The following is a 72089-nucleotide window of genomic DNA, read 5'->3' as shown; positions in this document are numbered from 1 at the left end:
TTACTCGTTCGTGGAACACAAGTGTCTAGATAATTAATGAAACACGAGTAAAAAGGTTTAAAACTGGGGAAGGACACGGAAACAAAAGTTTTACAGCAGAATCTGCAGATAACACATTACAGCACATGGCTGCCTTCCGTTGCGGTAACGTGCTGAAGCAGTCACCTCGACCAGCGAGCGGCTCGGCTGATTGCTACAGCAGTCCAGCGCAACGTGCCCGCGCCGTGGTCGAATGCTGTAGAAGGTTTACTACACAAGCTTGTTTATCATTTAGCAGTGGTGGACAATATGGTTCATCTGATCACAGTACTACTCCCAGACTATCTTTCCGTCCCTTTACGACGAACCTGCACCTACCTGTGAACATTGTCTCAGCAGATCATCAGTAGGGAAGCCGAGCGAAACCTACTGTATTTCGACGTGAACCAGGCTGCGATTAAAGTCACTAATCTACGTTTCGGGAGAAAGTTTTCACACGAAATGGAAGGTTGGAAATTTTGTCCTTAATTAATATATTCTGAAACTTAGGTAAACAAGCATTACTGCCAAGCCCGTGCTAGTCTTAACACAGTCACTCACGATCCCTACCAGCAGAGAAAGGCGCGCGAAGAATATTGCTTTACCATTGGTCAGTTTACTCTACAGCCAACTGCAAAACAACATTCTCCCGCGTCAGTCCGCGCTTTTCATCAATAACCAATCGCAAAATAGTAAACCTAACGACTGCACGTTTTACCGACGTAATTATCTAATATGCTGAAGTTTTGTTTATGCATAAAGTTATTTACTATTGTTATTTATACCTGAAGTAACCTTACCTTTACCATAAACTTACTTTACAAATCTATTCTACAAAGATCCCCTTTGTCCACCTCTGTACTTCTTCGAAATGTTCCCACACTAAACCCCACTACATAACTCGTTAAACAATTATCTTCTTCTTGTTGTGGTCTTCAGTCCTGAGACTGGTTTGATGCAGCTCTCCATGCTACTCTATCCTGTGCAAGCTTCTTCATCTCCCAGTACCTACTGCAACCTACATCCTTCTGAATCTGCTTAGTGTATTCATCTCTTGGTCTCCCTCTACGATTTTTACCCTTCACGCTGCCCTCCAATACTAAATTGGTGATCTCTTGATGCCTCAGAACGTGCCCTACCAACCGATCCCTTCTTCTAGTCAAGTTGTGCCACAAACTCCTCTTCTCCCCAATCCTATTCAATACCTCCTCATCAATTATGTCATCTAGCCATTTAATCTTCAGCATTCTTCTGTAGCACCACATTTCGAAAGCTTCTATTCTCTTCTTGTCCAAACTATTTATCGTCCATGTTTCACTTCCATACATGACTACACTCCATACAAATACTTTCAGAAACGACTTCCTGACACTTAAATCTATGCTCGATGTTAACAAATTTCTCTTCTTCAGAAACGATTTCCTTGCCATTGCCAGTCTACATTTTATATCCTCTCTACTTCGACCATCATCAGTTATTTTACTCCCTAAATAGCAAAACTCCTTTACTACTTTAAGTGTCTCATTTCCTAATCTAATCCCCTCAGCATCACCCGATTTAATTTGACTACATTCTTATTAACCTTAAAGCACACTCACGCATCATTCATACTGCTAAAACACATTGATAACATTTTACATACACAAAAAGACATAATAACACTTTATGAAAATACTAGATCAGTTTATGAAAAACATTCTATTACTTTAGTGAACTCTAGTGAGCACAATCGAAACTTAATCACAGTCCCCCTATCCAATACTGTCCTCTATTGGCTGATATATAAACTACGTGCGCGTCCAGTCTCGCGTCATCATCTGTCACTATCCAGCTCTGAGAGACATCTCCCACTTAACCGCCTCCAATGCAAGATGGGTATACGGCACTACGCCTCATATCATCACACATTATCGTTTGCTCTAAACCAACAGAATGCTCTTCAGTGGGTAGTACGTGACTGTTGTCACTTTGATGTCAGCACCTTCTGCGTTATTTGAACGTACTTTGTGATTTGTTGTAAATACAACGTATGACGTTTCAAGCTACATCCGGTGATTTTTGTCGTTCTTGAATCTTCACATTTGGTAAGTCATTTGGTTATTATTGTGGACTTCTTTAAATAATGTAAATATTGTCAAGAAATACTGCTAACTCAATTCATGTCCAAAGTCCAGAACAGTAAAAAATTGATAACTGGCGTGCGCTACTGAAGTATGCTCCACCTAGCAAGCACCCGCATGAAAACAGCACTCAGGGAGGTCTTTGTCCCAGCACACGATCGTTGATACAGCTTGTAGATTGTGTGTCCGCCTAGTTGTCATAAAATTATTTTTGCCGATTGGTGCTCATTCGCCCGCCTCAGCACTGAAAATGTTATACTAGAGTTTGTTTTGACAGTTCAGACTACACATTAGTTTAAGTCGTACTGTGGTACGAAGTTAAGGGTGTGAAATTGCGAAGTTACTAATCGTGTTCTCAAATCGTCCACAACAGCATTAATTTTGCTCAGATGAGCAAATGAATTCCTCTGAAGTGGAACTCAATACAGACGCATAAAGCAATTAAGTTCTATAAATACACTTTTGACAGGATTTGCCTCCATGTGGAACTTGGATGATAAGATTTGCTGATATTAGTCCTCAGCCGAAAAGTTTTCCTTTATTGGACTGACATACTGGTTTCCATTATCTGATGAAGCTCTCTCGTTACCCGGCATTAGGTATGAAATCTACACTAATCCACATAACAATCAGTCCATCATATGCCTTTTCGAAGACATATAACTAGAAACATACTGTACGCGTCGTAGAAAACTGCAACATACGATGGTCACTCCAAAAGAAATGCACACTTTTTTTTAAATCCATTTTGTATTCTACATGTTTGAAAGTTGTACAGTGTGTAGATACATCCTCTAGTAACAATATTTTCATTTCTCCAAATAATTTCCATCCCTCTCAACTGCCTTACGCCATCTTGGAAACAGCGCCTGTATACCCGCACGGTAAAATTCTGGACCAACCTGTTGGAGCCACTGTTTGGCAGCGTGCTCGAGGGAGTCATCATCTTCAAACCTTGTTCCACGAAGAGACTCTTTCAGTTTCCCAAAGGGATGACAGTCACATGGAGCCAGGTCAGGACCGTACGGCGGTTGTTTCAGTGTTGTCCATCAGAGTTTTATGATCGCTTCCATGGTTTTTTGAAAGACATGTGGCCGTGCATTGTCGTGCAACAGCAAAACATCGTGCTTTTGCCGATGTGGTCGAACACGACTCAGTCGAGCTTGAAGTTTCTTCAGTGTCGTCACATATGCATCAGAATTTATGGTGGTTCCACTTGGCATGATGTCCACAAGCAAGAGTACTACGGAATCGAAGAACACCGTAGCCACAACTTTTCCAGCATAAGGTGTGGTTTTGAATTTCTTTTTCTCGGGTGAATTTGCATGATGCCACTCCATCCATTGACCCTTGGTCTCTGCTGAAAAATGATGGAGCCATGTTTCATCACCTTTCACAATTTTTCCAAGAAATTCATCTCCACCATTCTCGTACTGTTCCAAAAGTTCGCTGCGTACCGTTTTTCTTGTTTCTTTGTGAGCCACTGTCATCATCCTGGGAACCCACCTGGCACAAATGTTTTTAACGCAAACACTTTCAGTATTCTGCAAACACTTCCTTCCCCTATCCCTACGTAGTGTAACAATTCGTTCACTGTGATGCGTCTGTCAGCAGTCACCATGTCTAGAACTATTTGGTGTAAGTCGCCATTGTGGCTTTCATTAGAAGCTCGAGTCTTTGACACAAGACACACGTTTTGAGTGCTAACCGGACTTTGTGGCTCACATTAAAAAAAGATAAAATTCTCTTCAGACTCTGTACACACATAATTACACCGCAAGGACCCCACACATGAGCTTATCCTCAGTACTTCCTGAATGGACACTTGTTACTTTCGTCAAGTCTAGAATAGCTGATACTTTAAGTGTATTAAAAGAAATAACTTATTGAATGTAAGTTGGATGCCATAATTGTGCAGTGCTGGTTTAAAACAATTGTGAAAACGCAACGTTTGCAACAAAGGGCAACAATACGGGGCGTAGAATATCGTCAACGTACCGCTGTTCAGTAAGGGTGCTGCGTATGAGAAACAAAGGAGTCGTGATAAGACAAATGGCACTCCCAGACCAGTGCTACCGGTTTCGGGCCTCGTTGCGGGTGACAGAAAGGTCGGTATCCCACTTCTGTCTGGAGCATTTCCAGACAGGTCTTGGCGGTGCATCGGGGGACAGTCCGAACTGGGACTCATCACTGAAGACAATTTTACTCCAGTCAATGAGATTCCACTCTGGGGACATATCTGGAAATGCCCTGAGCGGAGGTGATGTACCAAAGTGACAGCCGCCTGCCATATGGCCGGGCAACGAGGAGTGATGGTCTGGGGTGGCACTTCTTTTCACAGCATAACCGCTTTGGTTGTTATCCGCGTCACCCTTACACACAGCGGTCACCTCACTGGGACCCCTCACCTCCTGACCATTCAGCAGAAAGCCCATTCCCGCCTCTGCCTCCTGAAACTCCTGTGTGGCTGGACATGGGGATTACGTCCTTCCACCATCCAGTTACAAGTCCCTCATCAGTCCTATCCTCTGTTATGGCAGTGTTGCCTGGATCTCCACACCCACCCGCTTTTACAAGACCCTCAAATCCTTGAACGCCATGCGCTCCACCTTGCCTTCCTTATCCGCCTTCTTTCCCCCACATGGCTCCTTTACGACGTCATCTCCTTCTCCCACCTCCTCCTTTTCCTCCAATATCTCCGCATCCTTTACCCTGTCCACAGTCTTGATCCCCACTCCCTGGTTTCCACCTTCCTCTCGACCCCCCCCACCCATCCATTGCTGCACCTCTATCACAGTATCCCTCTTTTTCTCCACCTCCATACCGTCCATCCCCTTCATCAGGGCAATTTCCAGCACCTCCCTCTCCTGGATGTTGAACTTCGCCGTAACATCTACCCTTCCTTCCAACTGTAACCTGGCCTTGATTCCCCCCCCCCCCTCTGACAGGCCCCCATTTTCCTCTCCCCTCCATCTCCCAGAGTGGATTTTCCTCCTTTCCCCCCCTGAGTCCATGCATCCCCTCCTCAACTGTGTCCTCCCACATCCTTCCCTCCCCAGCCCTCTTTGACGCGCTCTCGCCCGTCTGCCCCCTCTACTCCCTCCCACCCTTCTTCCCTCCTCCCTCATCTCCAAGCCCCTGGCAGGTCCTTTATTTTTCTCATCGTCATCAGTGTGCTGCATCAGTTTTGTGTTTGGTGCTGTTCTCCTCTGCATCCAGAGCTGTGATTTTAATTGTGTGCTGCACTTGTACATAGTGTTATTGTCAGTGATCGTTATGTGCTACACTGTCCATCGATACTTTTATGCTGCAGCCATACTTCATCTATATCTACACCTACATACTTACTCCGCAATCAATCATACGGTGCGTGGCGGAGGGTACCTCGTACCAGAACTAGCATCTTCTCTCCCTGTTCCACTCCCAAACAGAACGAGGGAAAAATGACTACGTATATGCCTCTGTATGAGCCCTAATCTCTCTTATCTTATCTTTGTGGTCTTTCGGTGAAATAAAAGTTGGCGGCAGTAAAATTGTACTGCAGTCAGCCTCAAATGCTGGTTCTCTAAATTTCCTCAGTAGCGATTCACTAAAAGAATGCCTCCTTTCCTCCAGAGACTCCCACCCGAGTTCCTGAAGCATTTCCGTAACACTCACATGATGATCAAACCTACCAGTAACAAATCTAGCAGCCCGCCTCTGAATTACTTCTATGTCCTCCCACAATCCGACCTGATAGGGATCCCAAACGCTCAAGCAGTACTCAAGAATAGGACGTATTAGTGTTTTATAAGCGGTCTCCTTTACAGATGAACCACATCTTCCGAAAATTATACCAATGAACCGAAGACGACTATCCGCCTTCCCCACAACTGCCATTACAAGCTTGTCCCACTTCATATCGCTCTGCACTCTTACGCCCAAATATTTAATCGACGTGACTGTGTCAAGCGCTACACTACTAATGGAGTATTCAAACATTACAGGATTCTTTTTCCTATTCATCTGCATTAGTTTACACTTATCTATATTTAGAGTTAGCTGCCATTCGTTACACCAATCACAAATCCTGTCCAAGTCATCTTGTATCCTCCTACAGTCACTCTACGATGACACCTTCCCGTACACCACAACACCATCAGCAAACAGCCGTACATTGCTATCCACCCTATCCAAAAGACCATTTATGTAGATAGAAAACAACAGCTGACCTACCACACTTCCCTGGGGCACTGCGGATGATACCCTCACCTCTGATGAACACTCATCGTCGAGGACAACGTACTGGGTTCTATTACTTAAGAAGTCTTCGAGCCACTCACATATTTGGGAACCAATCCCATATGCTCATACCTTAGTTAAGAGTCTGCAGTGGAGCACTGTGTCAAGCCGATTTCCAGAAGTCAAGGAATATGGCATCCATCTGATACCCTTCATCCATGGTTCGCCTTATGTTCTATTGATTGTGCCAGTGTGAGGTTTTTTGTGCGCAATACTTTTTAAGGTTTTTATCTCCATTTTAGAGTCGACCCCTTTTTGTCTGTTCTTTTCCATTATGTTCCCCCTTTTTTATATTTTTGTCCGCCATATTTTCCCCGTTGTAATTTTAAATGTCTTCTGTTGTATCATTATTGTCTTTTGGCTGAAGAGCAGCGCATATGCTCCTGCCAGCCCGTCCCTGATGGGGAATGGAAATAAAGATAAAGGAAAAAAAGCAAAACAAAATGAGGCTGTGCGAAACGGGCACCAAGGCAACTGAGGTGGACCATGGGCCAAAGAGGACAGTGTTGAGCGACGGCTGTGGAGATCTACACAGGCGAATAGACGTGCAAGTGTAGAGCAACTGACCACCCAGATGAACAAAGGGTCTACCAACACTGTCTCCTCAGTGACTGTTCAGCTTAGGTTGCTACATATGAGTCTCTACCACAAGCGCCTGTTTATGCACCTATGCTGACTGCTCACGCTGACGCTGAAGCTGCACTGATGAGAGTGGACCCTCGACTTCAATAGGAAGTTCTAGCACTGGGGCGCTGCGCCTTCCTCTCGGCGGTGTGGCAAGTTGTGACGTAGAGGTATGGAACTGCATGGCGGCGCGCATATGCATTTTTTTTTACCCAAAGATGACAGGAGAGTGAGAGTGAGACAGTAGAAGTGGAGGAAAACGAAAGGCCTCATGTGGCTGGCCTGGGGGTGGGTATTTTTTTTAAGAGAATGGGATAGTAGAAGGGACAGTAAGAGAAGCAGGAAAACGAAAGGCTCAATTGACAAGCCGGTCACTGAATGAGAGAGGAGAGAAGAAGCAGAAGAGAGAGTGAGAGAAGAAGGAAGACCGTAAAAACGGAGGCCAATGTGGCCTGTCGTCGACAACTGATGGTGAGGCAGACACTAGCAGAGTGAGGGGTGGGAGAACCCAGGAAGGGAGGGGAGTGGTCCAGGGGTGGAGGGACTATGGAGGGAGTGGAGGATGAGGACAAGGAGGGAAAGAAGGACGAGAGAATGTGGAAGAGGGGTGGATCAGCCGGCAGGGAGAGGAGGGAAAGAAAGGAAGGGAATATGGGGAGCTAGGAGTGGAGGGGAGAAGGGGTGAAGAGGGATCAGTGGACAAGGTCAGGCTAATGGGTGGTGGCCAGGTGATGGAGGCAGGTGCCAAGGAAAAGGATGAGAGGATTGGCAGAGTGATGGGAGTGGTGGTAAATGGAAATGGCAGAGGAGCATACACAATCGTGAAGGAGGGGGATACCAGCAAACAATTGAAGTTCTCGGGTGGGGTAATAGTATGGGAGGCAGAGGGCAAGCTGGCGAGCACGGTTCTGCACCGTCTGGAGGCGGTGGAGATGTGTAGGGGCAGCACTGCCCCACACGACCGAAGCATATTCGAGGATGGGGCGAATCAGTGACGTGTAGAGGAGGACGCCAAGATGTTGGGGAAGGGAGGAGGTCAGATTGATGAGAGGATAGAGCTGGCCGATGTGCCCCAAGGCTTTCCTCCAAATATGTCCTCAACGTGGGGATGCCAGGTGACGGCCCTGTCCAGGGTAACCCCCAGATATTTGGCGGTCCCAGCCCACGGGGCTATGCTGACTGCTGTTCATTGGCGACGAAGGATGGAATTTGGACGCTGTTACCGCAGCTAGAGTCCGCTGAGTGGCTACAGGTGGCCCTTTCAAGTGAATCACGATTTATACTCCATCGTACAGACGGCCTTTGGCGAGTACGGTCTTTCTGCAATAGTCGGAAGGGTCCAAGCTGGAATAAGGAGTGTTATGGTGTGTGCAATGTTTTCGTGGCGTTCCGTGGGTGAGCTCGTCATTATGGAAGGCGCAGTGAATCAACACGATTATGCACCCATCCTTTGGGGCCATGTCCACCCCCACACGCAGTCTGTTTTCCCTCAGGAGATGGCATCTACCAGCAGGACAATGCGACGTGTCGCAGTGTACGTGCCTAGTTGGAAGAGCACCAGGCTGAGCGTACCGTACGCCCCTGCCAACCAGACCCACGATAAAAATTGAATCAAGAATATGCGTGACCAATTCGATTGGCTTGCTCGCGTCATGGATCCTAAACCGAGAAATCTAACGGAGCTGGCCACGGCACTGGAATCAGCATGTCTCCACATTCCTGTCGGTACCTTCCAGAGCTTCACTAACTATCTTCCCAAGTCTTGCAGAGGTCACATTAATGTGAATGGACAATACAAAGCCGCGTGGAGCGGCCGCGCGGTTAGAGGCGCCATGTCACGGTTTGGGCGGCCGCTTCCACCGGAGATTCGAGTCCTCCGTCGGGCATGAGTGTGTCTGTTGTTCTTAGTATAAACTAGTCTAAGTTAGTTTAAAGTAGTGTGTATGTCTAGGGACCGATGACCTCAGCAGTTTAATTCATTAGGAATTCATTTGAACATTTTTTGACAGTATAAAAGGCGTTACCAAGGTTCAAACTCCCATTACTAGGTGGATTCACGTGTGTTAATATGACATACTGAAACGTCCCCTTAGAAAAATTGCAAATGACTGTGCTAGTAAACTTCTATGTTGTTTGATTTTCAAACGGCTGAGCAAAACTCAATGTACTCAGACATTTCTCTCTTTACTTATTCCGATCATCACTAAACTGACACACAATTTTTTTTTTAGCGCAACGCAGTCTGTCTTTCAATAATCCCTACGAAAGAATGGCCCTGACTAACAATAACCTATACCTTTCATGAATCAATCACTTACCTCACAAAAATCTTCGTTACTCGAACTACTGCAATACAGAGAGCGCCAATACTGCCAGCTAAATAAAAGATTCTGACTACTGAAGGCACTAACTACTGATAGGCATAGTTAGTAAAAGAAATATTTTGATAGAGAACAAACAATGTATTTACCTTAATAATGTTCAAAAGTCATCATACAAATTCATGACATCCATCTTTACAAATTTCTTTTTCTGGCGGACACACGTCCAGATCGTGCTCACATAGTAATCTCTCAAAACTCTGGCATCTCTCTCCACACATTCACCACTGCTGGTGGCTCACCTCCAACTGCACAACACTACGCGCTGTTCACATCCAACTGCCCAGCACTACAATAGCGAATATTCCAACAATGCCAACCAGCCACAGACTGCACACAGCACAGTCAGTGATTTTCATACAGGGGGCTACGTGGCGTTACCAACATAAAAACCTAAACAGCCTACTTACAATATGGGTATTGTGTTACGACTTTGGCCGGCCGAGGTGTCCGAGCGGTTCTAGGCACTACAGTCTGGAACCGCGCGACCGCTACGGTCGCAGGTTCGAATCCTGCCTCGGGCATGGATGTGTGTGATGTCCTTAGCTTAGTTAGGTTTAAGTAGTTCTAAGTTCTAGAGGACTGATGACCTCAGAAGTTAAGTCCTATAGTGCCCAGAGCCATTTTGTTACGACTTTGGAGAATTGGACATTTAAACGTTTGACATGTGTTGTGGATATAAAAGAACAGTGTAAACAGTGCTTGGTAAAAGCAAACATTTTGTTTCATTTGATATGAACAACAGTCACGTTGAAGCATAAAGTAAAAAGTTTGCATTTCTCATATATTTTAAATTTTTTTGCAACAGAGTACCTCATTAAAGTCAAGAAAAAATTCCTCATTGAGTTCTGTCTGTTATACAACTCTATTCTTCGAATCAGATGTCACAAATTTTATTGTAGAATCGCCTGTATTGTTGAGGGAGGAATTCGCAACATCATCATGTCTTTCTGTTTTGCAGCTGATAAACATGGCTGGTCCCTCCAATGTATAGAATGGCATACATCAGCCATGGTCTTTTTTCTCTTTTGAATACATTGACATTTTTCCATTCTCCTTTTACAGAGTAAGAATTTTTAATAGTTATTTGGGACGGATGAGTGTGAGACTCTTGGATCGTACTACTGCATTAAGAGATCTTACACGTCTGCATTGACAACAAGATTTCAGTAGCATCTATAAAATTGAAGTAGTCAGTTCTGTGCATTGGAATTACGTGGAATGGGTCATAGCTTCAGCTGACTCAACAGTCATGTGTATATCTTGTGGAACAGAGGCCTTGCTCCGTTTCTCTACAATTGCAAAGTACTTGCGTGTTACGTCTTCAAAACATGCCAGGCTTAATGGAGGGCACCTTGACGCATGGCACTTGGATCTCCAAAGGAAAACACTGCTTGACACATGGACCATACGCCGTCTAGTAATGAACCTTTGAAACATTTTCTCCCTGTTTTGGCACTTGGAACAAGTTCAGGGACATGCAAAAGGGTGCAGCGAAGACAATAGCACTGAAAACACGTTGTATGAAATATGCCATTTAGAAAGTATGACCTTTTAACACGTAAACTGTAGTAACGCAAACAGTTTCGTCTCGGCTGCAGTGATTCGTAGTAGCTTGGCCATCATGAGCATAACACTACACTGTGCGATTACGAAATTTTAGATGCAACTTATACTCAATTTTGAACTGACAGTGATAGATAAGTCTCTCATTCCTCACCCTTCACGCCTTACCCCATAGCCTAAGTTAAGATGAAAAATAATAACCACTTAAGGTGATTCGACAGAAAACTATCAAATTGTCTCGTGCAGCATGGTTTAAATTCTTCCTTCTATCATATAGGACGAATATGATGTTTTCATGTGTTACGTATCCTGTCCTATGATGATGGAAGCTAACCAACTAAACTCCATGTTCACTTATGTGTTTGGGAAACCTAATTTATTGCCGTATTTAGTATTCATATTTATACTTGCGTATTACGGATACATGCACTTTAATTAGTGCATCGCATTAAAGTTCTCTCAAAACTGAGTTACTTTTGCTACGATTTGTTGTGCAAAAGTGTCGGGAAATGTGACGTAAGCGACTAAAACTGTGAATGGAATGGAGTTAAGTGGATCTGAAGCCACGAGGTTGTGTTGGAAACTAATGTCTCCGAATTTTTTACGTGAAAACTCTTAAATGTTTGTATAAAGCAAGTTCTACGTCTTTATACTTCATGTCTACGTATTTGCAGTCTTCTGCCGCAAGAAGCCCCAGACTGTAGCGTGTAACAAGGCGGAGTGTAGCGCAACTATGCCGATGTGTGAGTAACAGCGTGCTGTAACCGAGTTTCGAATTCTAAGAGCTTATACGCACATGGAGCACCCTCTTGTTCAGCATAACAATGCCAAACTACACACGAGCGCTGCTATGTCTTTAATAATCCGACGCCTCTGTTTACCTGTCATCGATCATCCTCCATGCAGTCCCGACTTGGCCCCATCTGATTTTCGTCAGTTTCCGTAATTTAAAGAACATCTTCGATGACTTCACGTTCATGGTAAAGAAGTGGCCCAAACAGAAGTGAGATTGCGGTTCCCTAAGCAAAGTCAAACGTTCTACAGTGACTGTGTCAACAAATTGGTCTCTCATTGGCAGAAATGTGACCGTCGCCAGAGTGACTATGTTGAGAAACAAATATGCAGGCATGAAGAAGAAAGACGTAAAATGTTAATAACGCTAGTTTCATTAAAAAGACTTTAATAGTTTTCACATAAAAAACTCGGAGTCATTACTTTCTAGCACACCCTCGCATTTTCGTTTGACGTTACGTATAGAACTGTATTTCTTACACCGAAGCTGAACTATCATTCTAGGACTACAAGTGATACATAAGCGTGAGATAAAGTTCAAAACCAATTACAAAATTCAACTGCTATTAGTCACCAATATTAGTACACAGTTACACTCACATTTACTGCTTTTGTACAGGGTGCATTATTTCTGGCTTAGTCAGCCATCATATTAGGCTCCAAGAAGCTGTTCCCAGAGCAGTGGAGATGCAAGAAGTATACACGGTGTTACAAAAAGGTACGGCCAAACTTTCAGGAAACATTCCTCACACACAAATAAAGAAAAGATGTTATGTGGACATGTGTCCGGAAACGTTTAATTTCCATGTTAGAGCTCATTTTAGTTTAGTCAGTATGAACTGTACTTCTTCGATTCTCCGCCAGTTGGCATAATTGAAGGCAGGTAATGTTGACTTCGGTGCTTGTGTTGACATGCGACTCATTGCTCTACAGTACTAGCATCAAGCACATCAGTACGTAGCATAAACAGGTTAGTGTTCATCACGCACGTGGTTTTGCAGTCAGTGCAATGTTTACAAATGCGGAGTTGGCAGATGCCCATTTGATGTATGGATTAGCACGGGGCAATAGCCGTGGCGCGGTACGTTTGTATCGAGACAGATTTCCAGAACGAAGGTGTCCCGACAGGAAGACGTTCCAAGCAATTGATCGGCGTCTGAGGGAGCACGGAACATTCCAGCCTATGACTCGCGACTGGGGAAGACCTAGAACGACGAGGACACCTGCAATGGACGAGGCAATTCTTCGTGCAGTTGACGATAACCCTAATGTCAGCGTCAGAGAAGTTGCTGCAGTACAAGGTAACGTTGACCACGTCACTGTATGGAGAGTACTACGGGAGAACCAGTTGTTTCCGTACCATGTTCAGCGTGTGCAGGCACTGTCAGCAGCTGATTAGCCTCCACGGGTGCACTTCTGCGAATGGTTCATCCAACAATGTGTCAATCCTCATTTCAGTGCAAATGTTCTCTTTACGGATGAGGCTTCATTCCAACGTGATCAAACTGTAAATTTTCACAATCAACATGTATCGGCTGACGAGAATCCGCACGCAATTGTGCAATCACGTCATCAACGCAGATTTTATGTGAACGTTTGGGCAGGCATTGTTGGTGATGTCTTGATTGGGCCCCATGTTCTTCCACCTACGCTCAATGGAGCACGTTATCATGATTTCATACAGGATACTCTACCTGTGCTGCTAGAACATGTGCCTTTACAAGTACGACACAACATGTGGTTCATGCACGATGGAGCCCCTGCACATTTCAGTCGAAGTGCTCGTACGCTTCTCAACAACATATTCGGTGACCGATGGATTGGTAGAGGCGGACCAATTCCGAGGCCTTCACGCTCTCCTGACCTCAACCCTCTTGACTTTCATTTATGGGGGCATTTGAAAGCTCTTGTCTACGCAACCCCGGTACCAAATGTAGAGACTCTTCGTGCTCGTATTGTGGAAGGCTGTGATACAATATGCGATTCTCCAGGGCTGCATCAGCGCATCAGGGATTCCATGCGACGGAGGGTGGATGCATGTATCCTGGCTAACGGAGGACATTTTGAACATTTCCTGTAACAAAGTGTTTGAAGTCACGCTGGTACGTTTTGTTGTTGTGTGTTTCCATTCCATGATTAATGTGATTTGAAGGAAAGTAATAAAATGAGCTCTAACGTGGAAAGTAAGCGTTTCCGGACACATGTCCACATAACATATTTTCTTTCTTTGTGTGTGAGGAATGTTTCCTGAAAGTTTGGTCGTACCTTTTTGTAACACCCTGTATAGATGACGCAATGTGGTGTGAGGTACCTGTGACAGGTGTTAGATTCGGTACCATTCCCGTGAGAAAGACCGCCTGCATAATGCTACTGCTCTGTGATTGGCTGCTGTGTTCGGAGCAAGGGCGCCAGAACGTTAAAGTATAGTTATTATTATTGGTTATACTACTCATTGGAATGACTTCACTTTTTAATATAAATATACCTCAACAGCTGACTAGCAGTCAGTCATTTCAGAATGATTAAAAACAATTTATATAAAATACAAAAGTCTGACGAAATTGCAGACGAAGCACTTCGGAAGCGTTCGGGTCACGCATTTTCTGTTATGGCCCGGGAAGTGTTTCGGGCTGTTCGTCACTCTGGATTAGGCAGTTGAGAAGAATATACAAGTTGTCTGTCGTAGGATGTGTTTCCAATTTTTATTTAAGTTCCTGTTCGTCACTCTGGATTAGGTAGTCGAGATGTACAGTCATGTTGTGTGTGGCAGGATGTGTTTGCCAGTATTCAGTATTAAAAGATTCACTCCGGTAGTCATGAGACACAGAAACGTACTACAAATAGTGTAAAGATAGATTTTCGTAAACATTGTGTTTGATCGTGTACTTTGCTGTATCAGATGGTGTTGTATTAAGATCACGTAGGCTCCTCGTGTGGCTATATTAAAATACGTGAGTGGCATCCCAAAGAAGTGATACATTATTTCAGAACAGAACCTTGCTAAGAGTCAGTTTCAGCCTCGAGATACAGAACCTACGACCTGCGTGCTGTTTTCTGCGCTGGGGACATCAACGTGAAGACAGCAGGTTAGTGAACTATAACAGAACTTAGGTATTCCGCACAGTGCAGTGGAAACAACTAGGCGCCTCACGTGTACTGCACGCACAGAACGAATGTGCTCAGTGACACGTCACCTGCAGTATTGCAGAGGAGGTAAAGGGGGATGATCGTTATTGACACCAACAATCAATTCATTCTTCCTTTCTTGCCGTAAGGGGAACGTGGAAAATGGTAAGTTTCGCTACATTTTTAAAGCCCATCGATTCTGCATGATGTCGTCAAAAACCACGTATTTCGCTTTATTTCTCACTTCATCGTTTGCGCGAAATTTTCACGTCCCCAGCCACAAAATGTAAACAGGCCGCGTGGACGAATTCTAAATTAACCAAGCGCTCATTCTCGTGCGCTCTCCTCGCAGGAAGTCAATGACGGCAGCTGACGGGACGCAGTATGCGTGGACTGAGCTTACTGAGGGGATTTATGTGTGACGCGCGCTCCAGCGTCCAACTATCGACACGGCGCGGTCAGCGTCCGTAACTCAGCGCCAGCTCGGTGGCGCGCCAGTTCTCGCCCCGCCGGCAGCAGGCGTGAATTACGAGCTGGCGCCAGCATGCTTACCATGCGATACACGCCGCGTGGCAGGAGATTGCTGGCGCAGGCGCCGGCTTAATAAGCCGTGATCTCTCCCTGTGATTTATTTCGGTGCGCCGGCGGCCCTGCTTTCGCACTAGCGATACTGAATGGCTGCCAGCTGCCTTCTCCTCGTGTTCCCATTGACAGTGGATTCTACATGGCCCTCTGTGAAAGCAACAGACCTCTGCATGACAATGAGAAGATAACACAAATACACACACACACACACACACACACACACACACACACATACACACATCGCCATCACTCATTTATCATCTAATGCCAGGTAATGCATCTATTGCCAGATAATGCCCTTCTCTCCATACGTTACAGTCTCCAGTACACGCCTCATTGTTGCTCTTGCATCTCCACAAGTCACCACAGTGTGTGGAGGAGGATACTTCGAGTATGATTCTTTGTCTCCTTCCCTATTTCATTCAAAACTGGCACCTAGGAAGGGTAAGGATGACTGAAGGGAAACCTCGATAAAAGCTCTAAGAGTTGTGCACAGTCGAAGCAGGCGCAAATACGCTACTGGCCATTAAAATTGCTACACCAAGAAGAAATGCAGATGATAAACGGGTATTCATTGGACAAATATATTATACTAGAACTGACATGTGATTACATTTTCATGCAACTTGGGTGCATAAATCCTGAAAACTCGGTACCCAGAACAACCACCAATGGCCGTAATAACGGCCTTGATACGCCTGGGCATTGAGTCAAACAGAGCTTGGCTGCCCATGCAGCTTCAACACGATACCACAGTTCATCAAAAGTATTAACTGGCGTATTGTGACGAGCCAGTTGCTCCCCCAACATTGACCAGACGTTTTCAGTTGGTGAGAGATCTGGAGAATGTGCTGGCCTGTGCAGCAGTCGAACATTTTCTGTATCCAGAAAGGCCCGTACAGGACCTGCGACATGCGGTCGTGCATTATCTTGCTGAAATGTAGGGTTTCGCAGGGATCGAATGGAGGGTAGAGCCCTGGGTTGTTACACATCTGAAATGTAACGTCCACTGTTCAAAGTGCCGTCAATGCGATCAAGAGGTAACCGAGACATGTAAACAATGACACCCCATACCATCACGCCGGGTGATACGCCAGTATGATGATGGCGAATACACGATTCCAATGTGCGTTCACCGCGATGTCGCCAAACACGGATGCGACCATCATGATGCCGTAAACCGAACCTGGATTCATCCGAAAAAATTACGTTTTGCCATTCTTCGTGCACCCAGGTTCGTCGTTGAGTACACCATCAGAGGCGCTCCCCAAACAGAACGGGGGAAAAATGACTGCCTATATGCCTCTGTATGAGCCCTAATCTCTCTTATCTTATCTTTGTGGTCTTTCCGCGAAATATAAGTTGGCGGCAGTAAAATTGTACTGCAGTCAGCCTCAAATGCTGGTTCTCTAAATTTCCTCAGTAGCGATTCACTAAAAGAACGCCTCCTTTCCTCCAGAGACTCCCACCCGAGTTCCTGAAGCATTTCCGTAACACTCACATGATGATCAAACCTACCAGTAACAAATCTAGCAGCCCGCCTCTGAATTACTTCTATGTCCTCCCACAATCCGACCTGATAGGGATCCCAAACGCTCGAGCAGTACTCAAGAATAGGACGTATTAGGGTTTTATAAGCGGCCTCCTATACAGATGAACCACATCTTCCGAAAATTATACCAATGAACCGAAGACGACTATCCGCCTTCCCCACAACTGCCATTACATGCTTGTCCCACTTCATATCGCTCTGCAATGTTACGCCCAAATATTTAATCGACGTGACTGTGTCAAGCGCTACACTACTAATGGAGTATTCAAACATTACGGGATTCTTTTTCCTATTCATCTGCATTAATTTACATTTATCTATATTTAGAGTTAGCTACCATTCTTTACACCAATCACAAATCCTGTCCAAGTCATCTTGTATCCTCCTACAGTCACTCAACGACGACACCTTCCTGTACACCACTGCATCTTCAGCAAACAGCCGCACATTGCTATCCACCCTATTCAAAAGATCATTTATGTAGATAAAAAACCACAGCGGACCTACCACACTTCCCTGGGACACTCCAGATGATAGCCTCACCTCCGATGAACACTCACGATCGAGAACAACGTACTAGGTTCTATTACTTAAGAAGTCTTCGAGCCACTCACATACTTGGGAACCAATCCCATATGCCCGTACCTTAGTTAGGAGTCTGCAGTGGGGCACCGAGTCAAACGCTCTCCGGAAGTCAAGGAATATGACATCCGTCCGATACCCTTCATCCGTGGGTTGCAAGATATCACGTGAAAAAAGGGTGAGTTGCGTTTCGCAGGAGCGATGCTTTCTAAAGCCGTGCTGATGCATGGACAGCAACTTCTCTGTCTCCAGAAAATTCATTATATTCGAACTGAGAATATGTTGGAGAATCATTGTCTGTTTAACCATCTCACAGTCGATTGGAACAGGAAAAAGTAGCGAATGATGTCAAGATACTTGTGCATTTACGTCCTGCGTGGCAGCACGAGGTACTGCCCTCCCACACGCAATCTGACAGTGACGCAGCGTCAGCATTGGGGCCGGCGTGCGGTGCCCGCCACATGCGGTTGCGCCATCAGAGCCACCTGGAGGGCTCTGCCGACACTCGCCGGCCCTAATGAGATGCGGGCCCGCGACCACCTGCCGCAAACTAATTGCAGAGCAAGTGCGGTCTCACTCAGCCCGGTAACGACCGAGCCGGAGAGTTCAACACACCTCGTCGCTCCACACTGACGCTACTCTGTCTCCCTCAGCCGCAAATTCTCTTTAATGGCACACTTGGGCTGCAGTCACAGTAGTAGAGATTTCTGTGGACTCCGTCGACGACTGACATCGGCCAAACACGGCCGATTTTTTCAAATCAGGACGCCACTACGTGCGCGGTCTGAAAGTAGTCGGTCTAATTGTCTGAATTTACTGCTTTCGGACCACAATGGATGAAATTCAAATCAGTGTACTTTCTTCGGTAATATCGCCGAACAATACGAAACTTCGACTGTAAGAAACTGATAAGATTAGCCAATGAAAGAGTTTGTGGCATTCTGAGAGTGAAAAACATCGTAATAGATACAGGGTGGTCCATTCATCGTGACCGGGGCAAATATCTCTCGAAATAAGCGTCAAACGAAAAAACTACAAAGAACAAAACTTGTCTAGCTTGCTTGAAGGGGGAAACCAGACGGCGCTATGGTTGGCCCGCTAGATGGCGCTGCCATAGGTCAAACGGGTATCAACTGCGTATTTTTTAAATACGAACCCCCATTTTTTTATTACATATTCGTCTAGTACGTAAAGAAATATGAATGTTTTAGTTGGACCACTTTTTTCGATTTGTGATAGATGGCGCTGTAATAGTCACAAACATATGGCTCACAATTTTAGACGAACAGTTGGTTCAAATGGCTCTGAGCACTATGGGACTTAACATCTGTGGTCATCAGTCTCCTAGAACTTAGAACTACTTAAACCTAACTAACCTAAGGACAACACACACATCCATGCCCGAGGCAGGATTCGAACCTGCGACAGTAGCGGTCACGCGGTTCCAGACTGAAGCGCCTAGAACCGCATGGCCACACCGGCCGGCGAACAGTTGGTAAGAGGTAGGTTTTTAAAATTAAAATACAGAACTTAGGTACGTTTGAACATTTTATTTCAGTTGTTCCAATGTGATACATGTACTTTTGTGAACTCATCATTTCTGAAAACGCATGCTGTTACAGCGTAATTACCTGTAAATATCACATTAATGTAATAAATCCTCAGAACGATGTCTATTGTGTCTCACTGTATAGAGGCACAAAACGCGTGGGTGTTTTCAGCTCGTTACTAAATGCAAATAAGTAGGAGGCAGAGTTGATAGGAGCTGAAGGAGTCCAGGTTGCAATGATAATGCGGTAGGGCACACTATTAGGGAGAAGGATTATTACTCAAGAAACACATAGTACAATGAAAATTACTTACCTTCAGTAGTTTGTAGGACGGCAGCTGCTGCTATGAACTGACAATCTCGAAACATGGAATACCATGAACTAGTACAACACATTCTCAGGGACTAAGCATGATGGGCCCTCCTCAGAGAATCAATGCAAACATTACAGAACTGGCTGAGGGACGATTATGAAAGTGCGTCTGCATAGGTTGAAGTCTAGTTAAGAAGTGGACGAGGCACACTCCAGTTCCGTCGAGCTGCGCAGCCCGCTAGAGTGCGCTGTGCTCTGCAGACGACGGGCTGCCAACCTTGTGTTCAATGTCCGTCAACCTCAATGCATTTGGCAATACGTGTAACGACATTCCTCTCAACAGCGAGTAGTTCGCCTTCCGTAACGTTCGCACATACACTGACAATGCGCTAACGCATGTTGTCTGACGTTGTCGGTGGATCACGATAGCAAATACCCTTTAACTTTCCCCACAGAAAGAAATCCGGGGACGTCAGATCATCCGGTGAACGTGCGGGCCATGGTATGGTGCTTCGACGACCAATCCACCTGTCATGAAATTTGCTATTCAATACCTCTTCAACCGAACGCGAGCTATGTGGCGCACATCCATCATGTTGGAAGTACATCGCCATTCTGTCATGCAGTGAAACGTCTTGTAGTAACATTGGTAGACATTACGTAGGAAATCAGCATACATTGCACCATTTAGATTCCCATCGATAAAATGGGGGCCAATTACCCTTCCTGCCATAATGCCCCACCATACATTAACCCGCCAAGGTCGCTGATGTTTCACATGTCGCAGCCATCGTGGATTTTCCGTTGCTCATTAGTGCATATTATGCCGGTTTACGTTACCGCTGTTGGCGAATGACGTTTCCCCGCTAAAAGTGACGCGTGCAAAACATCTGTCATCGTCCAGTAATTTCTCTTGTGCCCAGTGGCAGAACTGTACATGATGTTCAAAGTCGTCGCCATGCAATTCCCGGTGCATAGAAATATGGTACCGGTGCAATCGATGTTGATGTAGCATTCTCAACACCGACGTTTTTGAGATCCCGATTCTCGCGCAGTTTGTCTGCTACTGATGTGGGGATTAGCCGCGACAGCAGCTACAACACCTACTTGGACATCATCATTTGTTGCAGGTCGTGGTTGACGTTTCACATGTGGCTGAACACTTCCTGTTTCCTTAAATAAAGTAAGTATCCGGCGAACGGTCCGGACACTTGGATGATGTCGTCCAGGATACCGAGCAGCATATAAAGCACATGCCCGTTGGGCATTTTGATCACAATAGCCATACATCAACACGATATCGACCGTTTCCGCAATTGGTAAACGGTCCATTTTAACACGGGTAACGTATCACGAAGCGAATACCGTCCGCACTGGCGGAATGTTACGTGATACCACGTACTTGTACGTTTGTGACTATTACAGCGCCATCTATCAGAAAGCGAAAAAAGTGGTTCAACTAAAACATTAGTTACGTACTACACGAATATGCAATAAAAAATGGGGGTTCTTATTTTTAAAAAAATGCACTTGATATCCGTTTGACCTATGGCAGCGCCATCCAGCGGGCCAACCATGGCGCTATCTAGTTTCCCCCTTCAAGCTAGACGAGTTTCGTTCTTTGTAGTTTTTTTGTTTGATGCTTATTTCGTGAGATCTTTGGCCCAGTCACTATCAGTGGACCACCCTGTATATAGTTTGGAATCTGCGTACTGTAGTCATAGATTTATTGGAGACTCCTAGTAGGGAAAATCCTTCTCGGAAGTTTTTGGCTGCAAATTATAACCTCAAAAAATAATTTGCTAAAGCGAGTAGGCTGGCGTATCTTATGCTCAATGTTACTGTAGGAACTTATTTGGGTTGTGGAAGATGGATATTAGCCATCTGCAAATTATTATTACTGCATACCGGAGTTTTTACGCCAATAGGGTGGCGATATTTTAGAATAAAATGGTTTAGCAACTGTGCAGTATGTGTTTCCATTGTTCAGTGCTTTGTGTTCTGAGTCTCTTACTCTAAACTTTATGTTTCTCTTTCACATGTATACTGAATGACAGCCTTTGGAGGTTCGTTGACGTATGTCTGTACAATGCAAATAATGTTTGTAACTGTGCTTTTCTGGTCACCACGAATAATCTTGAATGTGTAGAGCCGAAGACCCACTCGTGAAACACTTGCGGATAACGAAAGCTGATTTCGAGTACTTGTAGAGACGTGACTGGAGCTCTATTAAAATGGTCAATACTCACATTAAAGATGCAATGCGGGCTGAAGTAAAACTAGAAGTGGTGTTCGATATTTGACATCTGCGATAACGTCTTTCCAATGTTTAGGCCTATATTGAATTCTGAAAGGTACGATTTAAAAGTTTTTATTGGATTTGTGGGTGCTCTTTACTATGACGTAAAGACTAATTTAAAAGATAATATTTTCACTCTTGCATCCCAAATAGTATGAAATAGGAAATTCTAAAACCGAATTTTGGACCAATGCTTCGCGCAGGCGCACTGAAAGGCACTATGATATAGATAATTTCCTGTATTAAAAGCTACACTCAGTCTGAAATGATAGTCCAGTATTTCATTAATTTTCACCACTTTTAGAATTAATTAAATAATACTTGCCTATTCATACACAGCTCTTATTCATGCATCATACAATAGAAACATCATCGACTTTCACCACGTATATCAAGTGCTCATAACCACATTGCAAAACATTTATACACCGAATCTCACATTCTATTACTGTAGCATAATGAACCACAATCGGTTCCTTAATGGCGTGTATCATTGTAACTACATATTTTCGTAATACACACTTATAAATATGAAAAACATCACATACTCCATGTTCCCTTCTGGCCCCGGGTGGGAGAAGCAAAGTGGCTTCACAAAGTTAAAGCGGTTTCAACTTCCGTGACAAGGCGTTTTTCCTTTCATCTCATACATTCGTACAACTTGTCTGGTAATCTCAGTAACCCAAGACAGCGAGAACAGTACTCGCCACTTTCTTTTCGAGACTTGGAGCTCATTTAAATGAATTCGGCTTATTTTTAAGAGCGAACACCGTATTGCACCATATTGCAACACTCGCAAAAAGACGTCGTAGTATCTATCTCATCCTTCGGAGCTAAAATCTAACCTACTCCACACAAAGAATAGATTCTAATCCCTGACCCCGAGAAAAACTGACGAAGGAGAGCTGACGCACCGTGACCAAGCTGTCGGCCGATGTTATCGGGCTAGATCTGTATGATGGCGTCTAACGACCATTGTGCCACTGTGAACGAAGCTTAGAGCTTTTTCCGCTACACAATGCCCACAGTCCCTGTATCTCATTAGTAGTCACTGTAATGACTATATTGTGAACTTGCAGACAGGAGCTCTTTTACACTGCTGGAAGTTAAACCTGCAACTCCAAATAGGCATGGAGTCTACTCCATGCTTGCGTATGCAAATAGTTGGCATTCTGCGCAACAGAACATTCTGCATATAGAGGAACAATCTGTAGCGGCTTTCTCTTTTAAAATCATATCTGTATGTGAAGAGTGAGTTTTTGTTCCGAAGGGTGAGACAGATACCACGACGTCTCTTTGCGGAGCAAAATAACTGATGATGGTCGAAGTAGAGAGGATATAAAATGTAGACTGGCAATGGCAAGGAAAGCGTTTCTGAAGAAGAGAAATTTGTTAACATCGAGTATAGATTTAAGGGTCAGGAAGTCGTTTCTGAAAGTATTTGTATGGAGTGTAGCCATGTATGGAAGTGAAACATGGACAATAAATAGTTTGGACAAGAAGAGAATAGAAGCTATCGAAATGTGGTGCTACAGAAGAATGCTGAAGATTAGATGGGTAGATCAAGTAAGTAATGAGGAGGTATTGAATCGAATTGGGGAGAAGAGGAGTTTGTGGGACAACTTGACAAGAAGAAGGGACCGGTTGGTAGAACATGTTCTGAGGCATCAAGGGATCACAAATTTAGCACTGGAGGGCAGCGTGGAGGGTAAAAATCGTAGAGGGAGACCAAGAGATGAATACACTAAGCAGGTTCAGAAGGATGTTGGTTGCAGTAAGTACTGGGAGATGAAGAAACTTGCACAGGATAGAGTAGCATGGAGAGCTGCATCAAACCAGACTCAGGACTGAAGACCACAACAACAACAACATGAAAGATGGGAGTCCACATGTTCAGGAAAACATAAGAATACAGCAATATAAATCACTTAGGAATGAAATGAATATAAAGTGTGTGGCAGCCAGGGTGAAACGGCTGCGCTAAAGTTCGAAGAACTCGAAAAAGAAATGGTCGTTAGAAGGACTGATTAAGCAGAGAGAAAACGCAAAACAACCTTTGGTGAAATTAAAAGCAAAAGAGTCGACATTAAATGTGCAGGAGGAATTCCAGTGTTAAAGGCAGAAGAGAGATCGAATAGCTGGAAAGAGTACACTGAAGGCCTGTGCGAGTGGGAGGAACTGTGTGATGATGTAATAGAAGAAGAAATGGGAGGGTATCCGGTTTTGCTCAGAGTTTAAGAGAGCTTCGGAAGACTTGCTATCAAATAAGGCAGAAAGCAAAGACAACATTCCTTCGTAATGTCTAAACTCATTGGGAGAAGTGACAACCAGACGATTAGTCAGGTTGATTTGTAGAATCTATGTCTTTGGAGAAATACCATCAGACTTTCAGAAAAGTATTGTCCATACAGTCTCGAAGCTAACAAGTGCTCGTAAGTGTGAGAGCTATTCCACAATCAGTTTCACACATCATGCATCCAAATTGCTTACAAGAACAATACAAAGAATAACTGAAAAGAATATTGAGTATTTGTTAGATTAAACTAAGTTTCACACCTGAGAGGCAGTTCTGATGCTGTACTTGGTAATGGAACCGACATTTAAGAGTAAACGAGACACGTCCAAAGGATTTGTCGCCGTAGAGAATGCCTCCGACATAGTAAATCGGTGCAAAATCTTCGAAATCGTAGAAAAATAGGTAGAAGCTATAGCGGAAGATTGGTAATGTACAATATGCAGGAGGAGCAAGAGGGTAAAATGAGGATGGAAAGCTAAGGCCAAAGTGCATGGATTAAAAAGTATACGTAACAAAGTTTCCGAATTTACTGCGCTCTAGGAAATTTGTCGTGCTCAAAATATTCCCGGGACCCATAGTAGAAAGCTCTGAAATATTTAGCGAGTCATGGGACGCATACCGAAAAGACAGACTGGAGGCCATAGAATGGCCGTGGCGTAGGTTCTTAAACAGCCACGCAGGTGGCTTGAGGTCCTACTTACACGGCTTCGCATATGCCACAGCTATATGACGCACGGCTTCTAAGCTTAAGGTTAGAATAGATTCTTCCTTCAGAAAAATCTGTTGTACGCTTTGTTCCCACTAAACGGTGTTATTTTCCTTCGGTAACGATAGCCATACTCACTGTAAAATTTCGCTAGGCATATGCAATCACAGTTAGTTATATCGCAGTCCAGTAGGCCGATTAGGAGGGGGGAGGTTACAACGTCTTAGATAACAGAACTCAAAACGTTGTTTTCGACGGCGGGTGTTCATCAGAGACTAGGGTATCGTCAGGAGTGGCCCAGATAAGTGTGACGGGACCGCTAGTATTCTGTCCGTAAATGATTTGGCGGACAGGGTGAGCAACAATACGCGGCTGTTTGCTGATGATGCAGTGGAGTCAGGTAGGTGTTGTCATTCAGGGCTGTAGAAGGATAAAAAGTGTCTTAGGCGAAATTTCAAGGTGGTGTGATGATTGACAGCTTTCTCTGAATAAAGAAAAATGTAAGTTAACGCATGTGATTAAGAAAAACAACATTAGTAGCGTGCTGCTTGACAAAGTCACGTCGGTTAAAAGTCTAGGCGTAAGGTTGCAGAGCTGTGTGAAATGGAACGAGCATGCAAGGCTTGTAGTAGGGAAGGTGAATGGTTGACTACGGTTTTTGGAAGAAGTTTAGTGAAGTGTGGTTCACCTGTAAAGGAGACCGCATATAGAACACCAGTGTGACCAACTCCTGAGCACTGTTAGTGTGTTAATGATCCCTAACAAGCTGGTTTAAAGGAAGGCAGCGAAGAAATTCGGAGGCAGGTTGCAAGATTTGTTCCCGGTAGATTGGATCAACTCGAAAGTAATACCGAGAAATGGGAATCCCTGGCGTGAGGGTGACATTCATTTAGATTAACACTGTTGATAAAATTCAGAGAACCGACATTTGAAGCAGAATGCAGAACGATTCTACTGCCTCCAACGTATATTTCGCGTAAAGAACACGAATATAAGAGAAACTAAGAATAGTGCAGAGGCATAAGGACAGTCGTTTCTCCTTCGTTCTGCTTGTGAGTGAAACGTAAGAGGAAATGGCTTGTAGTGATGCAAGGTTCCTCCGCCACGCACCATTCGGTGACTTGCAGACGATGTGTGTGTATGCAGGTGCAGATGTGGATGTAGATGAAAAATGATGTAAGGCAGAGATGTGGTCTTTCGCACATAATGCTCAAGCTATATATGGAAGAGGCAATGACAGAAATAAGCCTCAGAAGTGAGATTAAAATTCTGGGTGAAAGACTATCAATGATAAGATTTCCTAATGTCATTGCTATAATCGGTGAAAGTAAATGAGAATTGCAGAAGCTCATGAATGGCGTGAACAATACAATGAGTAACCTCTATGGATTGAAAGTAAACCAAAGGAAGACGTGTAGGGAATGTGGTGTCTCAGAAGTGAGACTGGCAATAAACGTAACTGCGAAACTGGGCACCATATCAGTAGACGAAGTTCAGGAATCCTGCTGTCTCGGAAGCAAAATTACGTATGACGGACGAAGAAAGGAGGATATAAAAAGTAGACTATGAATTCCCGGTCAAAAGAAGACTCCTGATATCGCATGAACAGTAGGCCTTCATTTGAGCAAGACGTTTCTGAGAATGCACGTTTGTGCGTAAGTGAATCATACATTGTAGGAAAGCTTGAAAATAAGAGCATCAAAGCATCACAGATATGGCACCATAACCAATATTGACGATTAAGGTGAGAGTACACTCTACATTTAAATACAGTACTGAACTTTCTGATTCCACTGACATCAAGTATGCTACGGTTGCAGGTTCGAATCCTGCTTCGGGCATGGATGTGTGTGATGTCCTGAGGTTAGTTAGGTTTAAGTAGTTCTAAGTTCTCGGGGACTGATGACCTCAGCTGTTAAGTCCCATAGTGCACTGAGCCATTTGAACCATTTGACATCAAGTATAAGAGCTAGTGTGGGTGTCAGCATGTCAGAAGCAAACACATAACGGCACAAACCAAGCACTTATCCATGAAGCCATGACATCACCTTCGTCATCACGCCACACGCCACACATTCTTTCAATGACATGATCATTGGCCTTTTCTCTTCCTTTTCTTCGACCTCCCCCCTCCACCCAGTCAATCAGAGACTAGTATTTTACCTCATGTTAAACCAAAACAGTCAATCATAGACAAGTATTTTAGAGGCCATTAAAATGAAACACCTAATAAAAATGCAATCAGGAATATTTATGTTGGCAGTGCTCAAAAGTATACGAATGATCTGAATCTTTTGCACTATATTGAAAAGGATTTATCCAATGAAATTACAAAATGGGTGTAACGTGCAGTATTTCCACATCTAAAATACGTCAAAACACACACACACACACACACACACACACACACAGACACACACACACACACACACACACACACACACACACACACAGACTCATATCTTAATTGTGTGCTAAAAGTTATCGGCCTGAATTTTTGGCTCCATATTAAAAGTTGTATAAACGTATAAAGCTGTATGCTTCATCATTACTGACACATACACACACACACACACACACACACACACACACACACACACAAACGAACAAACACACGTGTCTGAGAGACATATTATGGACTTCAGTGCAACTACTGTGCTGTGTAACATGGTTGGGGGATGAACAGCTCGGTTTATTGATTGATAGTTGCGCTGAATGTTAATGGGAAACAAGTCAGCCGGTGTCCTCAGGACGTCTGCTTCCTGATCGCTGGGAAACAGCGATGGCGCACCTGCAGAATGGCTATGGCTGCAATGCAACCAGATATGGCAAACACTTTACACATAAACAGTGAAATGTGTAAATAGGATGGGATTTTCTAATTAACACACTCCTTACTGTAAAGTTACAGATTTGGCAAGTACAAATAATTTAAACGTTGAATGAAACTATAAGCCAAGAATGTGTACATAAACTGCAATGACTTTAATAGTTAATCAAAATTTTTCAATGTCCTTTAAAAGTAGAATACACCCCTAAAGCACCAAAACCGATTACCTTCAATAACATAATTCAAGTAGTGTAGTAGTGGGCATACAAGGACGAAAATCGCCGATATCAGCAATATAATATTACAGATGAGGCTATTGTTATTTCTATATTCTAGGCCACTCACTTTATCTCCCTGCTCCCTCTCCATCCCACCCTCAGTTTGCTCTTGTTATGTCAACATGCACTGTGGCTCTCCGCCCTTAGGAATCTAGTTCTCTCCTCTTCCCGTTTTTCATATAGTAATCCAATTTCCTCTCATTTGAGTTCTCTTTGTCATAGTTAAAGGATCACCATGAAGTGCTATCAGCAGAGGGCATCCACTACCTCCAGCCAGAATAGAATGCAGAAGAATGCTGTTAGATCTGAAAGTAAGTATTTCTTTCTTAATTGTTAGTAGTAATATTATTAATCTTGCTATTACTCATTTATTAATATATTCAATTATACTTACATTTTGTTGTTTATTCTTTCCCAGCAGCTCACCGCACCACCCTGATCCAGTACCATCAGAGCTGCAGGACCAGGACACACAGCTGTTAGACATAAAACTCTTGCACCACCTTCAGCACCATCACAGCAGCAGTCCACAAGCTTCCTGATTTATCAGACCCACCATTTGACCACAACAGCAGGAAGTGCCAAAGCGTTCACAACTCCTGGAGCCTGAGTTAAGTTTCAGCAGACTACTGCTATTTACAAATACATATAATCTGACTACTAGTGGGTCTACAGTGATTTTGATGAAGTATGTTGTTGTTGTGGTCTTCAGTCCTGAGACTGGTTTGATGTAGCTCTCCATGCTACTCTATCCTGTGCAAGCTTCTTCATGTCCCAGTAGTTACTGCAACCTAAGTCCTTCTGAATCTGCTTAGTTTATTAATCTCTTGGTCTCCCTCTACAATTTTTACCCTCCACGCTGCCCTCCAATGCTAAATTTGTGATCCCTTGATGCCTCAGAACATGTCCTACCAACCGGTCCTTTCTTCTTGTCAAGTTGTGCCACAAACTCCTCTTCTCCCCAGTTTTGTTCAATACCTCCTCATTAGTTATGTGATCTACACATCTAATCTTCAGCATTCTTCTGTAGTACCACATTTCGAAAACTTCTATTCTCTTCTTGTCCAAACTGGTTATCATCCATGTTTCACTTCCATACATGGCTACACTCCATATAAATACTTTCAGAAACGACTTCCTGACACTTAAATCTATTCTCGATGTTAACAAATTTCTCTTCTTCAGAAACGCTTTCCTTGCCATTCCCAGTCTACATTTTATATCCTCTCTACTTCGACCATCAACAGTTATTTTGCTCCCCAAATAGCAAAACACATTTACTACTTTTTAGCGTCTCATTTCCTAATCTAATTCCCTCAGCATCACCCGATTTAATTCGACTACATTCCATTATCCTCGTTTTGCTTTTTTTGATGCTCATCTTATATCCTCCTTTCGAGACACTGTCAATTCCGTTCAACTGCTCTTCCAAGTCCTTTGCTGCCTCTGACAGAATTACAATGTCATCGGCGAACCTCAAAGTTTTTATTTCTTTTCCATAGATTTTAATACCTACTCCGAATTTTTCTTTTGTTTCCTTTACTGCTTGCTCAATATACAGATTGAATTGCATCAGGGAGAGGCTACAACCGTGTCTCACTCCCTTCCCAACCACTGCTTCCCTTTCCTACCCCTCGACTCTTATAACTGCCATCTGGTTTCTGTACAAATTGTAAATAGGCTTTCGCTCCCTGTATTTTACCCCAGCCACCTTTAGAATTTGAAAGAGAGTATTCCAGTCAACATGGTCAAAAGCTTTCTCTAAGTCTACAAATGCTAGAAACGTAGGTTTGCCTTTCTTTAATCTATCTTCTAAGATAAGTCGTAAGGTCAGTATTGCCTCAAGTGTTCCAATATTTCTACGGAATCCAAACTGATCTTCCCCGAGGTCGGCTTCTACCAGTTTTTCCATTCGTCTATAAAGAATTCGTGTTAGTACTTTGCAGCTGTGACTTATTAAACTGATAGTTCGGTAATTTTCACATCTGTCAACACCTGCTTTCTTTGAGATTGGAATTATTATATTCTTCTTGAAGTCTGAGGGTATTTCGCCTGTTTCATACATCTTGCTCACCAGATGGTAGAGTTTTGTCATGACTGGCTCTCCCAAGGCCGTGAGTAGTTCTAATGGAATGATGTCTGCTCGTGGGGCTTTGTTTCGATTCAGGTCTTTCAGTGCTCTGTCAAACTCTTCACATGGTATCGTATCTCCCATTTCATCTTCATCTGCATACTCTTCTATTTCCATAATATTTTCCTCAAGTACATAGACCTTGTATAGATCCTCTATATACTCCTTCCACCTTTCTGCTTTCCCTTCTTTGCTTAGAACTGGGTTTCCATTTGAGCTCTTGATATTCATTCAAGTGGTTCTCTTTTCTCCATAGGTCTCTTTAATTTTCCTGTAGGCAGTATCTATCTTATCCCTCGTGAGATAAGCCTCTATATCCTTACATTTGTCCTCTAGACATCCCTGCTTAGCCATTTTGCACATCCTGTCAATCTCATTTTGAGACGTTTGTGTTCCTTTTTGCCTGCTTCATTTATTGCATTTTTATATTTTCTCCTTTCATCAATTAAATTCAATATTTCTTCTGTTACCCAAGGATTTCTACTAGCCCTCGTCTTTTTACCTACTTGATCCTCTGCTGCCTTCACTACTTCATCCCTCAGAACTACCCATTCTTGTTCTACTGTGTTTCTTTCCCCCATTCCTGTCAGTTGTTCCCTTATGCTCTCCCTGAAACTCTGTACCTTCTAGTATCTCCAGGATTCTTCCATGTATACAGCCTTCTTTTATGATTCTTGAACCAAGTGTTAGCTATCATTAAGTTATGCTCTGTGAAAAATTCTACCAGACGGCTTCCTCTTTCATTTTTTACCCCCATCCATATTCACCTACTATGTTTTCTTCTCTTCCTTTTCCTACTCTCGAATTCCAGTCACCCATGACTATTAAATTTTCGTCTCCCTTCACTATCTGAATAATTTCTATTATCTCATCATACATTTCATCAATTTCTTCATCATCTGCAGAGCTAGTTGGTATATAAACTTGTAGTACTACTGTTGTGGTAGTGGGCTTTGTGTCTATCTTGGTCACAATAATGTGTTCACTATGATGTTTGTATTAGCTTACCATCACTTCTATTTTTTTATTCATTATTAAACCTACTCCTGCATTACTCATATTTGATTTTGTATTTATAGCCCTGTATTCACCTGACCAAAAGTCTTGCTCCTCCTGCCACCGAACTTCACTAATTCCCACTATACCTAACTTCAACCTATCCATTTCCGTTTTAAATTTTCTAACCTAGCTGCCCGATTAAGGGATCTGACATTTCACGTTCCGATCCGTAGAACGCCAGTTTTCTTTCTCCTGATAACGACGTCCTCTTGAGTAGTCCCCTCCCGGAGATCTGAATGGGGGACTATTTTACCTCTGGAATATTTTACCCAAGAGGACGCCATCATCATTTGACCATACAGTAAAGAGCTGCTTGCCCTTGGGAAAAATTACGGCTGTAGTTTCCCCTTGCTTTCAGCCGTTCGCAGTAACACAACAACAAGGCCGTTTTGGTTAGTGTTACAAGGCCAGATCAGTCAATCATCCAGACTCCAGACTGTTGCCCCTGCAACTATTGAAAAGGCTGCTGCCGCTCTTCAGGAACCACACGTTTGTCTGGCCTCTCAACAGATACCCCTCCGTTGTGGTTGCACCTACAGTATGGCCATCTGTATCATTGAGGCACACAAGCCTCCCCACCAATGGCAAGGTCCATGGTTCGTGGGTGGTAGTACCTGAAGCAGAAACATGCAGTGTGTGAGGGCTAGAGCACAGTATTCAATGTAGAAATAGGAATATTTACGCAGCATGAAGGATTACATAGAGATGACAACAGAGTATGTCCCAACTCATACAATAGTTGACATCCATATGTGTGGGAGGAAGGTTTCAGTAGTGGATACGTACAGAGAAGCTGTGCTTAAATTAACTCCAGGGGACATGTGCATCTACATAAAACTTTTGAGTGTTGCGGATCAGGATGATCTATACTGTCCACTAACGATAGCTGCAGACAGACTATGCTGTTGGTGACCATATGTCAAAGGCGCATTCTATTACTTTTTACAGTACTTTCAGAAATTAGTGTAAATACAAAATATTTAGAGCAGTGTATAAATGCCTCTATTCATCCAGTGTCAAAGAATGGGAGTGTTGAGCCTCTAACTATAATTCGGCAGAAGGGTAACATACAAATTTTTTATATAACTTGTGATTCCTGTACACCTCAATATGATTCAAGCTGAATTTATGCCAAATAGGATGGAATTATTCACTAAATATTGCAAAACTGATTGATTGTAATGAAGTATATGTGCAAATAAAAAAAAGTTCTACAAAACTATTGTTCTTTATCCCCTTCCTAATCCTATCAATCAATATTTTTCATAAAAATACCCATGTGCAAGTCTGCATCCTACCCTGATACTTGCATGCTAGAACTCGCAACCATACTGCAAATGAAAGAGCCACACAATGGTGGGAATTTCTTTCATCTCAGCATCTGCCTCAGAGCGCATGGCAGGAAGTACCTGAGACAGCATTCTTATCAGAGCAGCTGACATGGAACACATAGCTGTTCGACCTCATACTCTAAAAAAGGGGGAAATAGCAGTCAGTATTCAAATATTAATTGAGAGTAAAGAAAAATGTGTTTGATTCCCAATTAACTTACTAAGATGTGGAGACTACACATCTGTTATATACACATCAAAAAACGTTTTGCATCACCGCGTTTCCGCGAGTTCCGGAAGTTGTACAAAAAATTGGAATAGAGATCAACATAAACATTATATCCGCCATTTTTATTGCTCATGAAATCCACACTTTGCATGTTGTACCACCATACAGCGAGACCTTCAGAGGTGGTGGTCCAGATTGCTGTACACACCGGTGCCTCTAATACCCAGTAGCGTGCCCTCATGTACTGATACTTACGTGTATTATTCGTCACGGCATACTATGCACAAGTTCATTCAGATTGTCCCACTCCTCAATGCCGATTCGGCGTAGATCCCACAGAGTGGGTGGTGGCTCACATCGTCCATAAACAGCCCATTTCAATCCATCCCAGGCGTGTTTGATAGGGTTCATGAGTGGAGAACATGGTGGCCACTCTAGCAGAGTGATGTTATCCTGAAGGAAATCATTCACAAGATGTACATAATGGGGTCGCGAATTGTCGTCCATGAAGACGAATGCCTCGCCAATATGCTGCCGATATGGTTGCACTATCGGTCAGAGGAGGGCATTCAAGTATCCTACAGCTGTTACGGCACTTTCAATGACCAACAGCGCCATACGTCGGCCTCACATAATGCCACCCCTGAACAGCAGGGAACCTACACGTTGCTGCACTCGCTGGACAGTCCGTCTAAGGCGTTCAGCCTGATCTGGTTGCCTGCAAACATGTCTCCAACGATTGTCTGATTGAAGGCGTAAGCGACACTCATTGGTGATGAGAACATGATGCCAATCCTGAGTGGTCCATTTGGCATGTTATTGGACCCATCTGTACCACGCTGCATGATGTTGTGGTGCATAGATGGACGTCGCCATGAACATTTGGAGTGAAGTTGCGCAACATGCAGACTATTGCACACAGTTTGAGTCATAACATGACATCCTGTGGCTGCACGAAAAGCATTATACAATATGGTGGCGTTGCTGTCAGGGTTCCTCTGAGCCATAACCCATAGGTAGCAGCCCTTTGGCCTCCTGAGCGAGGCATGTCATCGACAGTTCCTGTATCTCCTCCATGTCCGAACAACATCACTTTTGTTCACTCTGAGACGCCTGGACACTTGCCTTGTCGAGAGCCCTTCCTGGCACAAAGTAACAATGTGGATGCGATTGAATCGTGGTATTGGCCGTCTAGGCATGGTTGAACTACAGACAACACAAGTCTTGTACCTCCTTCCTGGTGGAATGACTGGAACTGATCGGCTATCAGAACCCCTCCATCTAAGTAACATCTCTGAATAGTCAAAGGGACTGTGTCTGTGATACAACATCCACAGTCAGTGTCTATCTTCAGGAGTTCTGGGAACTGGGGTAATGCAAAACTGTTTTTAATGTGTGTATCTATGTATCAGAGTCTACTTGTGTATGTCCAGGATCTTCTCCTAAACCTCTGGACCAATTTAAACCAGATTTGGTTAGAAACAGTAGGCTTCACGAGTATAGACTCTGTGGGGTTTATAACTTCCTAGATCCAATAGGAGTGGTGATATAGGGAAAAACTTGTTTTCCCAGTCCTGGCATATAGGCTTCCCTGCATGACAGGCTTGTTGTGTGGGAAAAATATCAGCCTTCCATGTCAACCTGCTTTGGAAGGCAGCCTACATCTTAGTGGCGAGAAACAGTTTTCTGAGCCCAACATGTAGGCTGCCTGGCATTACAGACTTGTGTTGTAGAAGTATTGGCACACTTCATCGACCTGATCTGCATGGCAGTGGGTATGAGAGGGCAAATAAATGATTTTCAAGCCACTGCCTGTATGACAGATGAATTATGGCACTAGTATTGGCCTCTTTTACTGAAAGTGTGCTGCAGGGGCTACATGTACCAATGAGCAGAGGTGAGGACAGGTTGAGATGGATAAAGGAGGGGATGGACAGACTGAAGGGTAGGAGGGAATGGACAGAACGATGGGAGGAGGAGGGGGATGTATGAGCCAGGTGGAAGGTGTAGAGAGATAGTGGGATGAGCAAAGGGAAGAAGGAGAGGCAGACATGGAAAGAGAGAGGGGGAGAAACATATGGTCAGAGAGAGGAGGGTGTAGGAAATGGACAAAGAGAGAGGGAGAGGACATGAAGAGAAGATAGGCAGGAAGAGGTGGGAGAATGGCGACAGATAGAGGCCTCATACCCAGAAAGAAGCACATCCCTCTTAAATACTTGAGGCAGCCTGTTAAATCTGTGTGGAATATCACATAATAGAAGAGTAAGTTGCGTAGGAAACATATTATATTTAACAGCATTTAACCTACAGCTGCTGTCTGTAAGTTGCTTCTAATTGTTCAAAATCACTTTAGACACTTTCAGCCACCCAAACACACAATTAGCAGTAACATGACCCTCCTCTTCTTTTTCCACATAGTTCTCCAGTTGAATCACTGTAACATGTTCAGGGAAAATTAACTTGAGAGTATCTACGATGTCTCGACTAAGCAGGTTTCTTGAATACAGTAATGTTATGCAATTAGCATTCTCCTTAAATAGCGAATTAATGTCTGTGTGCAGAGAGTGAACATATGCATCAATGGTCATAACTTGAAAGATACGTTGACTGACCTCAAAAAAGTGTACAGTGAAAACTGTCGCCCTGCATTTGTCAGACTGGGCATCAAGGATTATAATCTCATTCGTTTTGGCATGAGCAACAGTGATGAACTGACTGCAGAGCACACAGTACTTGCATGGGATTAACAGAGTGACCTACAAGACGTTACATGAAAGGAGTGATATTACGCCACAACTATGTGTTCGTATTTCATGACATTGTGGAAAACGGGGATCGGACGTGGAAATATGTTTGTCTCGGCCGAAATATGAAAGTTAATGTCTTTTATTTCAACATGGCATATTCCAGAATTCCAAAACCGTTGGTAAGGGGTAATGTGAAAAACAATTTTGCTAAACGTATGTAGGAACTGACATGATGTTCAGTGAATTTGTTAGTAAATGGAAATGCCATGTGGCTAGGTACTCCTGTCGGGTAGACCGTTCGCCTGGTGCAAGTCTTTCGAGTTGACGCCACTTCGGCGACTTGCGTGTCGATGGGGATGAAATGATGATGATAAGGACAACACAACACCCAGTCCCTGACAGAAGAAAATCTCCAACCCATCTGGGAATCGAACCCGGGCTGTTAGGTATGACATTCTGTCGCACTGACCACTCAGCTACCAGGGCGGACATTTTTAGTATGTGCAAGAATTGCTGTAATCACGTGCAGTATGACTTTGTGGTGATAGATAAAATCAGGAGATCGAATAACGCTCGATTTAGACCTAACGTCGAGGAGTTTCTGCTTAAGAGATAGTGTACCAATATGTGATATTGTCAATATGCTGTAGACTATGGATAAATCTGCGTGCTTGTCATACACTCATTCTGAAGCACTGATCAAATGTATATCGTTACATGGATAAATGTAAGCTATCAGCACAAAATTAACACAACTGGAAAGTCTTATCAGTGCAGTAGTTGAATGATGGGAGAAATGAAGAGGTCAGTTCAAGACTATCGTATATGCTCCGATTTATCGGAGCAACGCATGTGGAAGGTTTGTCCCATCTGCCAGTCACCACAAGTAGTCTCAGAGTGTGTGTAAATTGTATGCTGTCTCAAAACTGGTTTAGTGTACTCAAGAATTTTGACAAAAATTATAGGTGTGTAGGCGTGGAAGACCATTCGCCATAAATTACGATTGATAAAATTAGAACAGCTGCAATGAGGTCATTCTCTCTCAGAAACGTTAAAATGCTTTTGAAAAGAGTCTCACACACTGTGGATGGAGGTGGAAGAGGAGGACGAGTAGCTGTAGTATCAGTGGTATGGGAAGAGGAACAAGAATAAGAAGAAAAAGAAAGAGAAGGGGAAGGCTACACTATTACTGATTTAGTTACCTATCACAGTGACAGTAAGTTAGACAGAGCATACAGGGGACAAGAGATAAACCGTATTTGTTAAGTAAGACCCTATACATTTAACCAAACATGTAATGCAGGTTGGGAATAAGGAATCTGAAAGGATTTCGTGGATGTTGAGTCTAATTTTCTTAAAAACGTCGAACACAAGCAAGTATTCACTGAATAAGATACAAAAATATGCTGAAATATTACACATGGCTAATGCACATAGGTGAAATAACACCCCAAACTGATAGATAAAAAGTGCAAAAAGCAAGAAATACAAGAATATTATAGGATCTGCTTAGCTGGTGAAAAAGGCATGGGTGAAAGTACTGTCATTCAACATGAAAGACTGAATATTCTGCCTTTGGATTATATATACTATGATGACCTGCATGACATCATAGGATGAGTATACAACTCACATGAATGAAGTCATATTAATCATTTTTGAGCTTCAAGAAAGATATATCATTGAGTAATTATGGAGACAGTTATTCTTGAGTTCCACAAATCTGCACACAAAGTATTCCCATTCAGGCATGTTATTTAGCATAAGCTGTAAATCAAAGTTTGGCAGAACATCGTGCTGCAGGTCGAATTTTAGCTGATAAAGACAAGCAAATACGTTAACGAAAGGACTTGGGCATATGTGAACATTTGATAAAGTAATGCACCCCAAACTTAATTTGGGTGCTGGGATATATTGTCAACAAGTTACGAATGGAGCTCATTATACACTAACAAAGCAGAAGAAAAAATCAGTAGGATGTTTAAAAAAATCTATGATCTCGGCAGTGACATCAGGTAAAAGTGCCTTGAAACCGAAAGGAGTGAGAAGATAGGTTAAAAGACCAATGGTTCTGCCAATACCTAAGACATCTGGTGGAATCATCCTGTTTCTAGTTCCTGTGCTTCGTAAGCAGGAGGGACAGCTACCATCGCTCGAACATTTAAGAATGCACAGAACGATGAGGAGTAAATACAGGACGCTATAAAGCATGATAGGATGATGGACAAAATCATTATAGGTAAAGGATTATATTTAAAACCACACAGAAAAGGGCTTGGTTTGTCTGTTCAGAAAGAAAAGCTAACAGACAGGCCACTTACAAATATGGATCTGGTTAAATTCGTGAGGAAACTCAAAATTCCAAGATATCATGGAGTGCTTCTGTGGATTAAGTTGTCACAGAAGCATGTAACCGAGAATTCTGCAATTTTCGAAGCTACCAAGACTTTGTTTATTATCTCTGTAGACATATCTGTATTCTGTATAATACGTCTCTTGACGGCTGTATCAGCACGCACGTAACTGCATCGATGGAAGTTTAGATGTGATGTCATACAATCTTGCTTTAAAAGAACGTTCATCTGTACGAAGAGCAGACTACTCTCCTCCAATAGGTCCAATCAAGGGGGAGTGGAGCATTGCATTAATCACTCTAGAAAAATACAATGGCATACTCAATATCACTGAGACGAACAGTAAACGACGTCTAGGAAGTGGTGGTGTTGTGGAAACCCCCCTGTGTGATGTGATATTAATGATTCGAATGCACGTAAGATCAGGTAGAGAACATATTAGCTATACCAGCTGAAGGCTATGAGCGGCACGAACCGACTGCCTGAAAACCGGCCGAACTTGGACCTTATAAAGACCCACTCCGGGATATTACTGAACTTCATTTATAACAGTTTGCAGATTCCGTAGATCAAAAAGTTCATATTTTATTGGTCACTAATTTTGTCATTATATTTTGTTTGTATATTACTTATAGTGAGCAGTATCTATTAAAGTATGAAGAACAAATCTACACCTAAACAATGGGAATCCTTGGTTCATGACCATGGAGTCCATCTTACAAGTTAAAATTTAGTTATTGAAAATTTAGTAATTGTAATTAAAGTCACTTGCTCATTAACATGGGTGTCAATAGATTCAGAAAAATCAGGCGATCAGAAGCATATCAACAGTTCCCGGAAATTTTCAGCAGTTTAGTTATAATCAGATAGTTTTGAGCATGACAAAGACGGCTGCTTTGGGATTATGTTATGATTGGTTGTTGCAGTTTAATGTCCACTATAGTGACTGTGATTGGTTGTTCCGTTTAAATAGTGGGTAAAACCATGACCCATTAGGATGGGGTTCAGTGTAGTCCAGATTACCTGAGGCTGATCAAATCCGGGGGGTTTCTTCTGGATGCAGGGCAGTTTCAGGCATTGTGGAGAACAGTGTTGTTGCTAGCAGTGTTTTTGTTCGTCGATGTTATTGAATTCGGTTTCCGTGAGAGTCCTGGCTGTACTAAGACTGGAATGTCATGATCTTAGTCTCTTTCTCCCGTAAGGAATACGCAGTTCAATACTGGAAGACCGGTGTTAACTTATAACACTGACGCTATATGTCTCTCTTCCCTAACAACCGAACCTTTAGTACTGTCATAGGAAAAGCCACATATAACACTAACGTGCCGTGAAACATTCTAATGTACCCCCTGACAGGGTTTCGAATTTTGACCGAGCGTGTGTCTAATGGACAAAGGTATCGGACTGTAATTTTGAATATGGTGAAATTAAGAGAAAACCTTGGGAGTTAATGAAAGTGGTAGAATCATAAGTGAATGAAAAAAATGAACGGTCGCCAGCTCAATTAGGTACATTAATTTTGAAATATATGTTTAAGAAAATTGAATATTTGTTATAGAGATTACTTTCATTGATATTTCCCTTTGAATAGCACACAGGATACAAAATGACACAGTGCACTTTGAACTGTGTGTAGCACCAGTTACCAATAACGCACACGCCAGTGAATTATAGGAAGCAAATATGCACCAAACTCGTACTAATGACAGCTACTTTCAAGAGCATTACCTAATCAAATACTGAAATGTTCCTGCATGAAGTGCAGAACCAAATTTAGACATGAGAGCCTTTTATCTTAACTGACTTGACAAAAACAAATAAAGATGAATAATATCAGAAATACACTGTTTGAACTCCTCTACATATATCAGTTTTCCTTAGCAACAGTAATAGTTCAATTTTTTCTAATAGGTGGAGAGTATGATGGGGACCCATAAACTAGTGTAGTTTCACTAATCAACACTCTCTGATTATTACAGTAAAAAAGTCTAATTCAAAAAGGTAATCATTCACTTCACTTGGTGTAGTTCATAACTTACTTTGTAAGACAATAAAATACAACACTGGGCTTAATTAAGTCCAAAAAAGGAACCATTCATGATAGAAATAAAAACCACACTATTTTTAAAATGAGCTTAACTTATTTGCCTTTTTATCACTTGTAAAGCAGGTATTCTAGGCAATAATAATTCTAGACAACTGTAGCAAAAGGCTATCCAGTTTCACTTTTGTAGTTTTAACTTTAACTTGTACTACTCCTTTTCTATCAGACAAAAAATCACTTTTAAACCCTTGAATTCGAGAATTGTTCATTTAAATCAGGATACTAGGTTTTAGCAACACTTAGATGAGGACCCTGCATAGGTTAGTGATCAGGATAGGGGGGGGGGGGAGGACTTTCCTACATGTTACAAATGCAAGTGCCCTAAGCATGAACCAGCTTTCAATAAAAATTTTCATTTGATAAACAGACACATACTATAATAATTTATCATTTCAACATATCCTTTCGCTTTTTCATATATACATTACAAAACTCTAATTTGCTTCCTATAGCTCAAGGACTTTAAATAACAAAGAATATACACTCAATAATTGCAGATACACAGTTACATAATATAAACCTACTTCTAATCGATATAAGTGTTACAAACTGCAATCTTCTGGTATTCATACAGTATCGCGCTGTTCCGTCTGATATCAGGAGGTGGAATGTGGCTCAAGATAGGCAACCAGTCTGTGGGAGTAGATCACTGACCCGCTAACAATGCGCATGGCTTCGTTACGTTGTACGTCTGTCTTCTTTACATGTGGACTATTAAGCCAGACAGGCGCACAGTAACTGGTGTTGAATACTACCCGTCTGAGAGCTGGTACTCGAAGATGTCTGCAGGTGATCCCCAAATAGTGCCACAGAGTTTATGGAGGATATGATTTCTGCTTCTGAGCTTAGCAGATGTCCGTGCTCCTTAAAATAACATGTTCTATCCAACGGGACCCCAAAGTAATTTCGATGCATGATGCGATGAAATTTGTCCCCCTGTCAGACATCAAGGGCTTTGTGTGCCAAACTTTTTGCCAGAAGAAAACATGAAGCTTCTGTTTTATCTGAGTTTGGTTGTAGCCTTCATTTACGGAAATGAATTATATACGATCGATGATAAATGTTCTCCGTTAAGAAGTGATCAAAAGCATTTGCATCAGTATCTTCATCTATATTCACGTTCTGCAAACCACTGTGAAGTGCAGGACGGGCAGTACTTTTCACTGTATCACGTATTAACATTATTTCCAGTTCCGTTATCGTATGGAGCACAAGAGAAACGGCTGATTAAATCCTCAGTGTGACCTTAACTGGTTACTCTTGACTTTACGATCCTTACGGAGGGGATACGAACGGGGCTATAGTATATTCCTAGAGTCATCACTTAATACTGGTTCTCGAAAATTTGTGGCTTATGCTACTGCACAATAGTTGGAAAAGTTGTCTATCAGCAAGTGGTTGCCAATTTTTGAGTATTTCCCTGATGCTCTGCCTCACCTTGTGTACAGAATCTTGTTCAGTGATTTCAGCTGTTTCTCAAAGCCGTTGAGGCTGATATCTATATCACATATTTTGCAGTGGTGTCGAACTTGCGCTGGGCGGTAATCCTGGATCTTTCTTTGTAAACGAACACTTGGCAATGGAAATCAGTAATTCAGATTTTGCTCTGCTTCTTCAATTTCAGCTCCTGTATCGTCCATGGGTCTCTGGACACTGACTTTTGTTCCACTGGAAGCCTTTATATACGACAAGAATTTCTTTGGAATTTCTGAGAGAGCCTATCCATAAGGTTTTGCTGTCGTAGTGCTGCAGGCATTTACCACTTCTCTGCCTCCTGTCTTTTGCTTTGTTTTACACCAACTGTGCAGTAGTCGTTGTTCCGTTAGGAGATTCCTTACGCAGATTGTGAACCACGGACGGCTACTCTCTTCACGAAGTTTTGTACTGCGTACATACCAGTCGTCGCTCCGATTTTAAATTGTTCCGTAAATTGGACGGGAAGGCGCCATGACTATTGACGTAAGCCACACAGTTCACGATACACCGCCAGCGTCGGGGAGGACTTTTTTTACCTCTCCTTTAGGACCGGCCGTACAACTGTGGAAGCAGTTCCGCAGTGCGGAAGCTGTGGCTGACAATTTAATGACGTCAGCACACGGCGAAATGCGTCCCGAAAAAAGGGGATAGGAGGTCGGGTGCATGTTTTGTTTCCAGCGACATCTGTCACTGCCACTGGACGTTTCGGCCGCGTGACAAAAGGCTGCAACTTCAAAGGAGCAAATCCGTAGCGCAGCAGGACCTATATTTTCTGTGCCAACCCTGCTGGTGCCCACATGGAAAGAAATGCAACGAACACGTGGAAAGCGAACGGCACGGACGGAATGGAAACCTTTGTCAATGTAATACAAAGCTTTCTTCGATGTAGCACTGTATCTTATATAGCTTTCTACAACGTAAAAATATTTTTTTTTGAAAATAACGTTTCATACTTTACATACCAACTGATCAAAGAACAGATATAGCGCTATAACGGCAGAAATTGTGAGGAAATTTTACAACTGCACCGCGTGCCACTTTCGGATAGTACTTTTGGCCAAAATACGATAAAAACTCTAAGAGTACGGACAGTATTTCATGTCTCTATTAGGTCTCTGTTAGAAAGAGAAAGGTAATGAAGTGGTCATTTTCAAGTAGTTTGGCATTCGCTTGGAGTGAATCAGGAAAAGTATAGAAAAATTAAGAGGGCTTAACAGGAATATAATTGCCACTCCTACTAGATACAAGCCGGATTTTTATTTCTTTTCAACAGACTAGATATTGATGGATACTAAGCAAGATTTTTTTTTTTTGAGTTTGAAGTCTAGAATGAAAAATTCCTGTGAAATGCGATTCTTTAATGAAAATTCGGACAGTAAGTATCTTCTTCCTCTATTATTAACAAACGAGGTCATTTCTCTGTGTCAAACAATGAAGCAATTGATTACTGATTCTCCAGGATACATCTTCGCCTCTCTTCGTTATTCAATTAGTCACTTCGTTATATTTTTTCTTTATTTCATTACCTGTGATCTATTACTTTCGCAAGTATCTATGCTTTGTATTTATAGTACACTATTTGCTTCGTAAGTATATCAAAGCTAAGTTTTTGGTTGTGCATAAGTAATGAGCTATACAAAATTTCAGTAAACGCAGAGATAAACCTGCATCAATATATCTAACAGACATCTTTTAAGCGAGTGGTAGTTGTTTTAAAAATTTGCATCATTTGGCACCGCAAAGAGTGACACGAATAGTAGCGGAGAGTGTTGTTGAAAATGTGTTTTTAGTGACGTGTCATTCTGCAAGACATGAGAAGATATGCAGAAATTTTCTGGGCTGGATATACTGCGATGGGCGTAATGGTCGACTGTTGATGTCAAAGCCTCTATAGACGACCACTTGCGCGGGAAATAGGAGACAACTGCTAATTCTCCTGGAAACGGAGACGGCTACTGCTGCTGCGGCATCAACTCTGTTTTGTAAACTGACGACGTTATACATGTGCTAATAGACAGCGCATAATCTGTTTATAATCTTGATCCTCTCACTTGGAATGTATGTGAGTGGATGAAATTTTCAGGGAAGTCTGTATAGGCTTTAATGTTATTATTTATTCTTTGTGACTGCAGCTTCGTATTTGATTCTCCTTTTGTTAATATTGGCCGTACGAAACCCGACAGCGGTCGGTTTGGATTAATAGATCTATCCAAGGACGAGATAGGGGGTATTTATGTGTCTCAGCTGTGCAGAAGACATTTATATAAACAGGGGTCTGACAGAAATTGTTCACGATAGATTGAAATTTTATTTGAAATACATATTAAATTATAATCAGCAGCATAACGTTATTCATTTGGGAAGGACCGTTTGTTAAACTATCCATAATTATGTTTATTATTCTGTCTTCAACACAAAATATGCAGACAACGTTAGCTTTGGCTATAGCCGTTTCTGTTTATACAATTTATGTTACAAGATTTTAGATTAAATTCCATGCTCTATTAGATTTAATATTAGCTTTAAGAAATATTTTAACGTCTGTCACTTAATGAGTGTAATATAAAATATGAATGATGCCTGGTTGGATGTAAGAGAGGTCTATGATTTTAATATTATGCGGATGAACAAATAAATATTTTTCGTTCCATTTGGCGTGCAGTATAGTATATCCCACAAGCTGCAATGAATTAATGTATTTCTTTAAATATTTTACACGACAGACCAGTTCCGGCTTGTTGCCTTTATCAGGTGACCTGCGAAAATAACGTTGGTAAAATTATCTCTACATAAATCGTGTCTGATTTATGTTTACAGTTGCATTGGTGCTTACGTCTATCTGGAAGTGAAAACGATATTGCACCTACAGTAAATTTTTCTGCCATGTCTTGGTAAGAATATTACTTTTTGTAGTTAGAAAACGTAAAAACAGATTTTTGTCAGATATTGTGACAGCTGAATTTTGATAGTTCTTTACTACGATGCTATATGTTTACAAGTATATACAGCTTACCAGAGATGATGTTACAATGTGTTGTTCTTAGGATAACCAATTTAGTATTGGAGAGCAGCATGGAGGGTAAAAATCGTAGAGGGAGACCAAGAGATGAATACATTAAGCATGTTCAGAAGGATGTAGGTTGCAGTAGGTCCTGGGGGATGAAGAAGCTTGCACAGGATAGAGTAGCATGGAGAGCTGCATCAAACCAGTCTCAGAACTGAAGACAGCAACAATAACAGTTTCCTTTAAATTTTTTCTATGGCCTGCGTAAATTTTGTTTACCGAAAGACCGTTTCTTTTCGTATTCTATTATTTGAATAAAGTTATCGACTTAGTATTTATGTTTCAAATCTATTTGTTCATTTAGAATCTTGTGTGGATGTTTCCTTGTATGAATATAAATTTACAGTTCTTCAAGCATGTTCATAGAAAGTCCTTTCGGTGTGTTGTGTAATATGTCTAACGCAGTTACGAGTTCCTCGTCTTTGTGGTGTAGAGTTTTCAGATGTAAATATAAGCTTGACTGATAACTATCACTGTTTCTAGTGTGTTCTTTAAATCTGGTGCTAAAATCTCGTCCGGTTTAGCCAATGTAGAAATTGTTACAAAGGTCCCAGGTGATTTTATGTATTCTTGAGGTGTCATGTTGTGATATTTCTGTTGTGCTTGACGAAATTTCGTTATAAGGTTGTTATCTGTATGGAGAGAAAGTGGTATGTGTGTCGATTTAAATAGTTGGTTTATGTTACTGCTATTCCTCCCACGTAAATTGTAGGAATTTAGGTTGTTCTATGTTTTGTTAAGGTTTCTCTGATAAGACGTATGTCGTCATGCATCGTGATGGGATTCGGTTATACGTGTTTTTAAAATTATATTTTTGTTTTATCTGGATCTAAATAATTTTTGTAGGCAATGTAACAGAGTTTTTTCATTTCTTTTTAAATAGCTGATTGTTCTAGAGTTAAATTGATAATTCTATTATTCGTGGAGTGGAAGAAGGCCTGATTTTGAGTTTTAGGGAGGCAAGAGTTGGCACTTAGTATTTTATCTGTGGTGGTAGGTTTCCTATACAAGTCAAATGTGTGGCAATAGTTGCCTTTGCTAATTTCCGGGTCACAGTTTCATGAAAGTTAGTTTAATGAATTGTCTGTTTCTACTTTCATAGTAAATTTGATATTGTGTATACTTCCCTCAAATTACCAATAATTAAATTCTTTTTAATTATCAGAATTTCTTTCAAGTAATTAAATAATTTTTTACAACACCTAATTCTCATGCCTGCTAAATTATTATTCGATTTGTTCATTTACCACACTTCATTTGGGTACAAAATCTCAGGCAAAGGTCTACTGTGTATTTTCTCCCCAAATAACTAATTAATTTTTTATTAATTACCCTGATTACTTTCAAGCGTCTTTCGCATAAACCCAGATCTCATGCTGATCAGTTGCCTACTTCATTTATCCATTTACATCTCCTCGTCTGGTGTGAAAATTCTCACCGTGTTATCATAGGGTGATCAATTAATTAGTGAAGCCTAAAATTCTGAATTTCTTGACCAAATAGTGGATGGGAAACATATGTAAGTGCCACAGTCCGGGTCTTCTGGTATTGTCGATCAGAAGGTGCGCACAGTCCAGGTCTTCTCCTACTGTCAATCAGAACCAACTGTGACATCAGTCCCTTTGAATGTATTTCAGTTCCAATTCTGTCCCTCCATAATATGTACTCCTTAACGGGATTGGTTGTTAATACCACATTTTCTTTCAAAAGTACCTCCAGTATCCATGCGGTTAATGCAGATCAAGAACTTTATGTGTTTGAATAAAGCTTCCTCTGAAGTGCAATACAGAGGTTCACACTATTATGCTGCTCACGTGTTCTATAGACCTCTATCAGAGGCGAAAAATGTCAGTTATGAATATTGTACTTTTAAAAGTAAAGTAAAAATTTTGCTTGTCGTTCAGCCTTTTTATTCTGTACGTTAATATTCCGCAATTTTAAAGAGACTTTCACTGTGAATTGTTACCATCACTTGCTTTCATACCTTACTGTAGCATAGGACATTACAGTCTTTAATGCACAGTCCGGTCTTGTGCAAACGATGTATACCCACCTAATGCCCCCACTGCTTTGAATTTTCTCCTCGATTGTTTTTCACTGTGTCATCATTTCTGTTTCTTTATTTCTTTTTTAATGCTGCGATAATGTATATATTATGGAAAAACTGTTATTTTCTGTTTCTGATTTATAATCTGCGTTCGATGAAATATGTATCTAATGACCACAGCTTCAGTAACTTTAGTCCATATGATCACATGTAATCTGAGGGACCAAATAAACCAATCAAATTGATAGTTTCTGAGTGGGAGAGAGAAAAAAAATTAGTTGCAAAACTAAAACGAACAGAAAAGTAAAAGGAATGAGCTCGAGCAAATTAAGAAAAGGGTATGATATATATTCAGATTCCAAATTGGGGTGTGCACATCGGATACAACTTTGATATGTTGTGTGTCTCCAAACTTAACGAACTTTCCAGACCGATACTCTGTTTCGCTGTCGCTAAAAATTGTGGTCTTTCTCTCTCTCCCTCCAGATAAACAGTCTTGATTTCCTGTTTACAAATTCGGCATTGTTTCCGACCTGCGTATGCGACTATGCTGTTAGAAGCAAATATAAATAATAATCTTAAAAGACCAAGAAGCTGGTTAAGACAGAGGTTGAAAAACGTCTAGGAAATGTGTACTTCATGCAATATTACTACTTATAAGATCTTTCCATCTTGACTAACCACTTTGCCGAATGGACGGGAATCTAACTACCGAGCAGAGAGCAGAATTATTGACTACTTAAACAAATATATACAAAGGCTATGTTATCTTACTCATTACTTATAGAATGCAGTTACTAAATGAGAATGGCGTGAAAATTTAGTGGTTCGTTGGACGAAATTTCAGCTTATTAGAGGCAACAGATCTAAAAAGGTTCATAAAATTTAGATGTACAAGTTTCCGTGTAACAATTATTTTTGAGATGACAAGTGAGATTCATTATTACTGTGAAGGACCACCAGCACAAAAGATGTCTTGTGAAACGCACAGAATCCTAACACCAATTCCTTTTTTAAAGAATTCTGTGATGCGAATATAGTTTGATACAAAAAATTTAATAAATGGAGAGCTATGTTTGCACTGGAAAGAAGAATTTCAAGACTATGTATTTGAATATGAAAATTCCATAACTAGCTGCTGTAAAGTAATGTATTTCTTTAAATATTTTACACAAAAGGCCTGGTTCCGCTTGCTGTCTTTATTAAGCTATCTGCGAAAATAACATTGGTAAGTATATCTCTGCGTAAATCGTGTTTGTTGTATGTTTCCAACTTACGTCTAGCTGGATGCGATGATCACATTACATCTACCGGAAATTTTTTCTGCCATGTCTTGGTAAGAATATTACTTTTTGTAGTTACAAAACGTAAAAATACGTTTTTGTCATAGTTTGGCACTTCTGTTTCGACAGTTTTTTACTTCGAAGCCGTTCTAGGCGCTACATTCTGGAACCACGCGACCGCTACGCTCGCAGGTTCGAATCCTGCCTCGGGCATGGATGTTTGTGATGTCCTTAGGTTAGTTAGGTTTAAGTAGTTCTAAGTTCTAGGGGACTGATGACCTAAGAAGTTAAGCCCCATAGTGCTCAGAGCTATTTGAACTATTTTTTTACTTCGATTCTCTATGTTTACAAAGTTTATCCAGCTTAGCAGATACAATGTTACATTACGTTGTCCTTAGCTTCCTTTAAATTTTATCCGGTTTGTTGTTGTGGTCTTGAGTTCAAACACTGGTTTGATGCAGCTTTCCATCTACTCTATCTTGTGCAAGCCCCTTCATTTCCGAGTAACTACTGCCGTCTACAGCCCTCTGAATCTGCTTACTGCGTTCATCCCTTGAGCTCCCTTTACGGTTTTTAGCCTTACGTTTCCTTCCAATATTACATTGGTGATCCCTTCATGCCTCAGAATATGTCCTACCAACCGATGCGTCCTTTTAAACATGTTGTACCACAAATTTCTCTTCTCAGCAGTTCTGTTCAGTACCTCGTCATTAGTTACGTTATCTACCCATCTAATCTTCAGCATTCTTCTGTAGCACCGCATTTCAAAAGCTCATGCTCTAAACTGTTTACTGTCCGTATTTCATTTCCATACATGGCTACACTCCATACAAATATTCTTAGAACAGACTTCCTAACACTTAAATCTATGATCAATGTTAACAAATTCTTTTTCAGAAAAGCTTTTCTTACCAATGCCACTTTGTATCCTCCATACTTCGGGCATCATCAACTATTTTGCTTCCCAAACAGCAAAACTCATTTACTATTTTAAGTGTCTCATTTTCTAATCTAATCTAATTCCCTCAGCATCACCTGATTTAATTCGATTACTTTCCATTATCCTCGCTTTGCTTTTGTTTATATTCATCTTATATCCTCCATTCAAGACACTGTCCATTCTATTCAACTGCTCTTCTAAGTCCTTTGCTGTCTCTGACAGATTTACATAGTCATCTGCAAGCCTCAAAGTTTTTCTTTTTCTCCCTCGACCTGAATTCATACCCCAAATTTTTCTTTTGTGTTCTTTACTGGTTGCTCAGTATACAGATTGAATAACATCGGGGATGGGTTACAATCCCGTCTCACTCCCTTCTCAACCAAAGCTTCCTTTTCGTGTCCTTCCACTCTTATGACTGTTATCTGGTTTCTGTACAAATTATAATTAGCCTTTCACTCCCTGTGTTTTACCCTGCCATTTTTAGAATTTGAAAGAGAGTATCTCAGTCAACATTGTCAAAAGCTTTCTCTAAATCTACAAATGCTATAAACGTAGGTTTGCTTTTCCTTAACCTACCTTCTATAAGAAGTCTTTGGGTCAGTATTGCCTCGCGTGTTCATGCATTTCTCTGGAATCCAAACTGATCTTCCCCGAGGTCGGCTTCCATCAGCTTTTCCATTTTTCTGTAAAGGATTCGTGTTAGTATTTTGCAGCCGTGACTTATTAGACAGATAGTTCGGTAACTTTCACACCTCTCAGCGTTTGCTTTCGTTGGAATTGGGATTATTATAATCTTCCTGAAGTCTGAGGGTACTTCGCCTGTCTCATACATCTTGCTCACGAGATGGAAGAGTTTTGTCATGGCTGGCTCTCCCAAGGGAGTAAGTAGCTTTAAAGGAGTGTTATCTATTCCCTGGGCCTTGTTTCAACTTAGTCGTTCTGTGCTTTGTCAAAAATATTCACACAGTATCATATCTCCTTTCTCATATTACTCTACGTCCTCTTCCATTTCCATAATATTGCCCTCAAGTACATCTCCCTTGTATAGACACTACATATATACTGCTTACAAGTGTCTGTTTTCCCTGCTTTGCTTCGAACTGATTTTCGATCTGAGCTCTTGATACTCATACTGGTGGTTTTCTTTTCTCCAAAGGTCTCTTCAGTTTTCCTGCAGGCAATCTTACTTGTATGTTATACGCGTCTACATCCTTGCATTTGTCCTCTAGCCATTTCTGCTTAGGCATTTTGCACTTACTTCCGATATAATTTTTTAGAAGTTCGGATTCCCTTTCGACTGTTTCATACATTGCATTTTTATATTTTCTCCTTTCATCGAGTATATTCAATATCTCTTATGTTTTCCAAGGTTCTCTAACTACCCCTCGTGTTTTTACCTACTCGATCCTCTGCTCCCTTCCCCTGTTCTTGTCAATCATTCCGTAATACTCCCTCTGAAACCCTCTACAACCCATAATTATTTCAGTTTATCCAGGTCCCATCTCTTTAAATTCCTGCCTTTTAGCAGCGTCTTCAGTATTAATCTGCAGTTCGTAAAATTGTGCTCAGAGTCCACATCTGCCTATCGAAACGTCTTGCAATTTAAAATCTGGTTCCTAAATATGTGTGTAATCATTATATAATCAATCTGAAACTTTCCAGCGTCTCCAGGTCTCTTCTACGTTTACAGCCTTCTCTCATGATTCTTCATCCAAGTGTTAGCTATGGTTAAATTATGCTCTGTGCAAAATTTTACCAGACGGCTTCCTCTTTCATTTCTTTCCTCCAGTGCATATTCATCTACTTCTTTTCCTTCCCTTCCTTTACCTATTATCGAATTCTAGTTCCCCATGACTATTAAATTTTCGTCTGCCTTAACTATCTGAATAATTTCTTTCATCTCATCAGAAATTTCCTCAATTTCCTCCTCATCTGCAGAGCTAGTTGGCATATAAATTTTTACTACTGTGGTGGGTGTGGGCTTCATGTCTATCTTGGGTGCAATAATGCGTTCACTATGCTGATCATAGTAGCTTATCCGAATTCCTATATTTTTACTCATTATTAAACCTACTCCTGCATTGCCCCTATTTGATTTTCTATTTATAACACTGTATTCACCTGAACAGAAGTTCTGATGCTTCACTATCTCCCACTATATCTAACTTAAACCTGTCCATTTCCATTTTTAAATTTTCTAACCTATCAGCCCTATTACGGGACCTGATATTCCACCCTCCGATCCGTAGATCTTCGAAACCCAAGCCACTAGTTAAGACAGAAGTTGAAAACCTTCGAGGAAATGTGTACATCATGCAGTAACTATTGATAATACCACTACTTGTAACATCTTTGCCTCTTCACGAATCACTTTACCGAATAGATATGAAACTAATCTACTGCAACAAATATATACAAAGACTGTGTTATCTTACTCATAGCTTTTAGAATACAGTTACTAAAGGTGAATGGGGTGAAATTTTAGCGGTTCGTTGTAAAAAATTCAGATTATTGCAGACAACAGATCTGAAAAGGCTAATAAAATGGAGATGTAAAAGTTCCCGTGTAACAATTACTTTGGAGATGCCAAGTGAGGTTCATTATTCCTGTGAAGAATCACCAGCACAAAAGATGCCACGTGATAGGCACAGAGCCGCAGCACCAATTTCTTTTTATAAGGAATTCTGTGATGCGAATATGGTTTGATATAAGAAAAAGTAATAAATGGAGAGTTATGTTAGCTGCCGACGTGAATCTGCACATCTGTGCCATGAAACGTGCTATCACTATAGGCAGCCGAATGCTGTAAGGTGTGTCGTATTGGCCACAAATCACGGAGTGACGTGGGTTTCACAGCTGTCTGACTACTCCCCCCTCCCTCCACTGTCCGCCGTTGATCCATACAATCCTCCGTTATCCGCCCTACACCCCCCCCCCCCAACCTGCACCATGACATCTCCGACGCCTGTCAGTTAGCTCCGATGATGATGACGTATGGACGGCCTAGATTTATGGATGGAGCGGCGCTACGGGAGCAGGTAATGGCGGCAAAACAGGGCATATGTTAACATGAGCGGTGCGACGGGACGACATCGACAGCTAACTGATATGCCTCTCGGTATTCGTGGTGATTGTTTGACTGCCATCTTATCTTTCTCTGATAGAGCGTTGTACCACAGTATTCGTATTCAGTTCTGCAGCGTGGAGCACGGATAAATATTAAAGCTATCTCGTGACGAGTCTGTCAAGTCACACTTCTAAACCGCTGTCAAGAATATCGTATACGAGGAGAATAGAAAGAAAAGCTGAAAATGTACAGTTCGAAGACCAGTTGGTTATGAGGAAGGGAGAACATAGTAGAGAAGCAGTTCTTAGTAATGGAAGATAGGCTGAAAAAAATATCATCATACCTTGATAGAATTAGCATCCGACAGTATCACGTAGAGTAAAATATTTACAATCCCTAGAAATCTGGGGCAAAAGAATAACTGCAACAACTACAATAATTTTACTGCAGTAATAAAACTGGAAAACTGAAACAGATAAATTCGTGTTACAAAGTATAAGGTAGGATTTGCGATTATCGCAACTGTTTTTCAACTTGTGCATCGCAGAAGCTGTGAAGGAAGCGAACAGAAATTTCCCAAGGGGATAAAAGTGCAAGGGTCCACAAACCACATTACCGTTATTGATGGAGGTAAGGAAGACTTGGAGCAACTGATGAATCACCGTCGTGCTTCTCACGGAATATGGCTTAAGGATAATCAAAATAAAAACGAAGCAAGTAAAGAGTAGTATAAAGGAGAATGACGACTAGCTTAACATCAAAATTTAGAACGCCTCGCTAGTCGAAGAAATGTAACAAAACGCGTGTCTAGGAAGCAAGATCACACAAGATGACCAAAACAACTCATTCGCCTTCTGCCTGGTTCCAGGTGGCGCGAATTCCTCTCTTGGGCCAACCTCGTATCGGAGCAGCACCTGCACACCACGTCCTTCATCTTCTTGGATGTATTCCAATCTCTGTCTTCTCCTACAGTTTTTACCTTCTACAGCTCCCCCTAGTACCTTGGAAGTTATTCCCTGGTGTTTTTAACAGTTGTCCTATCATCCTGTTCATTGTTCTTGTCAGTGTTTTCCATATGTTTCTTTTCTCATTCTTTATCCTATCAGTCCATCTAATTTTCAACATTCGTCTATAATATTACGTCTCAAATACTTCAGTTCTCTTCTTTTCCTGTTTTCACGCAGTTAACTATCCATTACCATACAATTCTGTGCTCGAAATTTCTTCCTCAGATTAAGGTCGATGTTTAAAATTGCCAGACTTCTCTTAGCCAGGTGTTCCCTCTTTGCCTGTGCAAATCTGCTTCTTATATTCTCCTCGCTTCGTCCGTGATCGATTATTCTGCTACCAAAGTAGAGAAAACTTTCGGTTCATCTACATCGTGGTCGCCAATTTTCATGTTAAGTTTATCGCTAATATCATTTCTGCTACTCTTTATATCATTCATCTTGCTTCATTTGACTATTCATTCCATTCAACACGTCCTGCTATTCTTCTTCGCTTTCGGTGGGGATACCAATGACATCAGCGAATACCTGCTTCCTTTCACCCTGAATTTTAATCCCACACCTGAATCTTTTTCTTATTTCCATCATTACTTCTTCGATGTACAAAACAAGCACAGGGGACGAAAGAATGCACTCCTGTCTTGCGTCCTTTGTAATCGAATCGCTTCACTCTTTGTCTTGCACTCTTATACTTCACTCTTTGTTACTGCATATACTCTATATTACTCGTCATACGGCTATTTTTCTCCAAATTTCGAACATCTTGCAGCATTTTACGTTGCGAAATGATTGTTTTGGTCGATAAATTCTATGGAAAGCTCTTGATTTCTCGTAAGTCTTTATTCCATTATCAATCACGCCAGAACTGCCTCTTCGGTATCTTTACCTTTCCAAAGTTAAACTGGTCGTTTTCTAAATGTACCTCAGTTTTCTTTTCCACTCGTCTGCATATTATTCTTTTCAGCAATTTTTAAGCATGAGATGTTAAGCTGAGGGTGTGACAGTTCTCGCAATTATCTGCCTTTGCTATTGAAAGCTGTCTGTTCATTAACCATTTTTATTTCTTTTATGTTTTTCTGTTCACATTTTATGTGACTACCTTTGTGTTACTTTATACATACTAACTATGATCAGTTTAACTAATCGATATAAGCACTGTGAGAAACCTCTTGCTGGTCATGTTAAAGATGGTTTAGGAAGTTTTCAGAATTAACTACAGTAGTTGAAGTATGAGACAGGTGATGATCATAGTTGTAGCAGAGATGATAATTCGTTTCTCTTATCCTGATCGAAGGCCACAAAGGAATAAGAACTATGACCATGATTAGTGTCATGATAGATATGGTAGACGGAGGGTTCAGGACAATGTACCTGACTACAATGGAAGTAACAATTTTAGAGGAGGCATAGATGCTTACAATGGTAGGCCCATTGGTCATAGTGGAGGAAGTTGTAGAAATGGTAGAGATGGGCACTGAAATGGCAGAGTTTCAGATGCATATGCAGCAGAAGTTTTATCAGCTGATCTACAAAAGAATGAGCGTATGGAGAGCCTGCATCTATGTGAATGACAATAATTTCTGTCAGCAGCTAATTCAGGTACTACATATATGACAAACAACAGCTATGAACAAATGAACGTGCTGAATTTTGAAGATGTGAGGCTATCATTACTTAATGAGACACAGGAAAATACAAATTCTTTGGTGAATCCAATGTTTGGAAAAGATGTTAATGGAGCTATTTTGTCATGCATTCTGGACAGGGATAGCTAAGTGCCTCTGATGAGTTAGTTAGCGTTTCAGAGCTGCGAGAGTATATGTTCTTGGCCTATACTTCCTGTGCAAGAGACTAAAGTGAAAGAGGAGATTGTTGCAAAATGTGTAGAGTTGAAGAGATAAATAGATGTTGAATTTCTTTGCCAAGGTAATAGGTTTACTGAGAGTTTTGTGATTGCGCTAGTTTAGGGATTGACTTTATTCTATGCACTAAGCAGTGATGGGCTTGGGTTGTAGTGAAGTGATTCAGGTAGTGGTAACGCAGTTCGATTATTAGACTGGCAATGAAGTGTTTGTACCATAAAAGAAATACAGAATTGGGTTGACTGTATTCAGGAGGCAGATGAGGTAGTGAAAGGAAATTTGTTTTGTGTACTGTGACATTATTCTTTGTTGCCTGAATATCCTAGTATAGTTAAGGGATTTTCAGGTTTAAAGACCACAAGAGGTTCTTTGTCAGGGTATATTCCATGTCACTGATTTATAAAGAGTGAGTGGAATCTTAAACTGAGAAAATGTTGGAGCAAGATCTGGTTGAGCCTGCTGTCAGTTTATATTATAAACTGCTGTGGTGCTTAAGGATGGAAATGGATTGGTTTCTAGAAATATTAATATAATTATTGTACCCAAAACTGATAAATCATTAACATTAGATGAGCCTTTGTAGAAATGTCATGGTATTGACTTAAGAGTGAGGCATTGGCCAATTTAACTGCATCATTCAAGCCAAAGATTCACAACATTCTTGTGTTATGGCTCTGACTAACAATTTTGAAATTTGCTCTTTGGGTTTAATGTCAGTTTGGTTGCATTTATCAGAGACTTTAGTAGTACTCTTCCAGCAGATTGCAGAAGATTTTATACACCTACATTGACGATGTATTGGCTGTGTAGTTGGGGAAGCCATAATGAGGTGTCTGATTATTTAGTAGTTTCAAAGAGTATTGAGTGACTCTAAAACAAGAAAAATTAGATTTGGGAAGGAGTCAAGTCAAATTTCTTGAACATGCTGTGATTGCATCAGGGACCATACCTGATCCAGGAAAAAATTAAAATGACTAGATTTTCCCACTGCTTAGACAAGGAAACAGGTTCATATATTCTTGGGATTAATTAACTTCTATAAAGGAGGTATGAATTTGAATATTTTCTCCATATCACGATTGTGTGTACTGTCGTGGAAAAAAATCTCCTTGGAATTAGGATTCACAAACGCAGACTAAATTCGAGGGTGCGTAAGAGGCTCTTTTGGAGACTCCTGTCCTGTCACATCCTGATTCAAGTAAAAATTTTTGGCTAATTCAGACAGTACTAAGGTGCGTCTTGGTGCTGAGCTCTTCTAAGAATTTGAGGCAGATAAAGGTATGGAAATTCATACCATTGCTTTTGTAAACCAGGATACTTACTGTGAATGCAACCATTCCGTCACTGAGGTTTGAAGTTCTTGCTGTTGCATGGGGTTTTATGAGGGTCATATGTTATTTATTTGGTCAGGTGAACATGGCCTATACAGACTATCGATCATTAGATTTTTGATGACAGGGGTGACTGATGGTTATTTATACAGTTGAGCATTATATCTTTGACTTCAACTTCATGACTGTGCACATTACTGGTAGAGATAACATTGTTGCTGACTCTCTTTCGAGATCTCGTCTAGGGGAGCAAAGAAGATCTTTAACAAAACAATTTCAGTATCATGCAAAGAATGGGATTTTGATCATTTTTAAAGAGTTCGCTTGAGAGTATTACTAAGGAGTAGGACAAAAACCGTCACATAAGGACGTGAAAGATAAGTACAGAGATGAAAACAACGCTGCAATCAGAAAATTTTACTTAGTCGAAGATGATATTTTGTTTAGGGAAAGAAGTAGAGATCACTGATACTGGGTTGTTTTAATTCCCGGTGAGATATTCAATAAACTGATTTGGCACACTCATCTGAGGTGTGTGCACTTTGGGGCAAGGAACTGATTTCGCAAACCTCATGAGAACTGCTTTTTTCCAAATATAGAGAAACTGATTCAGAAAATCTTGGCTTGTTGCAAATCTTGTCGAAAGACAAAACTGTGAATTGTGTCTCATCATGCACCTTTACTTGTTATCGTCCCATCGAAATTGGGAGAACATCCTGCAGTCGATTTGTTTGGTATTCTTCCAAGAACTCAGAAGCGTCATTTATATATATATATATATATATATATATATATATATATATATATATATATATATATATTTGCTGTTGACGTGACTTCCAAGTTTCTATCACTTCATAGCATTGAGGAGAGTCAACAGTCAGTCTCTTGCATGAGCGTTTCTGAATCACCTTCTATGTAATGCTGACTATGTTGACAAAATGGTGTCAGAGAATGGTCCATATAATTAGATCAGTGTATTGGAAACATGCTTTGCAAAACAGAAGGATAAAAACAGTTTTCACTATCGCACCATCCAGAACCTAATCCCTCTAAACTTGTCGCGAAAGAGCTTGGTAATTTATTTGAACTTAAAGCGTTTATTGACGACTCTGTCAACAGTTGAAGTATTTATATTAGGTGACTAGTTTCGAACGTTACCTGTCATCTTCAGGTGTGGCCTTCAGAGGTTACAGAAAGCTGTACATGGTTGCCAGTGAACAGTTAATACAAAAGTGATATTGCAATAAAAGGTTCAAATGTAACAAATTAATTATTTGAACATAAACACATCTACACGGACACTGCCTGATCTTAATGTTATCCATCAAAAAGTGGCAACAAATACTTCATAAATGTTTGCAGAATGAATGCAAAAATCCACACATACCTCTTACGAAGCCAAAATGAAACTGAGGGTCAACATAGCCAGCAGCACCAGGGAACATCAAAGGCGCTAGCGTCGCGAATCACGTTCAAACGCACGTCTGCATCGAGATGTGTCTAAGCCCTATTTTAAACATTGTCTCAACACAGTGGATGTCAACAACAAATACACAAGTGTTACACAAATACTAATACTAGTGTCACGTGTACCCATTACATATTTGAACATCAGACAAGCATTTCACGTTCAAGTGCGCGTCCATGGCCAATGGACACATCGAATTAAGATAGAGAGATTCGCAGACCCTTTATTAAACAGTCATATTTAAAGTACAATGATACAAGTCACATTTGTTGCTCCATTACAAATTTTGTGTCACGTGTTTGGATGGTAGTCTTCCAAAAGTCTACATACATAAATAGTTTGCATACATAAAACGTTTAAAAACAATACATATCAAGTTCCAAACAATTTGGCGTTACTGGTGATTCATGCTGCTTGAAGAACCTTTTCACGCGGTACCCATGCGATTACGCCGCCAGTCAGAAACAAACATCTTGACCTGATTAACTTACTAACTACTGTGGAGTGTGGTGTAATTGCGTGTGCTGTGTTGTACAATATCAGCAAGATTACAATAAAACTAGTTACTTATTATTAATGTAACATGAGGTTTTATTTAATCACTGCTTTTCCCGGCCAATGAACGTTATTTTGTTAAAGAACTCTCCACCTAAGAACGTGTAGCCATGCTGTCTGTCAAGCGCTGTAAATGTCACTATGTTCATTCACAACAGTAATCATTTGTAACCAATAAACAACTAAATGTATAATAAGTAATCTGAACTAAACAAGAGTAATGATTTTTATTAATTTCAGTGCTGTTGTTTAAAAGACTCTTTGTTAGTTGCAGATCGTTTATCAATATTAACTGTACTGTTACTTCGAGGTGGCAAAACTTTTCTTTAAGCAAAATGAACAGTCCTGTCACACATTGCCACCCGTACACAACGATAATGTATTTTCCTGTCGAAGTATTTCATAAAAGTTGTTACGAAATTACCTGGCTTCATACATCATCAGATAAGAATTTATAGTACGTAAGACGCTGTTTGCATTCATAGAGGTTCGATGTGTTCACCGTAACTGGAATTTATTAGCTCAGAGTGAGTCCTCGTCCACTAGTACACAATTATTATTCCAATTATAACCAACAAAATTTAAGTCTGCATAGAAAATCAATTTAAAACTACCGCTGCAGTATTTCACTAAGATGGCAGCTAACATAAGGCAATCACTTATCGATTCTGCTTCAGGCTGTATTTTACTCATAATAAATAATATATAAGAAATCTTTTTTCACCTTCACTGTACGCATTAACATTCGAAAATATTTCTCAATGTTTCATGACACATTAATATTCACTATTTACCAATAAACTGTGCTGTAGATCAATGGCGCTAATGGCTGCGCTCTTTGATAGCTGAGCAGAACATTTAACTTTTAATAGGACGAGAATGACAATGAAATAAAACTCCAAACAAAGAAGATTCATTTCTATAACACGTATACTCTATTTTCAAATATCAGTTAGCAACATAACAATACTTTAGAACAGTTTCTTTACAGACGTCTGTGTTACGAGACATCCATCACAACCTATAAGAGTTCTAACAAGAAGATGGATTTTTCTACAAAAGTCATAGCTAGCAAAAGACTGAGATTTTCATCATCTTTTTACATGGGTATTGTCTGAGATATAATTTTTTATAATATATTAAATTGTCATTGACAATAATTATTTATTATTTTACTAACCATGAAGTCTCTTTTATCAGTATCACGAGAATACAATCAAAGTTCAGTCAGATTCCACATACAGTGCAGTCGTGAATATTATTTTGAATAAAATATAGGCGTGGATATTACACTACACACGCTAATCCAATTAGAAATGTACTTAAGTGCTGTCCTGTGACACACTGCTTCCCATTCAGACATCACGAATGAATTATTTGCTGGCTGGGCATGCATATCTAATTACAGATCACACTCAAATGATATTATTCCACTACAAAGCGCTCTCGTACGAAACATTGTGCTACGTGAGATACGGTGCGCAGTATTACCTACTTATTCGATGTGAAATCATCATACTCTGTTTTGGGCACCTAATGCATTAACTAGAAATTGAAAAGGCCATTATGCGTAGCCTGCGTGCGAAAACCTACATACTCTCGACTAAAAACGAGATGAAGTTAAAATTGAAAGTAAGAAATAAAAATTAAAATGTCGAGAAATAAAATTTGAAAAATCAGTCCATTGTGTCCAGCCTCGGTCAACGAACATTTTTTCCCCTCCATCTGCACACACTGTTTAGAAAACACTTACTCCTAGATATCATGCCATACACACTTTAGCCCCTGTGAATATCCTAGCGTTACCATCCAGCAATTATCGAGAAACGCCACTGGCGCCCCGTAGCAAGCGATAAAGACGTAGGTGACCTTAAGTGAGCCTTGACTGAAATGTCCATGCTTAACGAAATACATGGGGAGGTGCGGATTGCTTTCGTTCCAGTGATCTTGTCAATGTGCATGGTATTAAGCAGTTCAAGAAATCACAAGAACCTAAAACACTATACGCCCCAAGTCCATTTGGAATTGTGCAATCACGAAAACAATATACAACGTACCATAGAATAAACGATAGTCAATGTACAGCTCCAATCTCTGGGATACATAGCAAGTAAGTCTCACAGCAGACATCGAAACGGTTCATAAATTTTACTTATTCATTTGTTGTAATCATAAAACCTCGGGAACGGGTGTGTGTGTTGTACTTAGCGTAAGTTATATTAAGTAGTGTGTAAGCTTAGGGACTTCAGCAGTTTTGTCCCACAGGCTCTTATCACAAATTTCTAAAATTTACAATCGTAAAACCTGATCTCCAGCGAGTCTGCAGCAGGTCGTACAGTACTGGGGGATTTAAAAAATGGTTTCAGTTGCTTATTACAAACTATAAAACACGGAATCACATTGCACTTGACACTGGATAAAGGAAGAATCAAAGTTTTGACACAGCTGTGCTACTGTTTTCTTGTAACAACATGGCGAATACACCAGAAGAGAAATCGTTTGTGTCTTGGAATGTGCGTAAAGTCAATCCAACGCTGAAGAGCACTGCACCTTCGATTCAGCAAGAAGCCGCCTCTGCGCAAGCAGATTAATGACTTGCATACAAAATTCTTGGAAGTTGGTTACATATGCAAAGGGAAGAGCCCTGGTTGGCTACACACCTCTGACGAAAATGTCGAGCTAATCGGAAATGCATTCACACGGAGCTCTCGGGAATCCACGAGAAGGGGAGATGGCAGCGCTCTGAAACGTCGCCTGCATATGAAACGTTAGTGCATCCCAGCGACCATAACAGAAGGTAAGAATTTTGCATCTCGTACCTACAGAATATTGCAGAGGACACTTTTTGCAAACGACTCATCTTATCGGACGAGTATATGTTTCACCTATCGGGTAGAGTAAACTGTCATACTATAAGAATCTGGGCAGCACAAAATTCTGGGACGTCATCGAGTATCGAAGAGACTCACCGAAACTGGAGGTGTTCTGTGTCGCTTTTGTTTACAAAGTATATGGACCTTTCTTTGTTGCGGAGGAAAATGTGACAGAAATGTCATACCTGTATATACTGGAAAACTGGTTCTTTCCCCAACTTCACGAAGATTCCAATGATTTCACTTTTATGCATGACGGCGCCCACCTCACTTTCACCCTGAGGCGCTGCGTCTCTTAACAACACCATCCCACAACGTTGGATTCGAAGAGGTGGACAACAAGGTCTCGTTCATTGCTTTAGGCCTTCCATATCAACCATACCTCACACCTAGCGATTGCTTCTCGTGAGGGTACATAAAAGCCAGACTTTTTGTCCCACCTATGGCAGCTACTCTTCAAGTGCTGAGAAACTGAATTGTTCGACCTGTCGATTCAATAAACAAAGACTCATGTGTACATTTAAATGGACTACCGTTTCAGCGTTTCTCGAGCAACCCGTAGTGCTTATGTAGAGTGTATGTTACATAAAACTTTGAACCTTCTTCTATCTAGTGACACGCGCAACGTGTTTCTATCTTTCGTAGTTTATGTGTAATAAACAACTGAAATTCGTTATTTCTTTCTAAAACACCCTATACATTCACTACACTGAAAATGCTCTGCATAATAGTACAGTATAAATTGTTTCTTAACTCTAATAGTGCAATATTAAGATATAAATTTACGTAACGTACCTTAACAATAAGTAAATAAAGGGTACCCATAAAGTTACGCTATCCTTTCAAAAGATGGGAACTATTAGCATCGTTTATTGCCGTAGAAAGTTTAGCACGTGTCAAAGTATTTTTGTGTTATACCACAATTTCAATATGTGCACCGTTCGCAGGTAGTTGAACATCAAGGCGATATTCCATTTCTGCCCATGCAATAGTCAGCGCTGCAGCATCAACAACTCTGGTCGCTCCATTGATTCATGTACGAAGGGCAGCAATGACATTGACTAGTGTTGAGTACACGCGATCCTTGACGTTACCCCACAAAAAGAAGTTGAGAGGCACGACATTGGGAGTGGATCTACATCTACATCCATACTCCGCAAGCCACCTGACGATGTGTGACGGAGGGTACCTTGAGTACCTCTATCGGTTCTCCCTTCTATTCCAGTCTCGTATTGTTCGTGGAAAGAAAGATTTTCGGTATGCCTCTTTGTGGGCTCTAATCTCTCTGATTTTATCCTCATGGTCTCTTCGCGAGATATACGTAGGAGGGAGCAATAGACTGCTTGACTCCTCGAAGAAGGTATGTTCTCGAAACTTCAACAAAAGTCCGTACCGAGCTTCTGAGCGTCTCTCTTGCAGAGTCTTCCACTGGAGTTCATCTATCATCTCTGTAACGCTTTCGCGATTACTAAATGATCCATAACGAAGCGCACTGCTCTCCGTTGGGTCTTCTCTATCTCTTCTATCAACCCTATCTGGTACGGATCCCACACTGATGAGCAATATTCAAGCAGTGGGCGAGCAAGCGTACTGTAACCTACTTCCTTTGTTTTCGGCCTGCATTTCCTTAGGATTCTTCCAATGAATCTCAGTCTGGCATCTGCTTTACCGACGATTAATTTTATATGGTCATTCCATTTTAGATCACTCCTAATGCTTACTCCCAGGTAATTTATGGAATTAACTGCTGGCAGTTACTGACCTGCTATATTGTAGCTAAATGATAAAGGATCTTTCTTTCTATGTATTCGCAGCACATTACACTTGTCTACATTGAGATTCAATTGCCATTCTGTGCGGCTGGTCCTGGTGGAGACAACGGTCCTACGACACTCCCCTGCGGCAAACCTGAAATCACTCGTACTTCCGAAGACTTCTCTCCATTGAGAATGACATGCCGTGTTCTGTTAACTAGGAACTCTTCAATCCAATCACACAATTTGTCTGATAGTCCATATGCTCTTACTTTGTTCATTAAAAGACTGTGGGGAACTGTATCAAACGCCTTGCGGAAGTCAAAAAACACAGCATCTATCTGGGAACCCGTGTCTATGGCCCTCTGAGTCTCGTGGACGAATAGCGCGAGCTGGTGACATAAGACCAATATTTCTTTAGATTTTCTGCCAAGTGTACGGGTGCCATGCGATGGAACAACCACCACGCATCCCCCTGTCAAGAAATGGGTCAGTCATCACATCCCGGAAGTTCAAACACCAATGTAGGGCTGCACTTCCATGCTGAAAGCTGCATGGCTGCACATCTTCGATCTGCCATAGTACGAACTGTTCGAGCATGCCCAAGTAAACATTTCCCTACGTGATTTCTCTGCATAAAACACTGGGCCTATCAAGCTATCGTGCGTTAGATCACACTAAACATTAAGCTTCCAGCTGTCACGAATGTTTTCACGTGTGTTGTATGGGTCTTCGGAGCTTCGAATCATGTGTCCATAAATGTGAAACGTCGCTTCATCTGCAAACGGGCACTTCTCTGGGTAGTCATTGTCAGCATACACTGATCAGCCAAAACATTACAACCAATCCCGCGGCGACGTTGAATGCCACCTGGTGGCGTTACAGGCACCCTGACGCACGAACAAAAGTATGTAAGTGGAGCAGACACGGGCGGGAATCACCCTAGCGAAGATATGGGCTGCAACTGGGGAAATCCATTGATATAAGCGACTTTGACGAAGGGCTGGTTATTATTACACAAAGCCTGTGAACTAGTATCTCGGAAACGGCGAAGCTGGTCGAATGTTCACGTGCTACTGTCGTAATCATCTACTGAAGGAGGTAGAAGGACAGTGGTAAACGGTTGGACGTCCACGACTCTTCACGGAACGTGGGGTTCGGAGGCTTGCCTGCTCTCTAAAGTAGGATAGATGGTAAATTGTGGCAACTATGCCGAAAGATTACTTTTGAGTACATTATGGGAGTAGCAGTGAACAATGTGTTACAAATATTTACTATTAAAAACAGTCTTAATCACGATTTATTTATCAAGGTGACCGGTTTCGACCACTGCTGCGGTCATCTTCAGACCTACCAGTTGTATACAAAGCTATAATTAGAGGGCTACATACATTAATGAAAATACATAAAGTTATAAATCAATAAAACGATGAATTACCATTGAGTAGGAACCTCTTTCTGTTGCAGAATCACTACTGGAGAAATCAGTGCACGTCTTACTATACATAATGGAGGCTCCGCCCACTTCTGACGGTATTATAAATAAATCGTGATCAAAACTGTTTTTAATAGTAAATATATGCTGAAAGAGTTCAATGCTAGTGCACGCACAAGTGTTTTGGAGCACACCGTTCATCGTGCCTCGTTGAACATGCAGCTCCGCAGCAGATCACCTTCTGCGTGTTCACGTGTTGACCCAACGATATCGCCAATTGCGATTGCAGTGGGCGGTCGGGATTCGACCATCGATCAATGGAAACGTGTTGGATTTTCGGGTGACCACCTTTTTGCTACACTAGGTCGCTGGTCGTCTCCACAAAAGCCGCCATTGAGGTGATAGGTGGTTCGAAATGTGTAGACTGGTGGCAGCAGTATTATGCTGTCGGAGACATTGTTCTGCGTTTGTATGGGACCTGTTGTAGGAATCGAAGACATACTGACAGCTGTGAATCACCTGCATCCATTCATGCTTGATGTCTTCCCCAATAGCGATGTCATCTTTCAGCAGCAGAACTGTCCGTGTCTCGGAGCCAGAACAGTGCTACCGTGGTTTGAGGAACATCACAGTGAACTAAAGTTGACGTTTTGGCGACCAAATTTACCTGGTGTAAATCCAATTGAATCCATCCGGATCGCTATCGGGCCCAATCGCCTCGGACGCAAATCAGCGGCCTATTATTTACGCGAATTACGTGACCTGTGTCTAGACATCTACTGCCACATACACACAGAAACCTACCAGCATACTGTCAGATCCCTGATACCCAGAATAGCGATGCATTTCGTTCCAGAGACGGACAAACAATCTATCTTGTACGGGGTCATAATGTTTCGGCTTATCAGTGCATAAGGAGACCAGTATGGAGCCCGCGAATCCATGCTGCAGAGAACGATCGTTTGGTTACAATGCTTAGACCATTTGCACTTTTTACACAAAAAGGCGTAACCGCTTATCTAAAACTTTATGGACAGTTTGCGACGGGACGAGTTTAGTAGGGTGGCGTACTTGTTTGCGTAAATGGTTGTTTGATCACTTATCTTCGGCGTACTGTGCACTACGAAAGTTCCACCTACCTTAGTACGGCGTCTGATCACCATCCCGTTTCTCTGCATACGTGGATACTGTCCAGACGATATTAAAAACAGCGTTGAACAAAAACACCGTCAGTACTTATGTCTGCAAAGTCCGCGTTAACTCTGGTAGCAAACTATCAAATGGTTCAAATGGCTCTGAGCACTCTGGGACTTAACTTCTGAGGTCATCAGTCCCCTAGAACTTAGAACTACTTAAACCTAACTAACCTAAGGACACCACACACATCCATGCCCGAGGCAGGATTCGAACCTGCGACCGTAGCTGTCGCGCGGTTCCAGACTGTAGCGCCTAGAACCGCTCAGCCACCCAGGCCGGCAGCAAACTATCCTGTAATATCTTATAACAAATTTCGGGTGGAGGGCGATTGCTTCATCTCTTTAGAAAAATGGAAGAATTCTATACCGAGTTCTTTTATTTCTTTAGGTTCAAAATTAAACACTTGCCAACAGCCCGTATTTAATTAACGAATAATATCACTGTCCTCAGCTCACAGTTCATACAACCCTGAACACACACAGGGCAGCCAGGAATGTACTTAAGTCCGACCCGAATTTTTACGCAATTTACAGTCATTACTCTGCTACAATACACGAATTTGACATTCGGTCCTTTTTCAGTGGATTTCTAATAAAGAAATTGCTCGCCAAATATTCCATTTTACAAAGGCCGAAAGTTGACACGCATTTATCGCTCTAACAAGGCACTTCACCAAGCTCAGATATTCACAATCTGTCCGTAAAAGCAATACAATCCGACGCGAGAAACCAATAAATTATTCAGTTTACTCATAACGTAGACGGACACGTCCAACATGACCTGCACGTCCGATAGGTAGACAGCGACTGACTCACTGCCGTTCCTTCCAGGGCCTATAAGTACGTGATAGAGAGCGGGAAATGCTTAATTCTGATTGGTTGTTCAAAATGACCAGCCAATCAAAACAATACTTCGAGTTCTTTCTCGCGCCAAAACTGTCTTCCGTCAGTCAACATTCACAGATGCATTTACGCCACTTCATCATGCAAATATTAATAAAATGTTTTTAACAAAACCAAACGAAAAGAAAACTAATCTTGAAATAACTTAAGAAAACTATTACTCTGCAAATGGCTATTCTGGCTGCCTTCTTACAAAAGCAAGTTCAAATGGCTCTGAGCACTATGGGACGTAACATCTGAGGTCATCAATACCCTGGAACTTAGAACTACTTAAACCTAACTAACATAAGGACATCACACACATCCATGCCCGAGGCAGGATTCGAACCTGCGACCGTAGCGGTCGCGAGGTTCCAGACTGAAGCGCCTACAACCGCTCGGCCACTATGGCACTTGAACATACATCATCAGCATGGTGTGGAAATTACATTTTTCATTGCAACTTGCTTGCTTAACACTTTCCCATGGCATAGTTACATAATATTTCACATGAGATAATATTTAATTTTTTCGTATGTCCCACATACTCACTCTCACTCATTCTCGTTTACTCACACAACAACACATCAAATAAATACTGATCTTTACTGAATTTTATATTACAAAAATGAAAAATAGTTAACGGTTTTAATTATGAAAATTCAATTGACCTAATATTTTATGAACTTCAGTAATGATTCCAAATGATACTAAAAGACAAACTGTTATGAATCCTAACAGACTTTAATCTTTCAAGTGTTGGTTTGGGGTACTTTAGGTAATTTTCTCTAACTCTGAAAGTATGCCAGCTAGAAAGCTGAGATTTCACAAAATCTTCTATTTAATAACAAAGGGCAGTGTATTGACTTTTAACTAAATTGAACAATGTTTAATATAGTTTATTTAGATTCTTAGGGGCTTGAATATTCTGTCGCTCAAATTGACACAGGTACCGCTAGCGACAGGTGTGAATAAGTCACGATAAGATACAAGTGGCTGTTTCTATCACCGCCGATGGCTCCAAAGCTACGAGCCGTACTGCAAAGTTGTGCAATAAATGCTACTGAGTATTGACTCGCAACGTTACAAGTTGCTCTTGCTTCCTGAAATTCAGTTGATTCATGACTAGTTTACGTCTGGGTCAAAACATGCTTGAAACACAGGAGGACGTCCACCTCGAGGAACATCTTGGACACTGGTTTGTAGGGAAGCAGCATACTCACGCCTTATAAAATTCACATCAGTCTTTCCGTTGTTTGCCAGCCTAGTCTGCTGTAACTAACTCTGACGTCATAAATATTGCGCAATACTTTAAAATGAAGTAAATAACCTGAAACGTTTCTAGCATGTCAGGAGTAATGCAAAATCAATATGTGTTGGATATCAGTTCAATAACTTTAACCATTTTCGAAATTTGGATGTTTTCTGTGAAATTAAAATTTTAGTTGAAATTCATGAGTTTCTGCTTTTGCCTTAGAAATTAAGGAAGCAAGATAGATTAAGTAGGCGAATAAATAAAGCTAGGATGTTTAAATTTAAGTAGAAGAGGGAGCCGCTATAATCATAAAGATGTGAGAAGTTTCAACTGAATAACTATAAAACTATAACGATAGCGTATTTCCAAAGGGCACGTTCAGAGCTCGTCTACTGCGTGTAGTGTAATTAAATTAATTCTCTCGCCCAAAATATTTGACTTAGCCACGTCAGACTTTTATTATGATTACTTACTTGTGTGCTGATTGCACAATTAAATTGAAAGCTTCATCGGTCATCAGCAAAGGAAGCAATGATTTATTCGATAACTTAAAATGGTGCATTACTAGCCCAGCGGCTAGTCGGGAGAGCAGATTTGATCAGGCGTTCCCTTAGCCATCCGCACCGCGGCTTTATATGTAAGAACGCTGCGCGAGAGAAAAAGGCCCCAGTTCTCTCCAGATGCTGATTAGCGCGCCACCTGTGCCGGGAGTCGGCTCGCGTCGGTATCATTGATATAAACAGCCTCGGATGCAGTAATAAGTTACTCGGGATACGCGTAACCATGAAATCGTTTTCGAGTGAAGTGTTAATTCTGGGATGACTTTAATGATCTATCTTCAGTTTGCCTATGTCGTATTTTCACGTGCCGCCGCAGGACAGACATTCTACCATTATTAGCATGGCGTTTGATGAACATTATCATCAAATTATGGCGAGCATTCACTTAAACATTTAATTTGAACAGTTATAGTTGCATCAGCGCATTAGACTCTGAACTGCTCTGGTAGTTGGATTGTGTGGGTTCTTTTTGGTCTGTGACTTTCAGAATATTGTGAACATTTTAGAGAGAATGGTTTTTGATTATGAATCCCAGACAATCTCCTAATTCCTCAGAGCTATAAGCTGTAGCTATAAATGTATTTCTCAGATGAAGTGGGCACTAGGAATTCTAATTACAGGCTTCACGTTTTGCTAATCACTTTCTGCTTGCCAGTATTGTAGTTAGAGAGCCAGTGTTGAGAACGGCAAACAACAGCGTTAAATAAATAATAGGAACATTAACAATTATTCCACCCGCTGCCCCACATACGTTGCTAATCGGCCGGGAAACAAAACATTTATTCCACCTGCCGCCCCACAGGTTGTCTCTCTAAAGCTTTTGAACCACATCATTATGCTTGGTTTTACCGGTGGTGCTGCCCCATACTGGCGTCGATAACTGAGCAGAACCGTTGCCACAGATTTGGATTCTGCACGCCAGATAACACTTACGCCTTCTCTCGGCCTGTCACCATTTTTATGCGCTCCAACAAATCTCCAAAAAAGAACAAAGGATGAAAAAAAACTTTGAGAGCTACTAAACGTTTTACAACAAGCTACGACTCTCTGTCTCCAATATTTTTCAAGTTAGGATTTTTGACATGATAGCAGGAATTTATAATACCATGTAGATAAAGATGAAACGAGTGGTTAGGAAGAGTTAAAACGAAGAAATGTAACACGTTACCTTTTACGCTACTTTTTCCAGCTAAACTTCGGCTTGGAGCTACCTCGGTACATCTCCAGATTCAGAAACGTCCTGTTACGATCGTATGAGTTGGTTTAAGAAGTAAATATACCTACCCGATCGGCTCAACTGGCCGCCCTATCAGCCTTTTAGATGCGGAACGTCGATGTTGTGTGAAGAGGCTGAGAGGATTCAAAAAATGGTTCAAATGGCTCTGAACACTATGGGACTTAACTTCTAAGGTCATCAGTCCCATAGAACTTAGAACTGCTTAAACCTAATTAACCTAAGGACGTCACACACATCCATGCCCGAGGCAGGATTCGAACCCGCGACCGTAGCGGTTGCGCGATTCCAGACTGTAGCGCCTAGAACCGCTCGGCCACTCCGGCCGGCTGAGAGGATTCCTGCTCAGTCTTCCAATAAGAAGAAAATCTTTAGTATTAGCGGGAACTGAACCCGGTCCTCGGCACGCCAATCAGAGCTGCTGGCCTGCAACCTATGGAGGCCGGCTGGATTTGTGTTACCCATATGAACTGCTCAGAGAATTTAATTGGAACCCTCTGCGTGAAATGTGAGGTAATTTTAGCGGAAATTGGTTAGTAAATTTAGAGAACCACTTTTCGCGGCAGATAGCGTACAGTTCTTCCACATCCACCGTATATTTTGTAAGTAGGCTGTTTAGGTTTTTATGTTGGTAACGCCACGAAGCGCTTTGTATGAAAATCACTGACTGTGCTGTGTGAAGTCTGTGGCTGGTTTCCATTGTTGAAATATTTGCTATTGTAGTATTGGGCAGTTGGCTGTTAACAGCACGTAGCGTTATTCAGTTGGAGGTGAACCGCCAGCAGTGGTGGATGTGGGGAGTGAGATGGCGGAGTTTTGAGAGCAGATGATCTGGACGTGTGTCCATCAGAGACAGTGAATTTGTAAGACTGGATGTCATTAACTGATATATATATATATATATATATATATATATATATATATAATGACTTTTGAACACTATTAAGGTAAATACATTGTTTGTTCTCTATCAAAAAGTTTCGTTTGGTAACTATGCTTATCAGTAGTTAGTGCCTTCAGTAGTTAGAATCTTTTATTTAGCTGGCAGTATTGACGCTCGCTGTATTGCAGTAGTTCGAGTAACGAAGATTTTTGTGAGGTAAGTGATTCATGAAAGGTATAGGTTATTGTTAGTCAGGGCCACTATTTTGTAGGGATTATTGAAAGTCAGATTGCGTTGTGCTAAAAATATTGTGTGTCAGTTTATTGATGATCTGAAAAAGTAAAGAGACAAATGTCTGTGTACGTTCAGTTTTGCTCAGCTGTTTGAAAATGAAATAACATAAGGAGTTTATCAGCACAGTAATTCATTAATTTTTCGAAGGGGACGTTTCAGTTTCACATGGGAGCTTTGCGAATGCTTTAAACACGAACAGGAGCACATATAGTGTCATTTCCCCTTCGCCTCTTTCGCTTCAGTAGCAAGGATATACCTGTGTCTGTACTCCCTCCCGTCTTTTAAATTCAAGGAATGCTTGGAAAAGGCTGATTTCCCCAGCTGCTCTCTATGTCTACCCCGCCAGCGCACATCGCATTCATATTTAGCTGTGCGGTTCGTTAGACCAACATATTATTTTTCCTTCTGGCATGGGGTCCCATATAGACCATGCTGTCTGAAGATTAGATGGTTCTTGTTAGATCTCAGGAGGGAATGTGGGTATGTGAGAGGGCTGTGAAGCACGTACACACTTGGGATTTTGAAGAATTCTGTAAATTTTGAAAGGAGCACTGCCGTAGCTTGGCGTCAGCACACACTATATTTCACTACAAAAAACGAAAAACTGCTCCTGCTTGTAACGCCGGAAAAGCATATCCTCCTATCTCCATCTATGGTACTATACATTTTTTTCCTTATTTTGTTACCTGAAGATATGACATTTCTGTGTCTTTATATATTGTAATTGTTTTACTATTTGTATACATATATAATTATGCATTTATGTCGAGGTATAATTGGTTTGTTTTGTAAATGTTATTTGTATTTTTACAGTGGGTCTTGCCTAGGGAAAACTATGCTATCGAACGATTACATCGATAGGTCGTGTGGAGAACCGAAGTGTTTAGGATCTCTGGTAGTGTTAACTCTTCCGCGTGGAGCGCGGGCAGAGCAGAGTCTGGCTGGGGTGGTGCAGTGGAGCAGGTGTGTTGGTTGTGTGACGCTCCCGCGAGTTGCCGCGCTTTCGGGGTTTGGCAGCATGTAATTGCGCTCGACTTGCTATGATAGTTTCTGGCACGGTGTCGCGGACGGGAAACATTAGCAGACACGCATCAAGAGCCCGTTTCGCCTGGTGACCGAGTCGAGAAGAAGGAGCGCCAACATCCAGCTTCTGCAACAGCGACGACCGACAATGAGTGACTGTCGCCACCTCGTCAATCGACGATTTCAAACCTTCAATCAACCAACAAGGAAGACTGAAAGCACATAAAGTTTTAGAACTGTGTGGCAGACCTCAGCTTTTCAAACTATTCCCTTAGCATCACTAAATTACAGCAAGTTAGCGTGAACCTTTGTTGCTCATTGTCCCAATTGCATTACCAGGCAGGGTCCCTTACTTTTCCGAAATGAACTCGAGTGTCGTTGAAATTCAAAAGCCAGCATTAAAGTAATGTCATTCGATTTCACTGCTTTAATTTCAAAGTTCAGTTAAGGTATTCATAGCAGGCTACAATATTTAGATTACACAAGCACAAATTTAAGAGTGCGAGTTTTGTTACCATATTTTAGCTTACCTGTAACTGCAGCTCAGCTTGGTACGTACTAAATTTTACTATTGTTAATTGTTCAGAATCATTTAATTCAAGTTCAAAGTTAAATCTCTTATTTCTAAATTGCGTAGATTCAAGTAGATGTTGAAATGATTGTTGAGGTAGCCCAAGACTAACCTTATTTTATTGAATTTCGTAGTGCTTGAGAAACAAAGTTCACTATTAATTTTAGTCACTA

The sequence above is a fragment of the Schistocerca piceifrons genome, chromosome 1 (assembly GCF_021461385.2).
Source record: "Schistocerca piceifrons isolate TAMUIC-IGC-003096 chromosome 1, iqSchPice1.1, whole genome shotgun sequence".
Taxonomy (NCBI): Eukaryota; Metazoa; Arthropoda; class Insecta; order Orthoptera; family Acrididae; genus Schistocerca; species Schistocerca piceifrons.
Note: the sequence above shows the minus strand (reverse complement) of the source record.